Genomic DNA, 60,948 nt, shown 5'->3' on the forward strand with positions numbered 1-60,948 from the left:
TGTACTTATGTATATGTGTGTGAGAGAGGTGTGTGTGATGTCTGCGTCTGTTTGATGTGTGAGTATAGGTACATGCTATACCTCACGTGTAAAGTTCAATGGACAACTTTCAGGACGTGAATCTCTCTTCCATGGGTTCCCAGGAACAAGCATATTGTGCTTATACAGCAATGTGCTTTGCCCTGATGAGTCATCTTAAGATCTCATAAATACATGTAAATAAACTTAATAAAACAATTGCTGTCACCTAAAGTCTGTATAAATATACAGCCTCATGTGACTGCTTTTCAAGCATACAATTGTAGATGTAACCAACCATCTTATTAAATAAGAAACACAGAACCAATGCAAAGAAGCCAAGAGATCAGAGCTAAGAGCCTTACCCAGCAGCTAGCCTCTTCAGCCAAGAGACCTCTCCGAAAGAGAGCTACTTCCTGTCTGTTCGTCTTTATATAGACTTTCTGTTCTGCCTTCTCATTGGTTGTAAACCCAAACACATGACTGCCTTTTCACTGCCTGTATGTACAGCCCTCCAGGTCTTCTATGGTATTGAGATTAAAGGCATGTGTCTCCAATGTTAGTTGTATCCTTGAACACACAGAGATCTACCCAGCTCTGCCTACTAAGTGCTGGGATTAAAAGTGTGCACCACCACCACCACCACCATGCTCTTGCTATGGCTCTAATAGCTCTGAATCCTGGGCAACTTTAACATACCATTAAAATCACATTTCAGGACAAATAAAATACCACCATGTACAAGAACTAACTCAAGTTTACTACAGAACCATCTTAGGTCAACTTCATGAGTGGGATGATTTTAGCGCTTAAAATAATTTTATCGAAAGCAACAGTGGCTAAAATTACTCAAAGTTACTATATCTGTTGGTCTCTGCAGTTGGTAACACCAGTGTGAAACTTCTCTAGTGCCTTTGCCACAGGACAAAGTTGGCAATTTAAGATGTAGACAAATATAAAACCATCCATTAGTATAGGCAGGCGACAAGGAAGTTTTTAAACTTTAAAAAATATAGAATATGTGCACTAGCAAATAATCCCTCTAGTGTGACAATTCCACATGATGCCAAGTTGAGAGTTCCTCCTTCTATGAAACTCTCTAGAGCTACAGATTACAAATACCTACATTAAATCAGTTTTCTTTAAAATTCCATTTTCCAAGCTCTATCTCTTAGCTGCTATGATTCAGAGTAACTCAGATTTTGTCAAGAAAGCTATAGTAAGATCTTCTTGCAATCCTGACAAGCAGTCAAATTTGTTTACCATTCTTCCACACTTGTTGAGTTTTTGTTTTTAAATCCCCCATATGAATCTTCCCAAATGTGTGAATGGCAAAATGGATGTGAAAAAATTCCCTCAGTCTCTGCAGCCTGTGTTATGTCAGTCTCATTGGCTGACCACTTTCCTCTATAGCTCTTAAAGGAGCAGTAAGCTAACTACTGGTATTATGATAAGGCAAGCAGGAGGCCTTGGGAGGTTGGGCCAATGTGCCCCAGTAGGTGAGAGAGACATGCAGTACAGAATCCATGGAGGTCAATGTGGCATGGTGGAAAGTTACTCACCCCAGGCAAGGCATCCATGTAGAAGATTATTCTAATAGAGAGAGGGGGAAGAAAGGAAAAGAGGGAGAGAGGAAGAAAGAGAAAAGTAGGGTTAAAGGGATAGTGGACGTCTGTACACCTCATGGTGGGAAAGGGAAAAGGGGGAAGAGGAAGAAGAAAGGAGGGTCTGTCCCCAAAGGAGGCTTTATGTCAGGACAGAGGGTGGGTGCCCAAGGGGCAGGCCAGAATGCCAACACTTGGGATCTGACACTAACTTTACTATTCAGAAGAGTACATGGATATAACCACAGCACTCACAAGCTGGGAGGAAAACTACCATGAATCAGTGGCCACCCTGGACTAGGACATAAAACAACAACAAAATTCCACTCAAGATAGAGCAGGCCTAAATATTTGAAGTCACTGAGAAACTCTTAAACCTCAGAGTGGTATGAGCTGAGCAACACTTCAACTAGATCACTCTGGGAAATAACTTGCAGCACAAAGGAAAATCCACCACTCAGGGACTCCTAAAGAATCACTATAGGAGGTGGCAGTGAGCAGGAAAACCATCCTATTCTAAGTACTAGGAACAGTTCCACCTGAAGTGCACTCTAAGGGCAGAAATAAAGTCTTATGTATAGGGAAGACTCCAGCTTGATACTTTCAACAATAGGAAGTATCAAGCTGGAATCTTCCCTATACATAAAACCAGTAGACCAGAAGAAGCCATAGAGTGATTTCAAGGGTGGCTATGTGATCAGATGAGAGTGCAAAGGGGCTTTGCAAATATCAGGTGCCACAGAAGCCCTTAAAACTGGATAGAAACCTTCAGACTGGATAGAAAGCTGAAATACCAGGCACCAGAATGATTGAGAATTAGTGTCACACAACTTAATACAGTCTCTCAAAGGTACCAGCTAAGTGTCATGCTCACTCTAGCATCAGTCAACTGAATCTACCCTGAGATAACACTGCTTACACACACAGCAAGAGTTGATTTCAGCAAATACAACCATCCTGTAACTACAGGGCAGAAGCCCTAAGGATGGTATACCATTGTTTAGAAATCTAGCTAAGGAGAAATTAGTTTAAGACTGTCATAAACACTCAAAGTTGACCATCCAAATGTTTGTATAAGAAAATAGAAATTCAATAAAATAATAGCAATTCTCTCAAAAAATGTAAAAATAATGGCCTGACCAAAAGCTGTAAGACACAGACTTGTTCAAAAATCAAAATTTACAAGCACATGTGTTTAGACCTTGTGTGTGCCTTGGTGTTCTGTCAAATTAAGGAAAAGTACTAGAATTGAAACATTAAGAATGCAGATTGCAGATGTGCTCCAGCACTTCAAAGGTGTAGGCTGGAGGACCAGGAATTCATGGGCAGCATGGGCCATTGTTTCAAAAAGATCAAAACATAAAAGCATTACTGAGCAGCTGGCGAGAAAGCTGAGAGGGTAGAGGGGCTTGAGCCAAGCCTGACCTGAGTTCCATCCCCAGGCACCACATGATAGGCAAGAGAGAGAACTTCTGACCTCCACACATGCCCCGCCCCTCAAACAATATTACCATAATTACTAAAGAAGAAATCCTAAGATTCCATAAAACATAAAACTTTGGGATATATAGGCATACATGCTTTATTCTAATAATGGTTTGATAAATGGAACCTGGCAGGATTGTAAGCAGGCCATAGAGATTGCCACCTTAAAACTAGATCCAGACTTCAAGTACCAGTTATAACGTGGTGTCCTAAAAAATTTAATTAGACACTACAAATAAATTTCATTGGACCCTTGAATACTTACAGGGGCCTATATGCCTACACCCAAGTAGATGTAAGCACAGGGCTTGAATTAACTAGAGAAAGTCAGAGATAAGACCAGTTGGCAACAAAATAAACACTCTTGTGTTGATAAGCCACATATGGCTGCCCAAAAACTATTGATTTACATCAAGGGACCCACTTTACAGGTTCTAAAGTCCAGAGGTGTCTGCAGGCTATGGACATACAGTAGGTCTTCAATCTAGCATAGAATCCAACTCTACCTGGCAATATAGAAAGATTGAATGGACTGCTTAAAACCAAATTATTACAACTCAAAGATACCCCTGACAAAGGCTATTGAAATTGCATGCTATGAGTAAAATACTAGACAAAGATTGAACAGAACTTCTCCTTTAGAAGAAGCTATTAAGTCAGATTTAGAAAGAGAGCAACACCCAGATATTTCCTGTCCATGAAGAATAATTCCTCATAAATGTGTTTACAGGGACAGAAATACTCAAGACTTAGAGACACAAGTTGTGGCACCTGGAACAGGCAATACAACCTGGACCACAGACAAGAAGGCAAATCTGAACCTTAAAAAATTAGATGATCTATGCGCATAATATAGTTAATCCAATATAATGCATTTGCACTTTCATAAGGATAAATGTAATAGCCTTAGAATTACTTTACTCAGCACTGATGCTTACTGGGCATTATACCTTCTGCCCAGACAGAATGGAAAATAGAACAGGGCAAGGCAGAGCCATAACAAATTATACCCTATGCCTCATAGAAACTGCAACAAGAAAATAAAAGTGGTATCAATCTTCTGAGCAATGGCACCCAGGACACTGTTTCTGAAACACCTCCTGTTGAATTCCATAAGTTTAAGATTAACCAGAGAGTCAAGCTCAGGCTCCTCATCAATACCATTGTTTGCTTCACCATCACCAACACTACTGAGATGGTCAAATTTGGAGATATCACAGCCTTCAATGACCACATCGATAGCAACAGGAACAATGTATGAAACAACCACCATACCAACAGCTACCATAACAAACAAACCAAGAATAAAGTATGATATTGGTGACTTACCCTGCTATACCTTGGATAGATTCCTACCAGAATACTAGAACCATGAACACTTCATCCCAAACCTCACCTACACCAGGAATGCATTCTATGTTCAATACACTCATTGTGGAGCTTTGGGGAATACCATCTGGTATAGCTACTGTGATGAATGAGAAAGGCTAATGCCCAGATCGAGCCAAATTTGAGAGCCATAGTCACCAATGACCAAGAGGACATTATAAACACCAATTTTAACAAAAGAAACCCACTGAAATGCCACTTAACACAGATTTGGAGAAATATCACAGCAGCATCAGCCATCTACAACTTTAACTGGAGAGAAATATCTACTAAATCATTCTTCCACCTTAGAGTGAAGAACAAGGGGAGAATGAGATTTGAGATGTCAGACATGAAGACAGCAGCAAATGCAAAATTCCCCTCAGCATTTTTGGCCTCATACATATTGCAGTCCAACCCTAGGCTTGGCAACCAGTACAATTAAACTACAGGGATTGTATTTACAGGGATGTAAATAAAAATGTATACAATTATCCCGATTGGAACCAGAATGAGGAACCAGATAAATTGACTGAGGTGACAGCAATATCAGCCACAACAAAGCCATGTGAATCCAGGATTTGTCAGAATTGTTCTTTTAATCCAGACAGTGATAGGATAAAGTGATGGAAGCATTTTCTCTCTTGGAATACAACACCACTACCATATGAATCCAAATGTCCAAATTTACTTTTTGGACTATACCCAAAACTGAATAGGCCAAATGTGACTGTAGTGTTTGTGGCCAAATTCCCTAACCTACCCTACTATGGAAAGATGGAAAGATTGAAAAGGCAGAAAATGATTCATTTCCACAAATTAATGCCTGGCTAGAAACTGCAGCATTGGGGACACAATGTTACAGATTTCCATTGATTTTGACCTGCTGCCACAACCCTTCACACATCTTTGTGATACTGAAGCCCCATCACCTGAGCAGAATCCATGCAGAACCTCAGACACTTTGCTCCTGCATGATGTTCTACAGAACCCAGATTATACCTTAGCATAGCTAGCCCTATTTTATATTGACATGGCCTTTATATGGCCATCATTTTTAATGAAAAGGCCTCAATGCTCATAATAGAATCTCTGGGATGGGTAACAACTGATGCAAACAAGACTGGTGTACTGACTAATGTCACCTCTTGCATATGGGTAGACCACTCAATGTAATCATCCAGTTCACTCTGGACTTATGAGGACAAGTCTGTACAAATTTCCTTGTAGTCCATCAAGGGCTCCAACTTCAACTGGACCAGTACCTTACAAGGTTTAATACACCAGCAACAAAATAAACAATCTAAGTGGTGGAAGAGACAATGGAAAACCTAACAGACCCACCAGTTTTTTCTTTTCTTTTTTTTTTAAAAAAAATTTATTTATTTTATTTTACAATACCATTCAGTTTTACATAGCAGCCACGGGTTCCCCTATTCTCCCTCCTCCCACCCCCTCCCCTTACCCCCAGCCCACCACCCATTCCCACCTCATCCAGGGCAAATCCTCCCCCGAGGATTGTGATCAACCTGGTAAACTCAGTCCAGGCAGTTCCAGTCCCTTCCTCCTAGACTGAGCCAAGTGTCCCTGCATAAGCTCGAGGTTTCAAACAGCCAACTCATGCAATGAGCACAGGATTTGGTTCCACTGCCTAGTTGCCTCCCAAACTGATCAAGCCAATCAACTGTCACACCTATTCAGAGGGCCTGATCCAGCTGGGGGCCCCTCAGCCTTTGGTTCATAATTCATGTGTTTCCATTCACTTGGCTATTTTTGTTTTCAATAATTGAGTAAAACTGAAATTTATTATAAGCCACAGTTGTCCTAGGGACCTCCATGCTATATATATATAGCCTCCATGGTTATATGGGTTGTGGTCTGATTGTTCTGTATTTTATATCTAGAATCCACTTATGAGTGAGTACATACCATGACTGTCTTTCTGGGTTTGGGTTACCTCACTCAGGATGATTTTTTTCTAGTTCCATCCATTTGCCTGCAAATTTCATGCTTTCATTGTTTTTTTTCTGCTGAGTAGTATTCCATTGTGTATATGTACCACATTGTTTTCATACATTCTTCCATTGACAGGCATCTAGGTTGTTTCCAGGTTCTGGCTATTACAAATAGTGCTGCTATGAACATAGCTGAGCATGTATCTTTATGGTATGAATCAGCATTCCTTGGGTATATGCCCAAGAGTGGGATGGCTGGGTCTTGAGGTAGTTCAATTGCTAATTTTCAGGGTAATTGTAGCCTCATAAAAAGAGTTTGGTAGTGTTCCTTCTGTTTCTATTGTGTGGAACACTTTGAAGAGTATTGGTATTAGTTCTTCTTTGAAAGTCTGGTAGAATTCTGCACTGAAATCATCTAGTCCTGGACTTTTTTTGGTTGGGAGACTTTTGATGACTGTTTCTATTTCTTTAGGGGTTATTGGTCTATTTAAATGGTTTATCTGGTCTTGATTTAATTTTGGTATGTGGTATTTATCCAGAAAATTGTCCATTTCTTCCTGGTTTTCCATTTTTCCCACCAGCCTTTTTCATACACCACTCTCAGAAGATTTACAACTTGACAACTACATTCACTGACACATTTTAAAGGTAAATTATAAAACAAAAGGAACAATGTGTAGCTAGAGTTTTCCTGCCTTGCCCACAGTCAGGACAAATCTTTGTCACCTGCCAGTCCCACAGTTGCTCAGACCCAACCAAGTAAACACAGAGACTTATATTGCTTACAAACTGTATGGCCATGGCAGGCTTCTTGCTAACTGTTCTTATAGCTTAAAATTAATCCATTTCCATAAATCTATACCTTGCCATGTGGCTTAGCATTTTCACATGCTGCTTGTCCTGGCGGTGGCTGGCAGTGACTCCTTCTGCCTTCCTGTTCTTTCTTTTCTCCTCTCTGTTAGTCCTGCCTATACTTCCTGCCTAGCCACAGGCCAATCAGTGTTTTATTTACTAACCAATCAGAGCAACACATTTGCCATACAGAACATTCCATAGAAACAATGGACTCCACTAATTGTCAATGATACACCAAAACCCATAATTGTAACCTAAAAACAAAAATCTGCTTGCCAAATGAGAAAATTTTTGTAGCTGTGATTCCATGCATGACCTTCACGACAATGAAACAATAGACTTCCCAGTACCTCTGGATATCCACATCAGGAACATCACATACTTCTTTCCTCCCCAAATATGGAACATTAGTTCCCAGACTATTGGAATTCCTCCTGCACTTCTTTCAGCTCCAAAGGGATTATATTAACCCAAGAGTGGACATCATACAAGTTGCAAAGAGAGAATGCCCTAGGTCCTATGATTCCTTTGTGTCAAATATCACATAAAAAGTGTCAGACTATGGAGCTGGAGAGATGGCTCAGTGGTTAAGAGCACTGACTGTTCTTCCAGAGGTCCTGAGTTCAATCCCAGCAACCATGTGGTGACTCACAACCATCTGTAATGAGATCTGGAACCCTCTTCTGGCAGGTATACATGCAGACAGAATACTGTATACATAATAAATAAATGAATCTTAAGAAAAAAATGGCAGACCACAGAAACTTACTTTGGTGGTAAACTGCTGGTATAGATCTTTCCAGACTGGAAACCTGGAAACACCCCCCACCAAGACTTCCGTATTATTTCTACATAATTCTTCCACTACCACAACTCAAGGAATTAGTGGAATTGGAGGATTTGTGGCCCATAAGTCCATACTCAATATATCACATGGAGGAACTCTGCACAAAGGAATCCAATTTGATGACAGATACGTCTTCCTCATAGCATGGAAATCCTGTAAAATCAAAGAAGGCAGTCTAACACCATGTGTTATTGATGGAGGATGGGTTGAGAACAACAAACTCTTCACAGCCCACCAAAGGTGGCATTTGTCAACAGCCTTTCTTCCCCAGCAATGGTTACTGGGGGATCCATGGTGATGCCTGACCTTAGTCTACCTGTGAAACATAATTACACCTAGGATCCGGAGGATCTTCCTCACATTTGACCTCAAATCATGGCTCCCACCTTTAGAACCCTGCTCTGAGCCTGAACTGAGTCTTCTCCTACTCCTCAGGAAATAGGTTTGCCCCAAGAAAGCCCCTATAATTGATGATCACTGGAGCTATGTTGGTTGGCTCCTTACTCAGAGCTGGCAAAGCATCTTCTGTTCTTTCAGAAATCAACACAGACACAGCAGACATCTGAAATCTTTGGTGGACTAGTTACTACTCATGAACTGATTATAGGCCTTCATCTAGAAATATATGCATTAAAGCAATCATTGGCAGATCCTAATAAATATCTGAAATTTGAAGAGGCTATCTGTAGACAACCAGATCTCTCAAAATTATCTGTTAAAACTTATTCAGGGGAACAAAAAGAAGCATGTATCCAAGCAAGACTCACTTTACAACGAGTACACAGACCTATCTCAGCCCTTTCCCACAGGATTTGGAACAAAAACTGCCATCTGTAAGTCTCTACTGGACCCAAGGCAATCCTCTTGGTTTGAGCATGAATTCTGCAAAATACATTTACACTTAGTCTATAGGAACAATGCAGTACCAGCTTAGCACACACACCCATGGCCTTGGAAACTTATCAATGAGCTTGTTGTACCTTCTTATTCATTCCTATGGAATAGTTGGACTAATACAGAGGGTATCTACTTACTAGCCAGAGGTGTGGTGATGTTTTGTGTATACTCTGACAAATGAAGCTTTCATGAAGATCAGAGGGAAGAGCCAGACAAAGTTAGCCCTAGAGGTTACCTTTAATCCTAGTACTGCGGAGTCAGAGGCAGATGGATCTCTGAATTCAAGTCCACCCAGGACTACAGGAGAGTAATCCAGTCTGAAGAAATTGAAGCATCCAGGCAGTAGTCGCACACCCCATTAATCCCAGCACTAGGAAGCTTGAGACAGGAAGTGATATGGCTGGGTGAAGACAGCAATATATAAGGCTGGAGGAAGCAAGAGTTCAACCCCTTTTGGCTGAGGACTCAGGGTCTTCAGTCTGAGGATTTATGGAGACAGGATATTCCCCTTTCAGCTGATGAGTTGTCAAGGTGAGAAGTGGCTATGGCTTGTTTCTCTCTGATCTTTCTTCATTTACCCCAATATATGGCTCCAGGTTTTTATTATAAGACCAATTAGGATTTGTGCAACACAGAGGAACACACCATCTCACATGGGGCCAACATCTTTGTGGCCACCACTCGTGTCCAGTGAGCTCCAAATGTGAGAACTGGCCCCTTGTGTGTTTATAAACCAACTCACAGACTTTGGCAATGGAGTCTTTATTGCATGCTCCATGAAGGACTTGAACCTCACAGTTGACATCTATAACATCACCATGGATACTTTGGACTCCACTTTTTATTCTGCAGAACCTGGTTATCTGGCTATATTTAATGCTACTAGAGTTACAGTCCATTTCTCAGTACAGGCAAACATTTCCAAGATTTCCAGCCTAACACTCAAATGGAGGCAAGACAGAGGCGTAATTTTGACTCATGAACTCTAGAGAATAATGAAGCCAAAGATGACTTTCTAGGGAAGGCTAGAAAAGCCATAAATGAGAGTTCCACTGTTCTTTCCTTTAACATGCCACAATTACAGTCAAAGGATTCTGAAATTTCTAGGGATCTTGAGAACCTGGGAAGACTGATAGACAGAGTCCAATATTAATTAGCTGTATTCAAAGCAAACATTATTTCCTATACCCATAGTTAGCAAGCTTTAAAAATGTTCTCTATTCTGCTAGCAATAGTGGAAAGGATGCCTGAAGTGGATATCTCCTGCAATCAGATTGGTGACTGCCCTAATTGTCATCAGAGAGCCTTCATCCCTTAACTTAAGGAAACAGATGAAGAGATCCAGAGCCAAGCACTTGGCCGAGCTCTGGGAATCCTGCTGAAGAGAGGGGGGAAGGATTTTAAAAATGCTCTTTATTTGATGTCACTGGTAGGACATTCAGATTTGACTATACTTGCTTCCCCACATAGGTATTACTCACTGGAAAAAGGAGAGCTCTTGGCTTTTTGCATGTATCATGTTGGCCCTTTGTGCGTATAAATTCCTTATGGCTATTTTGGGCCTGTTTAAGAAACTTTGTCTTAGGAGGAACTATAACAAGGAGCTCCAGAGACTACTATCACATCAGAAGGAACAAAGTAGCTATGCATGATTTCTACAAACACATCTACGCAAACCATGACTAAAGAAACTTCATGGCTCATCTCCGTGATGACTCTGTAGGCCAGGAATATTGTATTCCAGTTTTTTGGTTCTGCCCCGCTGTGGGAGCCCGTTTTTCGGGTTCCTTATGGCTTTACCTAGCATGTCCGCATATAGGATAATTAATACCACAGGCCCGAGTGCAGGTGTCTGAAATGGTCTGCACTTGGCTGTGCTGTGGGGGAGGAGGTCTTTTGCTGCACCCTTTGGTGTCTCTATAAAAACCCTGAGTCAGAGACAGTAGGGGCCATTTGGAAAAGGTTCCAGGCCCTCTCAAGGCTATCCTTTACTTTCTATCTGTTTATCTCTGCAATATTCTCCACAATAAGTCCTTATATCTAATATTTTCTGCTGCTCACACTCAAGAAAACTCTGGGGAGCTGTGGGGTTGGTGGGTAAACGCCCCACAGAATGGCGCCATGAGCAGGAACTAAAGAAAAAAGGGGGCGACTAAAGAAAAAAAGGGGGATGAAAAGAAAAAAAGGGACTAAAAGCAAATGAACAGGGACTAAAGACAAAGTAACAGGGACTATAGAAAAAGGAAAATAATAGTTTTATTACAGAGTTTTTGGTGAAAGTGCTGAGTCAGCCCTGCCAGTGGAAAGGCATGCCGGTGTTATGGAAAATATATATATAATTGAGGGGCAGGGGTTTTATCCTCGAAAGAAAAGGAAAGCAGACTAGAAGGATGTCCGATGCTGCAGCACAAAATTCTCTTCTGTCAGAATTTTCTATCTTCTATCTCTTTCTCAATTTCTACCTGTGAAAAATAAGTATAAGGTATAAGGTAGTGATATAGTGTAGGAAAAACTTAGAAGTATAAGATCCTGTAGAAAAAAATAAGGCAATTAGACAGAAAAACTTCAATTTTCTAACTTTAGGGTCTATGAACGCAAACTGGGGAACAAAATCTTTCTTTGGGTTTTACAGGTAGTAAAAAAGCTCTTCTTTGAGCTTGTGGGGAAGAAAAAGTTTCCTATGGAAGCTTTTGACCTGGTGACAGCTGACATGTTAAGTCCAAGTGGCAGGAGAAAGTGTTTTCTCCCTGAGGCAAAAATGGAGGTGTAAAAAGCCAAAGTTTAAAGTTCAGAAGTTTTGGGTAAAGTTGGTCTTTCTCTCTTGAGGGGAAAATAGTCTTTCTCAAACTATAAATCTTTTCTTGGAAAATTTGGGAGAAAATCTCTCTAAAAAGCTTTAATCTTCCTCAAAAGCTCTCATAAAAAACTTAAAAACTAAAGCCTTTAACTTTCTCTCTCAGAAGGACAAAAATTAGAATCACCTGAAGATATTAGTATGGGAATCACCTGTGTTTAGTTCTAAGGGAAAACAATAAACTTAAGACAGCAAAACCTCTCTAAGTTCTTTCAAGCTTTAATATCCTCCCTACAATGCAGGAGGCAGGGATGGAGTTCCTAAAAACCTTTTCTAAGCTCTGTCTCATCAAGCTAGTAAAAGACAGTGGGTCAGAGTACCCTGAAGGAAAAGCTTGGGAGAGTGTGGGTAAAGAGCTACAGAGAGCCCAAAAGGGCAGGGAACTTTAACTGAGAAAGGCAAAAATGCCAAGCTTTTCAGTTACAGCCAGCTGAGGCATCAAGGGTTTTGTTTGTGTGAGTGTTTCAGAATGAAAAGGTGCTCCTAATGCAAAGATTCCCTGAAGCAATGCAAACTGTTAGCATTGTATCCTCTCTTCTGAGCAAAAACCCAGAGGCGACTGGCCAGCATCTCTGAGTTGATTTCGGGATACTAGGGTTCCTGCAGTTGTAAACTTCCTGGAGCACAGAGCTGAGGCAAGAAGGTGCAGGACCCAGGGGAAGATTGCTAATGAACCAACAAAGCTAAAGCTGGTGGAAACAGCACAGTTGTCTGCTTTCCAAAAGTCCCGGGATGATAGGTCCACAGCTGCAAAAAGAAATCTGAGAAAAAGCTTTCCTATCAGAGTAAGGACCTTTCTGGGAAAACAGTAAAGCTGAACTGGGTCTGAAGCAGTTGTGCTGCCGAGTCAGAACGCTGTCTGGGGAAAGAGCCCAGCCAGGGCTGAACAGAACTATTGAGGAGGAAAGCTTTCTTTTCTGTCAGAGAAAGCATCTCTTTGAGAAAAGCTTTGTTTCAACTGACTCCCTGAGATGAGGGAGTGTAGCCCTAAGGGGTGATTGCCTCTGGCATAAGCTCTGCCCTTGAGCACCCAGACAAGCAAACACAACCCACTGGGGGACTGGGCCAGGTGAAGACCAGATGAGGCAAAGCACCAGTCCTAATGGGAGTTTAGAAGTGGCAAAAACCTCCCTTGTTAGATTTTGAGTCTGTACACAAACCACAGACCCCCAAAACAAAAACGGACTAAAGCCCCTACCTTCAGAAGCAAAAAAGTTGTCACTGTGGTGTTGGGAAATGTTTCTGGGGTAGAGGGGATAAATTGAGACCCAACTGGGAACTGTCCAGGAGAAAGACTCTGAAGAAACAGAGAAGGGACATAATCCTCCCCAGAAAATATATGACCTGAAACAGCTGCTAAAATTTGAGGCAGATTTGGGGGGAGAAAAAAAAGCCCCTACCTCCAAAAGCAGCTAGCAGAGGTACAGAGCTGCAGACAGACATCTGAAGCTCTGCATCTGGGAGGGGGGGAGGAACAAGCAAAATGAGATAGATCTGTGGGAAAAAAATCTCTCTGAAAGAGCTATGAAAAAGCTGTTGTAAATGATCTTGTTTTTCACTGACTGGCTAAGACAAACACAAGCCCCAAGGAAAGTTGCTATCAGAAATGCCAGCCTCAAAGCTGGCTAACAAGGCAGGTGCAGTTTTGATTCAAATGAAGGAGAGACAACTGTTAAAGCCAGCTGAGGAGAGACCAGAAGTCTCCCAATGTCCCATAGTTGAAAATGTAAAATACTTGTTCAAATCTACCATCTACCATTGCAAAAGCAAAAAACTTTGTTCAAACCTTCCCAGGCAAGAATTTGTAAGCAAGTCTGGTTAAAAAAAAAAAAAAAAAAGTACTTAGAAGTTGAGTCTCAGGCCCAAAAGGAACTATGGGAAATGAAATCCAAAAGCTAGCTTGCAATAAGGGACTGATATAAGGGTAATGCATTCTGGGAAAGGTAGTTTTTCCACTAAAGATGGCTACATTGCCCTGAACTACTTTTGTCAGGTCGAAAATACGTTCATGGTAATGCTGTGGGATGTTCTGTATGTCCTGTGGGAGCCCTTCTTGGGTTCTTTGTGGCGTTACCCAGCAGGTCCGCATAGAGGATGATTAGGACCATGGGCCTGAGTGCAGGTGTCTGAGATGGTCTGCACTTGGCTGTGCTGGGCGATGGTCTGGATGTCAAGTTGTTCTGATTGATCAATAAATAAAACCTGATCGGCTGTGGCTAGGCAGGAAGGATAGGTGGGACTAACAGAGAGGAGAAATAAAAGGACAGGAAGGCAGAAGGACTGACTGCCAGATGCCGCCATGACCAGCAGCATGTGAAGATGCCGGTGGGCCACCAGCCACGTGGCAAGGTATAGATTTATGGAAATGGACTAATTTAAGCTATAAGCACAGTTAGCAAGAAGCCTGCCACGGCCATACAGTTTGTAAGCAATATAAGTCTCTGTGTTTACTTGGTTGGGTCTGAGCGGCTGTGGGACTGGCAGGTGACAAAGATTTGCCCTGACTGTGGGCAAGGCGGAAAACTCTAGCAACATGGTAAACTTAAAATAAAGATTTTAAAAGAATAAGGACGAAAATCGTCTAAGAGTTTAGGTGTCAGTTCCAATGAAAAATTGAAATGATACAGAACTAGGTGCTTCGTGGTTTGGGGCTCCAGTGGCAAAATGCCTTATTTACCCTAGTAGCTGTGCAAAGTTTTTATGGTAGTTGGATGACAAAAGGCTACCTTTAAGAGCAAACAAACCACTTTAAAATCCTTGAGAAAGCACTTTATACACTGAACTTTGTCTTAGATATGAAGAAACTTATGTTGAAATTAGAAGTTCTTTGCCTTTTGAACAAACTGCCTGCAGTGAGTAATTCCTTTGCAAATCTAATTAAGGGGGTAAGAAACAGGCATTCAAAAAAGAAATGACTGCTTTATAGAAGGGAAACAAACTTCAGAAAAATCTGTCTTGCTTCATCTGAAAGTTCCTTATAAGAAATCAATGCTAAATATCACAGCTGCTAATATCAGGAGTTAAAGCTAATGAAGTGAAAATACTAAATCCTGAAAATGCCTTTTCTCAAAGTAAGCTAATGAAGGATATGTTTCATGAAAGAACATCCATGTTCTTGACTCCTTTGAATAGTAACAGTTTTGGTGAAAATATTGGAACTGACAACAGTCAAGGCAAAATGTTTCAACAAATTCAAGATGCTATTCACAAAAGAAAGCTGCCATGTTTTGTGGGCCATATTAGAGCTCACTCCAGTCTTTCTGGTCCTTTAGCTGAGTGGTAATGTAATGGCTGAGCATTATCCCAAGTGGAAATGGCTCAACAGTCACATGTTATTCATCAAAATAGCGAAAGCTTAAGAGAAAGCAATTCAATCTTATGAAAGAAGCAGCTCATCAAATAGTTAAACGATGTATGGGTATGTCCAAAATATTTTCCTGTCCCTCACTTAGGGGTAAACCCTTGAGATCTTCTTCCCAATCATCTATGGCAAATGGATGTTATACATATTACCGAATTTGGCAAATTAAAATATGTATATATGACCATTGACACTTATTCAGGATTTTTAATGACTGGTGCACAACCTGGGGAAGCTACAAAACATGTAATTATGCACTACTTGAAGTGTTTTTCATATATGGGTATACCAAAAATTATTAAAACTGATAATGGTTCTGGATATAGTAGTAAGGCATTTCAACAATTTTGTACCCAATGGGAAATCGTACATAAAACAGGTATTCCTTATAATCCTCAGGAACAAGGTATTGTAGAAAAGGCTCATAGCAGTCTTAAAATAGAACTTCAAAAAATAAAAATAAAAAAGAAAGAAATTTACCCTCAATTGCCACATAATGCATTAAATCATGCTTTTTGTTCTGAACTTTTTGAATATGGATGTCTATGAACAATCTGCCACAGATAGATTTTGGCACAGTGGCACCCAAGCGACTTTTGCTCAAGTGAAATGGAAAGAACCCTGCTTGGGATTATGGAAGGATCCTGATCCTGTTTTAATATGGGGTCGAGCACATGTTTGTGTTTTTTCACAGCAGGAGAATGAAGCTGGGTGGTTACCAGAGCATTTGGTAAGGAGCATGGAACTAAGGAAGGTCAGCTGCAATGATGTTCCTATAAAGGAACCAGAATGAAAGTGGCCCAATTAGTGTTTCTGAGGTTTTGTCATTGGTTAATGAAATAAGTGAGGAAAGAGAGTTCTGAGCTGTGCCACTTTTGGCTTTACTAGCTCCTTTAGAAAAATACTTTATATCACCTAATAGCTGTGCAGTATTTGGCGAAGAGCTTTACAGCAGCTAAATTCGGTGATTTCACCCTCAGAGTGAAGTGAAGTTTTCAGGTAGAACAAACCAAAAGTACTGCTGTGATAGAAAGAACCACTTAGGGGAGCTATTATGAATTTGGGTGAAGGGACAGCCTCTAGTTAAAAACCGTCTACCTCTGACAGTGCATCTCTGCCAGTTCCGGAATGGCTGAGAGAACTGGCAACTTTGGGGTGTGGCTTCATCTGAGAATGTTACAGTCCCCTAGCAACAAGTATCACAACTCTAATGACAACACTCACTAAATCCCACTGTTGTATAGCAAAGCTGACTATAAACTCTAAACTTTAGAAATGATCTACGTACTTCCTGTCTAGTTAAGAGAATCTAATAGAGATAGTGATGATAATTAAGAGTAAGAAGTAGAAAAAGATAAAAATAAGATATGTGAGTTTGTAGAAATTATTCTGTCTTGTTAGATCTCTGTGTTAAGAAATCTTTGGGTGTTTGCTAAATTAGATATATGCTAATGGTAGGCCTATATAAGTTTGTAAAATAGATTCATAGAGTTCCTTTAAGAATATAAGCTTGCAAGAAGTATCTAAGGTAGTCTTAAGACATGTAGTAATAAGCTTGTAAGGAAGATACTAGTTGTAAATGTAAGTTTAAATAAGAAATAAGATAAGAAGTATATAAATAAGTAGATGTTAATATGTTATATGTGAGTTTGTAAAAATGTGTAAATGTTGAGTGAGTTTATGCTTAAGCACATGTTATATGTGAGTTTGTGAAAAAGTGTAAATGTTGATTGTGAATCTATGCTTAATGTATATGGTGAAAGAACCCAAGACACAGAAGGTTAGTGTCCTAGTAGACTGCAAAGTAGGCAGTCTGAATGGTTTCAAAAGCTACAGAAGCCACTAAGAAGCTAAGAATGGTGGACGCCAGAACCAGCACAAGGCATCCACAGCTGAGATCCGTGGAAAATTGACGCAACACAGAAAAACCTGAGCTAACATCAAAAACGGTGCGGTTTAGAATACTACTGAAACTAAAAAGGTCTCTGGCTTAAGAATAAAAGGTGCAGAGACACTTGTTTGAACTAAAATTGTTAACAGCAAAAAGTTTTGGTTGTAAAACGTCTCTTCATATTTGGAAGTGAAAGACTGCTACCAGAATTAACTTTTTTTTTTTTTTTTAACTTTTTGAACTTAATGAAATAAAACTACAAAAAATTTTGGTTATGGACTTCTTCGTATTTGGAAGGCTCGTACCAGAATTTATCATTTGAATTTTGGGACTTAATGAAATGAAAAATAGATTTCATTGCAATGGGATCTTGAGTTTACTTATGATAATGACCTAGAAACTGTTTTCTGGAATTGGGTTAAAATGGAACTGTTTAAATGAAGAAATTTATTGTTTCTAGACTAAAGATGCAATTTTGTGTATGCATATATGCTTTATTAACTGGTGATTCATGAATTGTTTTATGGAACTGTTTATGTAAAAATGGAATTACTTATGGAATGGTTTTGTGTTACAAATGGTAATGTTTAAAAGGAACAGATTGGGTTTTATAACGAGGCTTGAGATTTTGCTTAAAAAATTATAAAGAAAAGGGAGAGTTAATATTCCTTAGTATTTAGTTTAAAAAATATTTTCTTGTTGTTAGAGTGGATTATTGTCATATTTTGTTAGTATGAAATGCAAATGGGGTATACTAAGAGACTACTTTTAAAGTGTAAAGAGTTTGATTAAGAAACTGCTTTTGATTGAGAATATCGCTTTTCAATATGGGTTTGTAGGAATTGTATAAGTTTGGGTTTTTTCTAACTAGGTTTGAGATTTAAAAAAAAATATAAAGAAAAGGAAAAGTTATGAGTGAATTAAGATTGAATTATGTTTGCAGAAATTATGTTTAACCTATTGATATTAATGCACCCTGCTTTTGGGGAGTTAAGGAAATATTTAAGTTTGATGTGGACACATTGAAGTTTTTCCTATGTTCTGTTAGCAAAAAAATTCAAATGATTAAGAGTTAAAGTTGTAAGACAGAGAAAATTGTTAAGTGTATATAGCACCACATATGCTAATTCAAATGGTTCTGTTAAGAATTTGCTTTGTGTTGTAAGATTGAGAATTGTAACTATGTATAGCAATAGTTATGTTAACTGGTTAATGGTAATTCTTTAAGTTTGTAGTTGCCTTAAGAGTTTTTGGTTTAGAAAGGGCTTCAGGCAGCTAAGACTGCTGTAATCACCTTGGACCTAATTCAAAAGAGAAATGCAATCTTTATCATCCTCTACTCCCATACTGGGAGATGTAACAGCTATGAAGATTGCTGTAAGCCATTAATAATTAGTTATTTTTTATATATTAAGAAGGGAGGACCTGTGGGAGCCCCTTTTCAGGTTCCTAGTGGCTTTACCTAGCATGTCCGCATAGAGGATGATTAGGACCACAGGCCTGAGTGCAGGTGTCTGAGATGGTCTGCACTTGGCTGTGCTGTGGGGGTGGGGGGGGTGGGGAGGGTGTCTTTTGCTCCACACCTTGGCGTCTCTATAAATAACCTGGGCCAGAGACAGTCGGGGCCCGTTGGAATAGGTTCCAGGCCCTCTCAAGGCTCTCCTTTATTTTCTATCTGTTTATCTCCGCAATATAAATCCTTCTATCTAATATTTCCTGCTGTTCACACTGAAGAAAACTCTGGGGACCTGTGGGGTTGGTGGGTAAACGCCCCACACCCCGCAACATCACTGTCATTTTTGCCAAAAGAGAAGATATAGATACATTGGTCATAGACCAGAGATGAATGCCTCTGGAGACTCAACAGACATCCTGATGCTTCATCATTTGCTTTTTAATATTAACATACAAAAAACTGAGAAACAATATTAGAAGCTAATTATGAAGCTCACTGGACTCTTGGTTGCTCTTTTCATTAATAAAAGAAGAACTACTACCTCTCCCGTAGCTATAAACTACATGCTCCTGCTTGACACTGAGCAAGTAAGGATGATGCTCTAGATTGGTTAGCTCAGAGTCCAACAGCTCCAACCCTGCTATGCCTCCCTTTAAAACACTTTTGACTGAAAATGACTGCATTTCCTTTTCTTTCTGAATGTGTTCTAAACTTGATGCATACCAACCCTGGAGAAAATATGAATTTTGGGAAATCTGTATAAAACAGAAATCATAACAGCATCTTGTAATCTGTATTGGTTTGACCATTTTGCTTAATGATTGTGCGTTTTAGTGCCTGAGATTTATATTCCCTCATTTATTTGTCTATTAGTAATTGGAATATTTATTGTATGCCGCAAGGACCAAGGGATGGAAGGTAATGAGAATAGTAATAAAAGAACATACATGTCTTTTAGACATGTAAAAATTGCTTAGTCAGGAACCCCAATACACCTAAGGCTGTACCTGATAACCAGAACTCCATAATATCACTCATTTAAGATAACCAGACAATCCTAAGACCCAGGAAACCCACTGGACAGTATATAAGCACATACCAAGAACAATGCTCTGCTCTGCACATCTGAAGGGACATCACCTTGATCAGTCTTGCAGCTAGAGCATCTCCCCCAGAATTCTGACCATTGAATCAGAGACTTCTGTTAGAGACTGGAACTGAACTCCAACTAGGATATGTCACATAGGTGAGCACCCTTAAGGAAATAGACTAAGGACCATATTTAGGAATTTAGAGGGTGAACCTTGTGTGATGACCATAAACAAATATAACTTTTGTTATATTTACTATGCTTATCTACCTTCTTGCTCATCAAAGTTAGGATCACTTAGAAACCATTTTGTTTCCTATGATTGATGATTGGATGTAAGTCTGCATCAGTGTTAGGAAATGGAAACTTTCTCAAATAAAATGCATGATCACAGATTTTGAAAGAAACAGTATGATTTGTACTGTACAGCTAAAGGAATTTGTCTTGCTCTAATTGCTTTATAAGTCATAAGAACCTTAAAGAAAATGTATCCCCATTTTTATGTGTACAGTGTATGTTCAAGAGAATGACTTCCATGTGTGTACAGGTGACACACAAGAAGAGAGGGTGTCAGTTACCCTGAATCTGGAGTAGTAGGTGGTTATGAAACGCCCAACAAGGATGTTGGGACAGGAACTCAGAGATAATACTGTTTATCCAATAAAACAAAAATCTTTCACAGATTAACAAGAACAAGACTAACTAAATAAAGAAGTAAATAAATGATCCTTGGGAACATGATGCATCAATATTAAGATGCTGTGTATGGTAAACTTGCACCATATATTGAACACAATCCAAAGACAATACTCATCAATTTAAAATAGGAAAGGTGATTTCAAAGCTACATGCAAAGTCAAAACACTCAGAATGCTCAATGGGATTATGAAAAGATAGTACACACATTGACACAATGTGACTTCTATATTTACCTGAAAAGCTGCAACAATCAAGAATGTGTACAGTTGTGAAAGACTAAAGAGGATGGAGAGAAAAAGCAAAGAACAAAAGTAGGAAAATATAGTAAAATTTTAATCAAAAGACCAAAGGAAACTCAGTCAGGAAAAGTATGATCTTGACCAATGTTACCCACCTACCTATGATTCCATGTGTATAGAAATTAAATAAACCCAGGCTTCACAAGTTTTACAAAATTAGCTCATAGTAAACCTTAAACTGCTATGTTTTTGCCCTCTGGCTACTGATTCTTCTTCCAGAGAGGTACCATGATCTTTGCAAAGGGTGGTGAACTTCTCCAGTGTGAAACCTCAGTAAACCCCCTCCCCCACTCCATCCCCTACAGACAAAGAGAAGCTTAAACCAGGATTCCTAAGTGTGCATATGAACTTAGACCCCTTTTCCCCATGTGGCTTTATCAGCTACAGATACTTAAGAAAACACAGAGTCAGGATATTCGAACATCTGGCAGAGGCTAAGTGGTCATGAAACATCCCAAACTTCCTGAACCCCAGAGACAGCTTGTAAAACTCCTAAACACGGTAGCTGAACAAATGCGAAATAAAGATAACATGAAAGACTACTGATATGAACCAAAAAAAGAGGGAGGCGCGCTGTGGGAGATGAATTATGTGGTCTGTGCCTTAAGAACTAGCCTCACAAAGAAAGGGGCGTGCTCCTTCCAACCTCCCTGCTGTGTGTGAGAGATTTGGAATAAGCCCCCTGCTGAGGCATGTAAACTTCATTTGAATAAACCTTGATTTTGCATTCTGTACCTAAGGTCTCCCCTGCCTTCTTTGGGGAAGGCATCTGGGCATAACATCCAGATCCTGCTACAAATCTGTGGCCCTTCATGCTCCCTTGTGTTTTCAGGCAAACCCAGCTTCAATGATGCCTACACAAAAACACTGTAGAAGAATAATTTAATGTCTGATTCCAACCACATAGATTATTTCATCCCACAAATGTAGCATCTGCCCTATCCACCTGCCCCAAACCATGCAAACCAAGATACCTCTGTAGTTCAGAACTTCCTTTTGTCCCCTGAAACTGACCTTCACTGAATCATATCACAGTGGCTGGCAGTAACAGAAAGCTAAAAGCATTCTAATCATGTATTGCTGAAGGATGATCCCCATCACCCCCTTTCTACCATTTTCTAAACTGTCTGTAACATTTATAAGACAAACCTGAAAGGGAAAAGAACATCCAGAACTTGTAGAAACCAGACCTTCAGTTTTCCAATCTGTCTTCCCAGACTCCCACTGTCACAGAAGCAAAGCCTGTGTGTGCACACTGGACAGTGATATTACAAGCACCATAGCCTCCCATGCCAGGGTGGCAGAGCCTTCTCATCCCCAGGGAATTCACACTCAGTAAGGATCAGAGGCCAAGGGCCACTGCCCAGGTCACCACAGGGACAAACAGAAACAGTCTGGGCTTATGGTCCATTTCAGTCTCAGCAGTTCAGACTCTGACAGCTCAGCCAACCTGTTCTTCATAGTTTGAGGACAATGGACCCCACACTCACCATCCCATGGCTGTGGTCTTCCTTACAGCCTCCTACAGCAAAAGTAGAAGAAAATCCTGGAAATAACCTGTAAGCTCCCTCCCACTGATGCTCCTGATGGCTAAGCCTTCCCAAAGCTCCTCATTAGTTAGGACCACCCAGTTGGACCTCAGGACATTAGCAGTTACCCTATTGGGTGAGCTGAGATAAAATGTCTCTAACTGTACAGACCCTCCCAGCTCTGCCCTTCAACAATAGGGTCGGAAAGGAGACTAGTCTGGGAAATTTGTAGTTTAATAAATACAATCTTCCATTCTCCAGAGCACTTCCTGTTCCACTTCACAGAGTCCTTTGCATGCACATTCCATTACACACTCAATGCCCAGTGAAGCCAACCCTTTGCTTCAGAGCTGGGAGGTCCTGACGCCAAACACGGTTCACATTCAAACAGTAACTGTTGTGGAAGCTGAAACAGGTCATGGATTAGAACACAATGATGGGAGGGCTTGGAGCCAGAAAAGTGATAGTGGAAATGAGGTAATTATAATCCAAAAAACTATGTTGGAAAGTTGAAACAGGCATTATGGACATGTGCTCCAGAGACTAGGGATGTGTACTAGAGCACACTAAGTACTACTCATGCATTTCTCCCAGGCTGTACATCTTAAAACTGGAAAAGAGTCACATTAGGCAGGGCCACACCATTTTATCCAGTTTTTTTTTTTTTTTTTTATTTAGGTTGAACTGGTGTTAACTAATGTAATTTTGTTTCACAAAAATTCAGTTCTTTACCCAGATTCCTGATTGTCTGGTCTGTGAAACAGAGAAATGGTCAGTTAGGACATTTATGGAATGTCTAAAATTGATGACCTCGCTACTCATTGCTACTGTCAACTCCTCTCACAGCAGGAAAGCTTTCACCTCCTTGTCAACACCCCCTCTTGCTTTACCCAATAAAAACTGCTCCATTGCTACTCAGGGTCTCTCCTGCTCTGCTGCTGCATCAGGTGAATGGAGAGGCCCTAGTTAACCAGCAAGAATAACAAGACTCTGCTTTTGCATCGAATTTGGTCTCTTGATGGTCTTTAGGGAACTCTGGGTACATCAGCTAGAGTACTACTTATCTTAGGGATATCTGGGAGACAGCCCTCTCTTAGCTTAATTTTACTTTGTGACTGAATGTCTCCTAAAAGTGGGTAAATCCTTATATCGTCAATTGTATTACCATAAATTCTACTTTTCTATATCATAATTTAGCAGTGGAGTGCTACTCTACAGAGGAGATGCCCTTTACAAGCTCCACGAGATTAGCAACAGACAAATCGTAACCTAAATGTTAAAACTGCAGAACTTCTGAAAGATACTAGAGAGACCAAGGCTCTCCAAGTTTGGCAAATCTGCTTTCCAAGGTGACAATACAAGCATTACAGGAGCCAGCATTTCACAGCGACATCAACAACAAGAATATTTCTAAGTCTTGTTGCCAATGCTCCGCTCAGACACAGCCCAAGGAGTTGAGTTATTCAGAGACTGATGCCCCAGCCCAGGAAGTTTCAAGGATCATGTAGGATACACAGGACCAGGAAGGCACACGCGGTACTCGCAGGGCCACACAGCACTGGGCAGGACATGCCAAACTCTGCCTCTGGCTGCTGACTCCCACGCAGCCCCGAGAGGATCCAGCTCCCATGGCTCAGAAGGGCCTAATCACAGGGTAGGTACAATCACGTCCACATGCACAATTTTCCGGGAACCTCAGGGGGGTATCAGGGCGGGAGTAAAGGTTACACAAAGGTTACAGTGGTCTTTCCTGGAACACTTGTAATTATTCCAGTCACAGATGAACAACATATCTTAACAGAAATCTCCATACATTGTGGTAAGGGTGGTTGAGTAATGGCTGAGTCAGTTTGCCCTTGGAACTAGCTTTTTAGTTCCTCATTCTCCTGGAACTTGGGTGGTGTAAGCCCGAAGGGTTAGGGTCTTTCAGTGTGATGACCACCAGCACAATAAAGTCTAACATTTGTTATACTAACTATGCACATCCACCTTCTTGTTCATGATGTTTCTCTTTTCCCCACTTCCTCTCCAGCATTTGTTGTCCATTGATTAGTGGGTCTTTGCCTTTTTGATTGCAATTACCACAATTCTTACCAAGAGACCAAAACCTGTTCCTATTTCTATTAGGAACAGGAACAATTTATAATCTCAACAACCTCCATAATTCTGATAATGACCAATATAAATAGTTTTTAAAATACAAAACAGCAAAACAACAGCTATGAGTTCCTCTGCCTAAAGCCTTTTCAGTTTTACCTAGGTGCTCACCTATAAAGATTAGGGTGGCTACCTGGGAACATTCAAATCACTAGCAACTTCTGCCTGGGAGATCCCTGCTCCCTTTTTTAGCATTTGAATTGGGTATCTGCCTTTTGCAAATATCCCCTTTAGCTACATCCAAAGACAAGACCAGCTCCAAACAAAGCACCCACATGACAGCTCAAAATTGTCTCTAAGGACAATTCCACAGGAACCATACAACTAAATAATTGGGTATAAACTGGTACATTACATTGATTTGGTTTATAATCTCATTGAATTATACCAATGAAAGGGTTGTTTATGAGTCCTGACATTGATTCAAAAATTAGTGACACAAACATATACTTCTGTCCCATAAGGGAACATGGGAGAGTTGTCTGAGTTACTGTCTTCCTTGCAGCAACAAAGTAACTGACAATATGTAATGTAAGGAATGAAAGGTAGGTTATAGCTTAAGTTCCACAGGGAAATACTCCATTATGATGGGGAAGACTTGGAAACAGTGTTGGGAGTCTAGCTCCAGAATTGGGTCCAAGATTAGGAATCAGAGCAAATAGAAATTTCCAACAGGTGTAAACGTGAATGTCCACAGCAATCCATTTCTCAAAGGAGGCTTCATTTCCTAATAATTGAACAACTGCAAATACCACTGCCAACTTGGGATCCAGGGTTCAAATTCATTAACTGTGGAGGATATTTTACCTTTCAAATTTTAAAAGTTAATTCTGGAGTCAAATATCCCTGACCATGATCTAGTAACATACATTTAATTAATGCAAAATGCATGTTCCCTTACAATAAAAGTCTTATAAAGGTTATTTTTTGCTTAAAAGAGTACTAAGAGCATTATGAACAAGGAAATTAAAATATATTAACGAAGACAACTCTAATGATAGAGATAGGCATTACTTGGCAAAGAATTGAAAATCTACAGCACAGATGCACTTAGCACCCAGGGTTAGAAAGTGAGACTATGTCCCAAAACACACTCACTCCAAAAATCTCTACTTAAAGGTCAGGCCTGAGAAGATGGGTTAGCAGACAAAGTACTCACCTGGCAACTGAGAACCTGAGTTATTATACCTTAAATTCTGCATTATAAAGCCAGTTGCAACATTGCATTCTTATAATCCAATGCTTTTAAGGCAACATAGGAGGCAGAGAGGAGAAACCCTATAATCCTATGTGTGTTTGATAGTAAACTAGAGACCCTGTCTCACACATGGTGAAGAGACAGGACCAACACTGAAGGTTCTCCTCTGACTTTTCCACCCATCCCATGGCACACATGAACATCTTCCACACCCACACAGAAATGAGCACATACATAAAGCAACCATAAGTGAATAAATAATAAAATTACAAATTGGATGATGTGGCACACATCTTCTTTTCAGTACCTGGGAGTTAGAGGCAGGCAGAATTCTGGGAGTTTTAGGCCAGCCTGGGCTACATTGTGAGTTCCAGGAAAGCCAGAGCAACATTGTTGCAGGGGTGGTTGAATAACAGCTGAGTGAGGTTGCCCTTGGAACTAATTTCCTTTTTAGTTCCTCATTCTCCCGGGGCTTGGGGAGTGTAAGCCTGAAGGGTTAGTGTCTTTCAATAGAATGATTGGATGGAGGAAAACAGCCTAGGAATATAAACAGTGTAAAATTTCTCCCACTTCCAGTTCTCTTGAAATATAAGTAAATATACAGAAAAACCCTTGGAAGCTCCCTCTTGCATAGAAAATTGCTGTACTTCGAATACTGAGCCAATGGTATATAATGAAAGCTTGCTGGAATTTGATTTAAAATATTCAATATATATCATTTATTAAGCTGTTTATGGATAGTGAGTTCTAGGACAGCTGGAACTTTCTAATTAGATCCTGTAACAAACAAAAAGCAAAATTATATTCAACTACATTTGTGAGTGTGTGTGTTAAGACATGTCTTACTATCATATTCACTATGTAGACCTATCTGTCTCAAAGGCTCTGTTACCATGTTTGCTACTACATTTCTGAGAATAATTTGACAGGAACCAGTGGTGACACCTGAATTGACTTCAAGAGATATTGTCCTTAATCTGCTGTGCTCTTCGTTATTTAGTTTTGTTTTTCTTTTACGTTGCATGTGTGTGCATGTGTGTGTGTGTGTGTGTGTGTGTGTGTGTGTGTGTGTGTGTGTGTGTGTGTATAACACAAGCTTTCTTCAAACTGCCAGTGGTCTTCCTGCCTCTACACTCCCATTTATGGCTCAAGTAGGCTCTCCTAAAATTATTTAGTGAGAATGGTCAGAAAAACACTGGTTCTGTGAAAGATGAAAGACTCAGATGCACAGCCTCATACTGTGTTGTTATAAGCTGGGTGTTCATAGGGACCTCTGCTCAGGTTAAGCTGGGACACCTCAGTGCACTTTGGAAAAGGATTTCAGGATGAGTCAATGCAAACCAGAATGTGAATTTTATTTCAAGACCGGTTCTCTCTATGTATTAGTGGCTGTCATTGAACTCAAAATGTAGACTAGGTTATCCCCAAACTCCCAGAATTCTACCAATCTCTGCCTCCAAGTATTGGAATAAAAGTTGTGTCCCCATCATTCAACTTGCAATATTATTGTATATTTTCTTCTAACTGTTTGTATGGGTTGGTTCATTTGTATATGGAAATGTGTGCATGTGTGTCATGGGATGGGTGGAAAATTCAGAGAATAACTTTAGTTGTTGGTCTTTTCCCATCAACATGCTAGAGACAGGGTCTCTATTTTGCTATCTGTTTTGTTCATAGCTGGCGGGATTTCTCCTCTCTTCCTTTTATCTTGCCTTAAACCACTCGACTATAGGCATGTACTGTTGCAACTGACTTTATAAAGGGAGAGTTGCAAGGTGAGTACTTTATCTGTTAACCCATTTTTCTCAGCCGTAAAGTTTATTGAGTAGAGAGTTTTGGAGTGGGTCTGTTTTGAGGCACAGTCTCACTTTCTAACCCTGTCTGACCTGGGAACCATTATGTAGTCGATAGGCTAGGCCTGGAACTGAGAGACATCTACCTATCTCTGCCTCATGTGACCACACCTGGCTAAAAAGAGATGTTTACCATGGATTTAACACAGATATTAGCGGAAAGAAAGGACTTTTGGATAGTGTGGTCTGGTGAGCGAGCACCACACTTAAGAACTGACACAAAGCCATGTTTATAGTTCTGTTGACTTTGTAACTTCCATTTCAATGGGTCCTTAGGGAGTCTCTCTTGAGAAACTATGCCTCTCTCAGTTTTGCCACCTGTCTAAGCCTTGGGAGGTTTCTCTAAGGTCCTGATGTATAGGGGCGAGGCCGGGGGAGTTCCTTCTCTAAAACTAGGAATATGTTTGGGAGAGCTGGAAGTCTGGGACCAGGGCCTTTGGGAAGGGTTTCTTCAGATCCTGAGAGCCATCTCTTTCCACACCTGGGGCTGTGGTAATCCGTCCCAGCCACTGTGGACTTTTTTTTTTTTTTTTATAATGTTCTAGAGATACCTTGTGTTCCTCTTGTGCAATATTGTCAGATTAGCCTCCTTCTGAAAATGTATACTTTCTTTTAAAACTGAACCCATTGGTTTATATTAACTAGAGACTTGCTGTGGAATTTGGCGCAAATCTCCAGTCAATCTGGGATAGGTTTGTGCTTCAGGTGGAAGAAGCCAGGGCTGGGAACCACTGGACTGTTTCCCTTCAGCTAACCCGGTCCTGTCACTCTGGCCTCACTAGCCAATCAGGGAGTCGAGCGGACTCACCAGTCAGATGGGAGTGTTCTTCCTCCTGGCGCTAGGGTTCTGGTTCAGCTCTTATGATGAGGAAGTAGGAAGTTGGCTTCTTGTGCTGTACCTCATACGCTCTGCTGTGGGTTGAGTACTTGGCAGCTGCGCCATGGTGAGCAAGGGGCTTCTGTTCCCAGACCGGGAGGAGTGGCCGGCCATGGTGAGCGAGGGGCTGCTTTCCCCAGACTGGGTGGAGCGGCCGGCTGAGCCGGAACCGGGTGGTGGGTCCTCCCGAGGAGGGTGGGAGCCAGTGGCCAGAGGCAGAATTCAGTGTGGTCCTGCCTGGTCCTGTGCGAGCCTGCGAGTCCCACATGTTCCTTCCTGGTCCTGTGTGTCACGCGTGTATTCCTTTTTGATCCTGCGTGTCCTACGTGGCCCTTGCAACTCCCTGGGCTGGGGCTGAAGCCTCTGAATAACTTCTCTCCGTGGGCAGAGCATCTGTGTCTGTGCAGAGCATTGGGAACAAGACTTACAAATACCCTTGTTGTTGATGTCACTGTGAAGTGCTGGGGCCTGTAATGCTTGTATTGTCACTATGGAAGGCAGATTTGCCAAACTCAGAAAACCCTGGTCTCTGTAGAATCTTTAAGCAGTTCTGCATTTCAACATTTAGGTTTAGGATCCATCTGTAGTTAATTTTGTGGAGCTGGTAAAGGACATCTCCTGTGTAGAGTAGCACTCCACTGCTAAACTGTGATGTAGAAGAGTAGAATTGGTGGTAATAGAATTGATGGTATAGTGATTTACCCATTCTTAGGAGACATTAAGTCACAAAGTAGAATTAAGCTAAAGAAGGGCTGTCTCTCAGATATCCCTAAGATATGTATTATGCTAACTGTGCCTTTTAGAGATTAATATGATAAGATGTAAATACTTGTTCCCCAGGACTAACCAGCCTTCTAGGAACATTCCCATAACAAAGGAGAAAATGTAATTTACAGCCAGCCAAAAGGGTCCCCCCATTCCCTGCCCCCCTGTCAAAGAACCGGCCTCTAACATGCTGGTCACAGGGTCACAACCAGCATTAAGTCCTGGTGTGCTGCCATCATAGTCTAGAACAGCTGCATTTCCAGTCTTTTTGAACAGTGTTTTTGAGTCAAATTCTCTGATGTATATTGAGGACTTGAATCCTGTCTGTATCCCCACAGGGCATTCCCCTTACTACTGTCCTGACCAAGCACCATGAATTTTTTTTTTTTTTTTTTGGTTTCCCGAGACAGAGTTTCTCTGTGTAGCTTTGTACCTTTCCTAGAACTCCCTCTGTAGGCCAAGGAGGCTTCGAACTCACAGAGATCTGCCTGCAAAAGTCTGTCTCCCGAGTGCTGGGATTAAAGGCGTGGGCCACCACTGCCCAGCCAGCACCATGAATTCTTGTATTGCAGGTCTGTAGCACCACAGAGTTCTAAAGTAACCACTTTGAGTCACATAGTGGACTGTCCATTGCAGTAACAGGAAAGGACTTGTGTGTGGAGCATGGCATCTCCCTTCAGACCTGAAGAGGAGGAGGAACAGTGTCCTGTGTACACTGCAGGGCGAAACAGACTAGGCAATAGCTAGATCATGGGCTGGAGTTTAAGGCAGTGAGCTGCAGAGGTCTCCATCATAAAAAAGGACCCGCTGGGCAGGGGGAGTGACTTTCTGTGTAATTTAACTCCTGGTATTATTCCTTCCATGTGAATGAAGATAGGCAGAATTGGTGGGTGTACAATTTAGGGAGGGTAACTTGAAGTACTGAGTCTTCAGTTTCCAGTTAGGGAACTCCCCTGTGCAGATATGTGCAATCCTGGTTGACACAGTTAAGTCAGCTCAGAGTTTTGAGACACAGGCCATTGGCTTTAACTCCATGTGTCAGCTTATAGCACCCAGCAGCTGCCACTTTACATGGGAAAGTCATGCAGTGTCTTATGAATGGTATTCTCTCTAGCAGGGAAGTGCCTACTCTGTTGCAAAGTCAGTACTGCTAAGTGTTCTTCCAGTTATTTCTATCATTTTAAAAAGTCAATTAGTGTTATCATTTTTTCAGTTTCACTTTCTTTAAATGTATTATAGCTCTAATCTGTTTTCCAATGTTTCCTAGCCATTAAGAATTTCTTTCCAACTTTTCTTAGGTGCTATTTATTTATATACCTTTATAGAGCAATGGTTCTCAACATGATGGGTAGAGGCTCCCTTTAACAGCAGTAGCCTTAGACCATTGGAATACACAGATATTTTTTATTATAATTTATAACAGTAGCAAAATTTTAGTTATGAAGTAGCAGTGAAAATAATTTTATAGTTGGGTTCACCACCTGATAAAAGACTGTATTAAAGTATGACAGAATTAGGAATGTTGGGAACCACTGGTTTAGACCAATGTCTCCTGTAGCTCAAGTTTGTCTCATACTACATAATTGAGAATTGCTTTGAACACCAAATCCTGCCTCTGCTGCCCAGTGCTGGGAAGACAGTCCTGCAAATCCTTCCAGGCTGGGCCTTGACTGGTCAGTGAGATGGAAAATAGATCAGTGAATGAGTGCCCTCAACCTCTCTAGATTTCCTTGTGAAATTACAGATGAAGTGGGACCTGTGTAAGAGTTGAGTTCACTGACCCACAGTAAAGCAGGTGTAGTCACAGCACAGAAAGGGTTGGCAAGAAGGAGGTGAAAGCTTTTCTGCTGTGTCAGGAGTTTACATTAGCAATGAGTAGTGAGGTCATCGATTTTAGACATTCCATAAATGTCCTGACTGATCATTTCTCTGTTTCACAGACCAGACAATCAGGAATCTGGGTGAAGAACTGAATTTTTGTGAAACAAAATTACATTAGTTACACCAGTTCAACCTAAATAGAAGAACTGGATAAAATGGTGTGGCCCTGCCTAATGTGACTCTTTTCCAGGTTTAAGATGTACAGCCTGGGAGAAATGCATGAATAGTACTTAGTGTGCTCTATTACACATCCCTAGTCTCTGGAGCACATGCCCATAAAGCCTGTTTCAACTTTCCAACATAATTTTATGGGATTATTATTTCCTCATTTCCACTATCTCTTTCCTGGCTTCAAGCCCTCCCATAGACCCTTCATTGTGTTCTAATTCATGACCTGTTTCAGCTTTAACAACAGTTACTATTTGAATGTCACTTGTGTTTGGCGTCAGGACCTCTCAGCTCTGAAGCAAAGGGTTGGCTTCACTGGGCATTGAGTGTGTAATGGAATGTGCATGCAAAGGACCCAGTATCTTGAAAGAGGAATAGGAAGTGCTCTAGAGAATGGAATATTCTCTAAACTACAAGTTTCTCAGACTAGATACCTATCCAACCCTAGTGTGGAAGGGCAGAGCTGGGAAGGCTTGTGCTGTTTGAGTCATTGGATCTCTGCTCACCCAGTAGGGTAACTGCTAATGTCCTGAGATACAACTGGGTGGTCCTAACTAATGAGGACCTTTGGGAAGACTTAGCCATCAGTAGCACCAGTGGAAGGTGACTTCCAAGTTCTCTTTGGGATTCTTGTCTGCTTCTGATATAGGGAGCTCTAAGGAATACCATAGCTATGCCATGGTTAGTGTGGGGTCCGCTGTCCAGGAAGAGCAGGTTGGCTGAGCTGTCAGAGTCTGAACTTCTGGGACTGGGATAGACCATGAGCCAGACTGTGTTTCTGTTGGTCCCTGTAGTAACCTGGGCAGTGGCCCTTGGCCTCTGATCCTTACTGATCCAGGGAGTGTGGACTCCCTGGGCATGAGAAGGCTCTGCCACCCTGGCATGGGAGGCTATGATGCTTGTAATGTCACTGTCCAGTGTGCACACACAGGCTTTGCTTCTCTGACAGTGGGAGTCTAGGAAGACAGATTGGAAAACTGAAGGTCTGGTTTCTACAAGTTCTGGATGTTTACTTTTCCCTTTCAAGTTTGTCTTATAAATGTTACAGACAGTTTAGAAAATGGTAGAAAGAGGGTGATGGGGATCGTCCTTCAGCAATACATGATTAGAATGCTTTTAGCTTTCTGCTACTGCCAGCCACTGTGATGTGATTCAGTGAAGGTCAGTTTCAGGGGACAGAAGGAAGCTCTGAGCTACAGAGGTATCTTGGTTTGCATGGTTTTGGGGCAGGTGGATAGGGCAGAATTCACATCTAGTGACATTATGTGATTGGAATCAGACATTAAATTATTCTTCTACAGTGTTTTCTGTGTGGGCATCACTGGGGCTGGGTTTGCCTGAAAACACAAGGGAGCATGAAGGCTGCAGAGCTATAGCAGGGTCTGCAGGAGATCACCTCCCTTTGCAGAGAGAGCTCTAGAACATGGGGCCTCTCTTAGAGAAATATCAGTAGCTAGAGGGTCAGAAACAACAGTTTAAGGGTCACTTTGAGTTGAAAGTCGTGAGATCTGTGTTTATTTACTTTCTATACACATAGAGTCGTAGGCAGCTGCTTGCCTTTTATCTTGCCTTAAAAGCACTGGACTATAGGCATGCACTGTTGCAACTGGCTTTATAATGCAGAAGTAAAGGGGTAGTTGCAATATGAGTACTGTATCTGTTAACCCACTTTCTTAGTCCTGATGTTTACTAAGAAAAGTTTTTGGAGTGATCTTTTGGATAGTGTAGTCTTGTGAGGGAGAGCCACACTTAAGAATTGACAGAAAGCCATGTTTACAGTTCTGTTGATTTTGTAAATTCCATTTCAATGGGTCCTTAGGGAGTCTCTCTCTCTCTCTCTCTCTCTCTCTCTCTCTCTCTCTCTCTCTCTCTCTCTCTCCTCTCTCTCTCTCAGTCTCTCTGTTTCTGTCTCTCCTCTTCATTAACAAGATCATTTGGAGAGACACAGCCTCATGTTCTAACCCTGTCTGACCTGGAACTCACTATGTAGTAGATAGGCTAGACCTGGAACTCACAGACATCCACCTGCCTCTGCCTCCTATGTCCACACCTGGCTAAAAATAGATGTTTATCATGAATTTAGCACAGATATTATTAGAAAGAAAGGACTTTTGGATAGTGTAGTCTTGTGAGGGAGAGCCACACTTAAGAATTGACCGAAAGCCATGTTTACAGTTCTGTGAGTTTGTAAGTTCCATATTAATGGGTCCTTAGGGAGCCCCCCCCTCTCCTTCTCTCTGTCTTTCTGTCTCTCTGTCTCCCCCTTTCCTTCTCTTTGGTAAAAAAGATCATCAGTCAGTTCCTGAGGTGGCTTGGGTAGGATTCTGATTTAATGAAGTAAAAACATGGTCAGAAGGGTTCTGCACTCTGCCTTGCTCAACATGGAGTTCATAATCCTGTCCTGGGGATTCTCAGCAAATTGCTGCTTACATCTGGGAAAGGAGTAAGTCCATATTCCTATGTTTTATGTACTTTGTCTTCAAACATGGCTCATTGGTATTTGAGATATCATTAAAAAAAGGAATAGTGTCACTGTCTACACAGGCAGTCTACACAGCAAATTTTATTAATTTTGTGTAATGGCTAATATTGATTTTTACCTTGATAAGAGTCAGTCAAGGGACACTCTTCCAGTCACTCCTCTGAGGGCTTATCTAGATCATGTTATTCTCTGAGGTGTGCTTATGAGAGATTATCTTGTATATTAAGTTCATTGAGATTAGAAGACTCTTCTACCTTCTAGAATTGATAGCACCATTCCATTCCATGGATTTGGTACTGAATTATGTAATAATGACCAACATTCATCACCATCTGCTTCCTGACTATGGATACAGTGTGATCAACCACCATGGTTATTTCTTTTTATTGACTTTTAAAATTTTACATTTTGAGTGTCCATATGTTCACACCATGACACTCAGTAAAGTTGAGTAAGAAGTCACCACGGCCAGATATGGTGTCCCAACACTGTGATCACAAAACTTAGGAGGCAGAGGCTAGAGTTTGAGGGTTTGAACATCATCCAAGGGCTAAGTGTACAATGGTGTATGGAGGCAGGCCCCCAGGAACAGACAAGTCTATGGTGGGCTCAGGAAACTGTCCCATGCTATCTTCTACAGACCAGAGCAAGACGGTGGGCCTCTGGATAATCTCACCTCCAATGCTTATGGTGTCTTTTTCCATGAGGCTTGTGAACCTCAAGGTTGAAGTCATGGGAGATGTAAGTTCCAATTGCCTTAAAATTCAGTCTCACAACATTTCAGGGTGGCAGGATCTCAGGATGTGAGTGTAGAAGATGTAGGGAAGACTTTGTAGGCTGCTGATTGGATAGGGTTAATATCTTTCTGATCTTTCCCTGCTTACATTTCTGTGTCCTTGTCACTTGACTGAGGGCAAGGCAAGTTGGTTTGAGGTACAAACAGTAACTGCAAGGGTGGGAACAGGAGCACTTCCAGGCTCCATCAGTGCACCATCTCCAGGTCAGGACTAGATGGACCAGGCAGGAGAGACTCCAGGGAGCTGATACTGGATCTCAGAGAAATGAAGCACCTCCAGTGCCCTGGGGACGCTCAGGTTCTCTCCTGTCTCCTCTTGTCCTTTCCCATCTCCTTCATGTCTCCTCCTGTCTGCTGTGTTTATTCTTTACCCCTTTGTATCCCCTCAAATTCAGTAAGCTGTCAGGTAAAAGTAGAATCCACATACAGTAGACTGAAGGAATAGAAACTACCTTTGCTTGCTATGTGGGCAGAGCCCAGACAGTTTGGTCATTTGCTGGGATTTTTCTGCCTCGGTATCTTGCCTGCCAATCCAAGACTGCAGGGCTCATGAAGAGCTGATGACACTGTAACAGATTTGAAACACCTGCAGAGAGGCCCTGAGAGGTCAGTGAGTACAGTGGACACCTGAAGGGGTGGTAGGTTCTTGGACTGTAGGATGACCAAGGAGAGCCACAGTTGTGGAGTAGAACTGGGATGGTAGGCAAGCTGTGTGTGCTAGGGATGGCAGAGCCTGAAACATGGAGCTTCCACAGTCTCTGAGAGCCCAGAATACCATTAGAGTCTCAGAACTTGTACAGTATGATACAGGAAGCTCTTAGGTTTTGGTTTCCTTAAATGTGATTGATTATTTGCTATTCTCCTGTTCTCCCCTTTTTGAAAACAGTGGGCTCTTACTCATTTTTTTTTTCACAGAATATACATTTATGTGTCTGTAGACTTAATAAATGTTGAAATTTTTCAACACTTTGGGATTTAAGAAGGTGAGAGTGTTTTACATTATTAATATCATGATACTTTGTTGACCATGGCAGGAAAGGTCCTGTTTGATAGGTATGTACCATAAATTATGAATCAAGTGAACGTTTTCCCCCAAAGTTACTTTGAGTCAGGTTATTTTATCAGTTTAATAGAAATGAGACTACTTCACCACCCTGTTTGGTGCTCAAAACGGAAAGATCCTGGATATGAATTCATGGGCATCTGCGAGGCCTCCTTCTGAAACACATTTTTAATAGTGATCTTCACCATACAGGTTTGATTCCTCTTCTGTGTCACTAATGTACATTTCCTTACTGCTGTCTATTACACTGTCGTCAGCCCTGAAACCATACACAACCAACAAAAACAGACTCAGCAGGTTACCTTCATGTATTTCAGCATACTTACTCATACATACTTGACAAGGAAGAAGTTGGAAGGGAAACATTGGTAAAGGTATGGAGTGAAGAGAGAACAAGGGGAAAGTGATGCTGTATCTTTTAATTAAAATGTATAAGAATAAAACTTAAATAATAGAAGGGGCTAGAGAGATTACTCAGTAGACAGGATCACTGGATGTTGTTTCAGAGGATCCAAATTCCATTCCCAGAACCTACATGGTAGCTATTTGCTGTAACTCCAGTCCCAGGGATATCTTGCTCCCTTCTGGCCTCTGGGTACTTTGCAAAGACACATGCATGCAAAATACCCATATAACTAACATTTTTAAAAAAGTTAGAAGAAGGAAATAATGGAATTCTCTACAGCAATGTCACAGTCCTGAGACAGACAGCAGCCAGGGCTTGTTAAAATGAACTCTTGGTCAAAATGACCCTGTGTGGAAGCAGCTGTGGCCTTCTTCTGAGTCAGCCTGCTCTGAGACAAAAGAAGCCTTGTTCTTAGGTTATAGTAGCTCAGCAGAGCCATCCAACTAAGAGCAGTGACCACAGTGCTGATAGGTGACTTTTCCTTTGTGTTTTCTGTATTTGTATTCTCTCTCCATTGTCAGTGTGAGAATAGCAGAACTCTATATGAATGTTTACAGACTCCCCACGTAAAATACCCATGATTCTGTTGCTTAGGCAAAGCATTGCTTTGGAAATGACTCCCACATTCTCCTTGCCTCCTTCAGGTAAGAAATATTTCTCAGATCTTCTGTTTTACCTCTTGTGATGACTGTTTTTGGTACCTAAAACTGACTAGCTCTGGAATTAACTAATGCACAAATAATTGGGTAAGGATAAGAAAAGCTTTTAGGGGTGTGCCTTAAAGACTTTCTCTCTGAGTCGAAAGGAGACTCTACAACCAGTGGAGGAAAACTAGAAGTGAGGGGAGAGGAATGAATCTACTCACACCGTGCTCTTTCAGTCCATCTTTTTATTGTTCCAAGTAAGCATCATCTCTACAGCGAGGGTCCCGGCCTATATACATTTAAAAACAATAATTCTTTGGCAATGCAAGGAGAGGCTTCAAATTCATACACAGATCAATAACTATCAAGTTTCACTTATGACACAAGGTGGGAGTGGCTAGTGAAAGTTTTCTGGTGAGGTCAACTACGAATTAAATCCACAAAAGAAATCTGAGGTAGGAATTTCTGTGTTCAAACTACATTCCCTAAATGTGGCTACATGTAAGTTAAAAAAAAAAATCTATTAATCAGTGAAAATCATGAATAGGGTAAAACTGTCTTTTCCACCTGTTCTGCTTCCAAAGGGCTCTCATGAGTCATTTTTCCACAGGTGGGTTAAGCATCCTTGGTTACTAGGCAACCTGCCTAAGCAGTAGAGGAAGATATGCAACTTTTGGCCTGCTGTAGCACTTTTGCTATAATCAGTTGCTTAAAAGGAACTTCTTAGATCTAAAAATTACACCTATTGCTTAGTGATGCAGAATCAAGATAGAATTAAGCTTAATTTGTACAAGAAATAGAACCTGGCACCTTCCAGCCCCTCTGGCCATGGAGAAACAGGTTCTCAGAGGGTTCTTGGGAAAGTTTACTCATCTCCAGGTACTAGGAAATGGTTGATTACCTTTTCCACTATATCTCAGTGTTTACAAGCAATAAATCTCTAAGCTAAAGTCTTGTGTTAATAAACTGAGGTGAAAGTAAGTATAAGGAGTTAAGAGTTTAGGGTTAGTGAGGTTAATTCAGGATAGTTTTTCTTATCTTCAGGTGAGGTAAAGCCAGAGTACATTTCTATCTATCTAAGGGTTGCAAATCAACAATATATGCTCATACTTTGTCCTTGAATGTCTGAGAATGTCTGAAAATTTTGCCTGTGTAACTGTTTTCACACATAACTGTGGAAAGTTATCAATATACCCCAACTGCATAGGAGAAACTGTGCCCAATAATGATCAATTACACTGCTAGAAGCTCTTGTGAAATGAATTCCATGGTAGTAACATATGAGAAACCTACAATTTCACACAAGAAATTCACTGCAGGAAGCAGCCAATACATTGAAAAGGCAATAACTCCAAAACACCTTGCTTTTGGGCTTGTAACTCCTCTACCAGAGCCCCCATTTCTAACGGGTTGGACTTGTCAATGATGGCTGAATCCCCACTTCATATTTTTGTGGCTGACAGCACTTGGGTATACTTGTGAGAGATTATTCTTAATTAAAATTTTGAAATGGGAAGACCCTTCTTTAATCTGGATCTTCAAGGTAATTTGATCCACCTTCAATCTTGGCCAGACCTTCTGGTGGCAGCCTATATATATAAGAATTTTGAAGTAGGAAGCTCATTGTCTTTGCCTAGGAAGGTCATTCATTTATTCTCTTTAGAGCCCAATTCTCAGGAATTCTGGTGTATACTGAAGACCTTTCCAGACATCCAGCCTCAAGGATTGAAGATGTACTGAATTCTTGACCTTTCCATTGGTAGACAGCCAATGATGGAATAGCTGGACCACAGACTATGAGACATTCTAATAAATTCACTTTCTACCTACATAGGGAGACTGATTCTATCAGTTCTGTTCAAGCAGAGAACGTTACTAATACTTTTTTTGTTTTGTTTTGTTTTCACTTGCCCAGAGGAAGATGTTGTACCTAACAGTAGTGCTCATAAAGGAGCTTGTTTCATTTCTCTGTAAGAATTCAACTGATTGTGAAGACTACACTTCATATTGTTGTTAAATTGTCAAGAGATTGAAATGAATTTCAGGAATAAAACTCCTAAAGCAATGAAACCATCATCCAGCCTTCTGATGGAAGAAAGATCTATCTTGTCTGTGATCTGATTCCTGCTTTTCTCTCTTGGTTGTCTAAAGTCCCTTTGACAACCAGGTAAAAAGTACCTGAGTTCATCAGACCTCAGTGTGAAGCCATAAAACAGACATTTCATTTTGTGTCCTAAAATCTCTCTGTAACTGTTAATATTCTGGGCATCCTTCAACCTGGTAGAGAGGGGAATCACTCCACTCCACATTGTGTAATGGGCTGTGCAAGCTAGTCACGTGGTGTCCAGGAGGAAGAAGGGGAAGTGCCTGTGGAGTGCAGAAATATATATTATATATTATAACCAGCATCTATAGGTGCAGAGACTATTTCAGTATTTAGTATATGAGATATTTTGAATACACCTTCTGTCAGTGAGAAAACGTAGTGGCAGTTTCTTCATCATATTAGAGCACAGCTGTTCAGATGACCGAGTTGGAACTTTTCATGCATGCGTATATATGTCAGGTTGTCAGCATGACAGAAGTGACAGATGTTATTTTGTATTTTTAAAAACCAATTTGTTGTATATAATTTTTTTTAAATTTCTTTTGTGCAGATCAATTTTTAAACTCATGTAGGTAGATGTCTTTACACTTGTAACTAAAGAATGTCAGTGTTCAGCCAGGCAGCATAACAGAGCAGTTAGTTCAGTGCTGCAGCACTGAAGGACTGTCCAGTTCTGCTTTGCCCTGAAAGTGTCATCAATTTTGTGGTATGTTAAAAGTGTCATAGAAATTTTATATTGAGGATAAACCAAAATCAACACATCAGAGTTTCAAAAACTGGGGAAGGGTGAGCCCACTTGGCTTATATATAAGTGAACTTTGACCATATAAATATTAGATACCTGACTTCATAATTATGTTTGAAAGTATCATCAGATGTAATGCCAGAAGATAGTATAAAAGTATCAATCAGATGGTAATGCCGGCAATGTAGGTATCTCTGAAAGTATTTCTCAAAAACCATACATTAAATTTCTTTGAAGAAAGTATTATGGAATCAAGGCTGATTGATTTTAAATTTTGGTCAATCAAGATTTTTAGGTGATAAACATGGACTGTCCCTGAATTTAAATTTTGTCTTTTGACTGTCCTGATAACTTATTTCTGAATTATAAAAATAAGCTGCTTGACAATTGATGTACCAACTGAGTGTTTAATTTTCACATCGTAATTCAAATATATTAAAAATAATGTTGAACATTGACAGGTATTTTCACATATTCAACTTTAGTATGCTTAGAGTGAAATGGAGGAAGTAACTAAATGGGGACTAAAAATTGGCCTTTACTTTTAAATAATTTGTTATAAATCTTGGCAATAAAGATAAATTGATGTTTAAAAAAAAAAAAGGGTCAGCTATTTGAGCCAGGGGCAAGTGCTGTTGTAATGGAAATCTGTAGATCTAGAAAACGTCTGTGTCTTGGGTGGAAGGCAGGGCCAGGAACCACTCACTGTACAGAGTCTTTAAGCACACTGTTATCCTAAGGAAGGTGCTCTTGTCACTCAGGCCTCAGTAGCCAATCAGGCCCTCCAGTCTGACCTGCCAGTCAGAGGAGAGTAGTGGGGGTGGGCTTTCCAGGGCCAGGCTGCAGGCTTGTCTTTGTAACAGAGTGTATACCAGTGGTTTTGTGTGCTGCCTGTGCTGTTGGAAGGAGCAGAGGAGAGAGCATGGATGAGCTGGGAAGCAAGAGGCTGCTGTCCCTAGGTCAGGGGGAGCAAATGGTGAGCCTCAGAAGCCAGTGTGACAGACCTACCTGGGGTTGGGTGGGAACCTGTAGCCAGATTAACCTTCCTGTGAGGTACCATGTGGTCCTTGCAACTCCCTGCACCCAGGTGTAGGACTCTGAATAACATTGCTCTGTGGGCTGCCTCTGCTCAGAGCATTGGGAACAGGGAGCTATGTGTAGAAACATCTTTGTAGTCAAGGTCAACATGCTTTTCATGCAGTCATGGAAGGCAGCTCTTAAATTTGTAGAGGCCTAGTTTCTCTAATGAATTTGCAAATAATTTTATAGGGATTATAAATGGCATCTCTTGTGTTGAGTAGCACTCCCCTACTAAGCTGTGATGTAGAGGAGTAGAATTGGTGATATAAAGGATTTACCAATGCTTAGGAGGTAGTAAGTCATAGAGAGTAGAATTTAGCTAAGGGAGGCTTCCTCTAAAATTCCACAAAGATAAGTATATGCTAACCAGGCCTGTTAGAGTTTAAGATGATAGCATCCACATTTGTTCACCAGGATTGTCCAGACATTTGGCTCCAAACTATGACAAATGAGACACCCCTGATTTTCAAGCAGCCACTAGGTCCATCCTTGTATCAAAGAAGAGGCCTCTAACAAGCTGATCTAGAGGGCACTACAGGGTCACAACTAACCTTAAGGCCTGGTGTGTAATTAAGGTCTTAATTTTTTTCTTGAGAAAAGCATGGTTCTGACAGATGGACAAGGTGACACCTATTTGAATAGGAAAACACTATTGTGTTGAATGATGGCCTAATCAACAAGCCTTTTCCTCTAGGCCCTCACACAGAGAGAAGGAAGGTGCTTCAGAGAGCCAGAAAAGGCCTGGAGTCTAGGACTTGGGAGCTTTCACTAAGGACCTCATATATTGAGAATAAAATAGAGCTCCTTCTTTAAAACCAGGAGTATGCTAGGGAGAGCTGGTAATGATCTGGAGCCAGGATCTTTGTGAAGGGGTTGCTTCAGATCCTGAGAATACAACTCTTATTACCACATGGCACTATGGTTATCAATCCCAAAGCCACTGTGTGCTTAGCCAGTAATGTTTTTGAGGTTCTCTGTGTTCTCCTTATGCAGCAGTGTGTGAAATGCCTCCTCCTGAGTTTGCCTCATTGTATGGTAGTTTCTGCTGACTTCATAGAAGTCTCTCATTTTCTTCTATTTCCCACTGGAAGATGCTATTCTCCTTTGAAGTTTACTTGGCATGAGGCATAACTTGTACAAGACCTCCCCATACCAGCCTTTATTTTTTTCTGACTTCTACTTTTCCTACCCTTCTCCTCCCCTGGATGAGGAGGTGCCTTCTCATCTCCTGCACCTCTACCTCAGGACCCTGTCACTGAAGAATGACCTGCTGTTTCATGTTAGTGGTGTACTTAAGGAATAAATCTGGGATTATCTTTGCTGTGTGAGTTTCCCATCTGCCTAAGTGGCTAGACTTGCAATCTCCTAATTCTATTTAAATTGTTTAAAGTGTAACTGGAGCCTGTACCTAAAAGAAACTTAAGGATGACAAAATATGTGGAATGCAAAATCTGTTCCAGGCTGGCTCCTCATTGAGCATTAGTCAGAAATGGATGCACAGTATCATTAATAAATTTTTTCTTTTTTAATCTCAAGTGTATCGAGTGATTTCTCCTTTGGAAGGCATATTAATTCTTGAACAGCTGCACCTCCAGCTATTTAGAATTTTTTTTTTCTGAGAGAAACTCTTCTATATTGATTCAAGTGGCCTTGATTCCAGTATGTTGGTCCCCACAGTGATGACCTTGGTTTCCATGATCAAACATTATAAATTCTTAAATTAAATGACTCTACCACCTCAGTTTTAAAATTACCCATTTGTGTCATGTAGTTGACTATCCATTGCAGACACAGGAAAAGGATTTGCATGTGGAGTATGGCTTCTGCCTTCAGACAAGAATAGGAGGAATAGTTTATTGTGTGTACTTCAGGGGGAAACAGGGTTGGCAATCAGCTGCTGGAGTCACCATTATGAAAGAAGACCTTATTGTTTCAGGGTGAGTGATTTTGTATTTTTCCAGCATATTTTAATTCATATCATGAACACAGACCAAATTGGTGGGTGTACAATTTGAGAAAGTTAGTTTGAGCCAATGAATATTGAATTTCCAATTAGACAACTCTCCATTGCAGATATGTTCAGTCCTGCTTGACAGAATTATGTCAGCTTAGAAGATTGAGAAATAGACCATTGCCTGTAACTTGGTGTGTCAAGTTACAGATCTCAGTAGCCAACATATGCACATGGGCAAGATCACTCAGTCTCTTATTAAATGCATTTCCTCAACTAGGGAAGATTCTACTGTTTTTAAAAGTCAATATAGCTAATATAGCTAAGTTTTTTAATCTTAAAAATAAAGTACTTTTGTCATGCTAAAAGACAATTGTTATTATTTTTTTAATTTCATTTTCTTTAAGTGTATTTCTTCTGTCAGATATGACATCTTCATATGTCAGATATGAAGATCTTTTCCCATTCTGTAGGCTGTTGTTTTGTCTTATTGACTGTGTCCTTTGCCCTACAAAAGCTTTCAGGAAGTCCTGTTTATTAATTGTAGAGGGCTGATCTCCAAAATATATAAAGAATTCAAAAAACTAGACCTCAAAATATTGAACAATACAATTAAAAAGGGGCTACAGAGCTAAACAGGGAATTCTCAATAGAAGAATCACAAATGGTTGAAAGACTTTTAAGGAATTACTCAACATCCTTAGTCATCAGGGAAATGCAAATCAAAATGACTCTGAGATACCTTATTACACCTACAGAATGGCCATGATCAAAAATATTGAAGACAGCTTATGTTGGAGAGGATGTGGAACAAGGAGAACACTCCTCCACTGTTGATGGCAATGCAAACTTGTTCAGCCACTTTGGGAATCAGGATGGTCTTTTCTCAGAAAATTGGGAATCAGTCTACCTCAAGACCCAGCTACGCACTCTTAGGCATATACCCATGGATTATTCAATCATACCACAAGGAAACATGCTTAGCTATGTTCATAGCAACATTATTCATAATAACCAGAACCTGGAAACAACTTAGATACCACTCAACCAAACAATGGATAAAGAAAATATGGCATATATACACAATGGAGTACTACTCAGCAGTTAAAAAAAGATATCATAAAGTGTGCAGGCAAGTGAATGGAACCAGAAAAATAATCATCCTGAGTAAGGTAGCCCAGATCCAGAAGAATAAAGATAGTGTGTACTCACTCATAAGTGGATACTAGATGCATAAAAGCAAGGGATAACCAGACTACAACCCACATCTCCAGAGAAGCTAGCTAACAAAGAGAACCCTAAGAGGGACACATAGGTAGCCCAGAGATGGAGAAATAGATGAATTCTACATGAGCAAACTGAGGGTGTGTGTGTGTGTGTGTGGGTAATGGAGGGCAAGGAATGGGGTATGAGAACATAAGGAAATTGGAGGTTTGAGCTGAGTCATCATAGAGACTTTATCCAGTTACTGATGGAATCAGTTGCACAGATCCATGGCCAGGTCCCAGGCTGAGCTCTGGGAGTCCAATTGATGAGAGAGAGGAGGGATTCTATAAGCAAGGCACATTGAGATCATGATGGAAAAAATGTAGACATGCCCGCCAAACTAGTAGACACACATGAACTGTGAACCAATAGCTGAGGAGCCCCCATGTGACTAGACTGGGCCCTCTGGATATGGAAGACAGTTATTTAGCTTGAACTGTTTGGTGGGCCCCCAGGCAGGGTGATTGGTATCCATCCCTGGTGCATGAGCAGGCTTTTTGGATCCCAATGCCTAAGGTGTGATGCTGTGGGATGTTAATGTATGTCCTGTGGGAGCCCTTCTTGGGTTCCTTGTGGTGTTACCCAGCAGGTCTGCATAGAGGATGATTAGGACCATGGGCCTGAGTGCAGGTGTCTGAGATGGTCTGCACTTGGCTGTACTGGGGGATCGTCTGTATGTCAAGTTGCTCTGATTGGTCAATAAATAAAACCTGATTGGTTGTGGCTAGGCAGGAAGTATAGGCGGGACTAACAGAGAGGAGAAATAAAATAACAGGAAGGCAGAGAGAGACACTGCCAGCTGCCGCCATGACCAGCAGCATGTGAAGACACCGGTAAGCCACCAGCCACGTGGCAAAGTATAGATGTATGGAAATGGATTAATTTAAGCTATAAGAACAGTTAGCAAGAAGCCTGCCACGGCCATACAGTTTGTAAGCAATATAAGTCTCTGTGTTTACTGGGTTGGGTCTGAGTGGCTGTGGGACTGGCGGGTGACAAAGATTTGTCCTGACTGTGGGCAAGGCAGGAAAACTCTAGCTACAGTGTGACACCTTGGGCAGGCTTTTGCAGATGGGAGGGCTTTGGACCTGCCTCAACTGAATGTACCAGTCTCTGCTGATTGGAAACCTTGACTTGGAGGAGGTGGGAATGAGGGGCTAGTGGGGGGAAGGCTGAGGGATGGCAGGAGGGAGGAGGGGATATCTGTGATTGGTATGTAAAATGAATAGAAAATTTCTTAATAAAAATTTGAGAAATAGCACTATGTAGTTTCAGATGACAGTCCACTTGTGAAGCCAGCAGGAACTTTCAAGAAGACTGTTACTATTAAAGAGAACTCCCTTGCTTTACAGTAGATGCCTATCAGCCCTATGTGTAAGACCCCATCAGGTAAACCTTTAATTTATAGATGGATTGATCAAAGTGATTTCTAGTGCCATGTTGCAACTTCATACAGAGTCTGCAGCAAATCAGTTTGAAGAATGGCAGGGTCCAACCCAACTTAGAAGTCAAATATGGAAGGAATCACCCATGTTGTACTGGTTCTGGAAACAGGAAAGATGCACAATTAAATGGTCATGATTTCTTCCATGGCATCAGTTTAGCACTGTTGTACACTTTTTTTTTTGGCAGAGTCAGAAACTCTATGTGGAGGCTATGAGTGTTCATTGCATAAAGTTGTGAAGATGAAGCTGGGTTGCATTTTGAGACCATCAGATGTTGAAATACCCAAGCTATGGGACTTTTGCCATGGAAAGCTGCATACATGGAGTGGAAGTAGCAAAGGAGAGACATGTATAAAAAGTTGCAGTGTTAAAGATATCTAAGTCCTTTGAGAATGAAACCCCATGTATCTGAGACACAGCAATAGTATTTGGTGTTTGCCCTGCTGAGTTTTAGTCTTACCTTGGTCCAATCTTGCCTCACTGTGTCCCTATTCCTCTACTTCCTTTCTTTATTAAAATTTATTTTCTCTCACACAATACACCCCAAAATACATTTTCCCCTCCTTCCACTCCTTCTCTGTACCTCTCTCCCCTAAATCCCCTCCTCCTTCATTTCTCTTCACTAAAGGGCAGATCTCCCAGGCATATCAACAAAACATGACACAGCAAGTTATAGTATGATTAGCACAAACTCTCATATCAAGGCTGGCTTAGGCAACCCAGGAGGAAGGAAAGGATCTAAGAGTAGGGAAAATAGTCAGAGATACCTCCATTCCCACAAACACATCAAGGTAAAAAACCACAGCATGTATGCAGAGGACCTGGCACAGACCCATGCAGGACCCATGGTTGCTGCATGTGTCTCTTTGAGCCCCTTTGGTCCCTGCCTAGTTATTCTGTGGACATGTTCTCCTGGTGTCCTTGACCCTCTGGGTTCTACAGTCTACCCTTATGCAGGGTTCCCAGAGCTCCAGCTAATATTTGGATGAGGATCTCTGCATCTGCTCCCATCAGCTGCAGGAGGAGGCCTCTCTGATGACAATTGGACTGGGTACTAATCTATGATAATATAATATTGTTAGATATCAATTCATTCACTTTTTTTCTTTTTGGTCAGTTGTATTTGGTTCTACCCTAGTTCTCTGAGCCATCCAACTTCTGATTCCTGTTCATCCAAGCAGTGATGGGCATGGGCTCCCTCTTTGATCTTGGGCCTCAAGTTAATTCAGTAATTGGTTGATTACTTCACAAATTCCAAGACACCATTACCCCAGAATATCTTGCAGACAAGGTGAATGTGGGTTGAACATTTTTGTGGCTAGGCTGGTGTCCCATTCCTACCACTGGGAGCCTTATATGGCTAGTTCAGGCTCCATATTCTCAAATATTTGGAGTCCTTATTAGAGTCACCCTGAAAGCTTTCACAAAGTTTCTACCATACTAGGTTTCCACATCACCCCCTAAGAGCTCCTATATTGAACTCACTTTTTCCTATATTCTATCCCTCTGTCCTCTTCTTACTTGATATTTTCTGTTTCTGCTCCCAGTCCACCCATAAAAATCTATTCTATCTCCTCTTCCCAGGGAGATCCATGCATTCCCATGCCTCCACAACCATCCTGGTTACTTATCCTCTCTGGGTCTGTGGATTATATTGTTGGCATTGTTTACTTGACAGCTAATGTCTAATTATAAGTGAATAACATATCATGTTTGTCTATGTGGTTCTGGGTTGCCTCACTCAGAATAATAAACAACTTAAGAAACTAGACATCAACAAAAAAATGGTTCAATTAAAAATATGGTACATAGCTAAACATAATTCTTTGTTTTTATTTTATTTTATTTTACAATACCATTCAGTTCTACTTATCAGCCAAGGGTTCCTCTGTTCTCCCCCCTCCCACACCATCCCCTTCCCCCCAGCCCACCACCCATTCCTACCTCCTCCAGGGCAAAGCCTCCCCGAGGACTGAGATTAACCTGGTAGACTCAGTCCAGGCAATTCCAGTCCCCTCCTCCCAGACTGAGCCAAGCGTCCCTGCATAAGCCCCAGGTTTCAAACAGCCAACTCATGCAATGAGCACAGGACCTGGTCCCAGTGCCTAAATGCCTCCTAAACAGATCAAGCCAATCAACTGTCTCACCTCTTCAGAGGGCCTGATCCAGCTGGGGACCCTTAGCCCTTGGTTCATAGTTCATGTGTTTCCATTCATTTGGCTGTTTTTTTTTTTTTTCAGTAATTGAGTAAAACTGAAATTTATTATAAGTCACAGTCATTCTAGGGACCTCCATGCTATACATATAGCCTCCATGGTTCTATGGGTTGTGGTCTAATTGTTCTTTATTTTATATCTAGAATCCACTTATGAGTGAGTACATACCATGACTGTCTTTCTGGGTTTGGGTTACCTCACTGAGGATGATTTTTTTCTAGTTCCATCCATTTGCCTACAAATTTAATGCTTTCATTGTTTTTCTCTGTTGAGTAGTACTCCATTGTGGATAAATACCACATTTTTTTTTTCATACATTTTTCCATTGACAGGCATCTAGGTTGTTTCCAGATTCTGGCTATTACAAATAGTGCTGTTATGAACATAGCTGATCATGTATCTTTATGGTATGAATCAGCATTCCTTGGGTATATGCCCAAGAGTGGAATGGCTGGGTCTTGAGGTAGTTCGATTCCTAATTTTCTGAGAAACCGCCATATTGATTTCCACAGTGGTTGTACAAGCTTACATTCCCACCAACAGTGGAGGAGTGTTCCCTTTGCTCCATATCCTCTCCAACATTGACTGTCATTGGTGTTTTTGATCGTAGCCATTCTGACAGGTGTAAGGTGGTATCTCAGAGTCATTTTGATTTGCATTTCTCTGATGATTAAGGATGTTGATCATTTCTTTAAATGTCTTTCAGCCATTTGTGATTCTTGCTTTGTGAATTCTCTGTTTAGCTCTTTAGCCCATTTTTTAATTGGACTGTTCAGTATTTTGATGTCTAGTTTCTTGAGTTCTTTATATACTGTGGAGATCAATCCTCTGTCAGATGTGGAGTTGGTGTAGATCTTTTCCCATTCTGTTGGCTGTCTTTTTGTCTTATTGACTGTGTCTTTGCCCTGCAAAAGCTTCTCAATTTCGAGAGGTCCCATTTATTAATTGTTGTGCTCATGGTCTGTGTTGTTGGTGTTTTATTTAGGAAATGGTCTCCCTTGCCAAAGCGTTCAAGAGTGCTTTCTACTTTCTTTTCTATTAAGTTTAGTGTAACTGGATTTATGTTCAGGTCTTTGATCCACTTGGACTTGAGTTTTGTGCATGGTGACAGATATGGATCTATTTGTAATCTTTTACATATTGACATCCAGTTAAGCCAGCACCATTTGTTGAAGATACTTTCTTTTTTCCATTGTATAGTTTTGGCTTCTTTGTCAAAAATCAGGTGTTCATATGTGCATGGATTAATGTCAGGGTCTTCAATTTGATTCCATTGGTCCTTATGTTGGTTTTTATACCAGTACCAAGCTGTTTTTATTACTATAGCTCTATAGTAGAGTTTGAGGTCAGGGATGGTGATGCCTCCAAAGGTTGCTTTATCGTATAGGATTCTTTTAGCTATCCTGGGTCTTTTGTTTTTCCATATAAAGTTGAGTATTTTTCTTTCCAAGTCTGTGAAGAATTGTGTTGGGATTTTGATGGGGATTGCATTGAATCTGTAGATTGCTTTTGGTAAGATTGCCATTTTTACTATGTTAATCCTACCTATCCATGAGCATGGGAGATCCTTCCATTTTCTGACATCTTCTTCAATTTCTTTCTTTAGAGATTTAAAGTTCTTATCAAAAAGGTCCTTCACTTGTTTATTACTGTTATCCCAAGGTATTTTATATTATTTGTGGCTATTGTAAAGGGTGATGTTTCTCTGACTTCTTTCTCAGCTTTTTTATCATTTGTGTATATAAGAGCTAATGATTTTTTTGAGTTGATCTTGTATCCTGCCACATTACTGAAGGAGTTTATCAGCTGTAGGAGTTCCCTGGTAGAGTTTTTGGGGTCACTTATGTATACTATCATATCATCTGCAAATAGTGAAAGTTTGACTTCTTCCTTGCCAATTTGTATCCCTTTGATCTCCTTTTGTTGTCTTATTGCTCTAGCTAGAACTTCTAGTACTATATTGAATAAATATGGGGAGAGTGGACAGCCTTGTCTTGTTCCTGAATTTAGTGGTATCACTTTGAGTTTCTCTCCGTTTAATTTGATGTTTGCTGTTGGCTTGCTATAAATTGCCTTTATTATGTTTAGAAATGTTATTTGTATTCCTGATCTTTCTAAGACATTATCATGAAGGGGTGTTGGATTTTGTCAAAGGCTTTTTCAGCATCTAATGACATGATCATGTGGTTTTTTCTTTCAGTTTGTTTATATGGTGTATTACATTGACTGATTTTCATTTGGGTATGTTTTACTTTCATTTTCATTGAATTCTAAGAAATCTTTAATTTTTTCCTTTATTTCTTCCTTGACCCATTGATGTTTCAGGTGGGCATTATTCAGTTTCCATGAGTTTGTGGGTTTTCTATAATGTTTGTTGTTGTTGAGGTCTAACTTTAAGGCATGGTGGTCTGATAAGATACAGGAAGTTATTCCAATTTTTTTGTATCTGTTGAGATTTGTTTTGTGTCCAAGCATGTGGTCAATTTTTGAGAAGGTTCCATGGGGTGCTGAGAAGAAGGTATATTCGTTTGTGTTAGGATGCAATGTTCTGTAGATATCTATTAAGTACATTTCAGTTATAACATCTGTTAGGTCTTTTATTTCTTTGTTAAGTTTCAGTCTGGTAGATCTGTCTTTTGGTGAGAGTGGTGTGTTAAAATCTCCCACTACTAATGTGTGGGGTTTGATGTGTGTTTTAAACTTTAGTAGTGTTTCTTTTATGAATGTGAGTGCTTTTGTATTTGAAGCATAAATGTTTAGAATCCAGACTTCATCTTCGTGGATTTTTCCTGTGATAAATATGTAATGTCCATCCTGATCTCTTTTGATTGATTTTAGTTTGAAGTCTATTTTATTAGATATTAGGATAGCTACACCAGCTTGTTTCTTAGGTCTATTTGCTTTGGAAAGCCTTCTCCCAGCCCTTTACTCAGAGGTAGTGTCTGTCTTTGAAGTTAAGGTGTGTTTCTTATATGCAGCAGATGGATGGGTCCTGTTTTCTTATCCATTCTGTTAGCCTGTGTCTTTTTATAGGTGAGTTGAGACCATTGATATTGATGGATATTAATGACCAGTGATTGTTAATTCCTGTTACTTTTTGTGGTTCTGTTGTATTGTCCTTCTGTGGTGTATGTTGGTGTGGGATTATCTATTGCTTGATTTTTCATGGATGTGTTTAGCTTCTTTGGGTTGGATTTTCCCTTCTAGTGCTTTCTGTAGGGCTGGGTTTGTGGACAGGTATTGATTAAATCTGGTTTTATCCTGGAATATTTTGTTTACTCTGCCTATGGTGATTGACAGTTTTGCTGGGTATAATAGTGTGGGTTGGCATCCATGGTCTCTTAGTGTCTGCCTAAGATTTGTCCATGACCTTCTAGCTTTCATAGTCTTGATTGAGAAGTCTGGTGTTATTCTGAAGGGTTTGCCTTTATATGTTACTTGGTCTTTTTCCTTTGCGGCTCTTAATATTTTTTTCTTTGTTCTGTGTATTTAGTGTTTTGATTATTATGTGGCAAGGGGACTTTTTTTGGATCCATCCTATTTGGTGTTCTGTATGCTTCTTCCATCTTCATAGGTATTTTTTTCTTTAGGTTAGGAAAGTTTTCTTCTATGATTTTGTTGAATATATTTTCTGTGCCTTTGAGTTGGTATTCTTCTCTTTCTTCTATCCCTGTTATTCTTAGGATTGGTCTTTTCATAGTGTCCAAAATTTCTTGGACATTTTGTGTTATGACTTTTTTTTTGTCTCTAGTGTTTTCTTTGACTGATGAATCTATTTTCTCTATTGTGTCTTCAGTATCAGAGATTCTCTGTTCCATCTCTTGCAATCAGTTGGCAATGCTTGTTTCTGTAGTTCCTGTTCGTTTAGTCAGGATTTCTATTTCCAGCATTTCCCTCAGCTTGTGTTTTCTTTATTGTCTCAAATTCATTTTTCAGATCTTGGAATGTTTCTTTCATCTGGTTAATTGCTTTTTCTTGGCTTTCTTTTCTTTCTTTGTTTTTTTTTTTTTACCATTTTCTGTTCATTTTTTTCTTCCATTTCTTTAAGGGAGTTTTTTATTTCCTCTTTAATGGAGTTTTTATTTCCTCTTTAAGGGAATTTTTTATTTCTTCTTTAAGGGCCTCTATCACCTTCTTAAAGTCATTTTTAGGATTGATTTCTTCTGTCTTGGTATGTTCAGGTCTTGCAGGTATAGAATCACTAGGTTCTGATGTTGCCTTCTAGGTCTTTATATTGTTGCCTGTATTTTTGCACTGGCATCTACTCATCTCTTCCTCTGCTCGATGCAGGCGGTGTCTGTGTCTGAGAGTGCCTCTCTTGTTCTAATTTTTAGTCTTGGTTCACTAGGAGTTCTTGGTTAAATTAGTGCTCTTGGGCTGATTCTTCAGGAACAGCTGATCTCAGTCAGTGAAGTGTATACTTAAGATTCTGGTGATCTGGCTTGGTGGCTAGTCAGTGCCTTCTTCTGTGTTCCCAGGTCACGCTTTGTTCATTCGTCGACTCCTCAGCTGATCCTGTTTCTTCAGACTTCGAACTGTAGGGATTGGAATCCTCTCCCAGATGGATTTCAGCTGAGCAGGGTAGTCTTACCAACACCTCCAAGTTGTTGTGTTTCACAGGATCAGCAGCTGGGCCCTGGGTTGGCCTCAGACAGAGTGTTCAGATTAGTTCTGGTTCTGTCCCACAGAGATAGCATCTTCTCCGGATGTTGGGATTACAAGAGTCCCTGTTCCAAGCTCTTGATTAAAAGCTTGTTTTCACCAGCTCTTCAGTGAGTAACGCAGTCCAGCAGTGTTCTCCGGAGCTCTGCACAATCCACCTTTCACTGGTCTGCGTCCCAGCACCGAGAGAGCGCACAGAGAGAGCGCTGGCCCATCCAGCTCTCGGGTCCCCAGGCGCCTTCCCTTGCCCCGCCTCGTAGGCGTGACAGTTGCCAGAGTCTCAATGGGGGTTGGAACTTCCAGATCCAAGCTGGAATGGCTACCCACTACATCTCCCCCTTTTTGTCTAAATAAGAAGGTTCTAAACTAATACAAGACTATATACAAAGGAATGGTTATCAAATATTGTCCAGAAATAATGAGGGATAATGACCTAGATAAGATGTAACTAAAACCAATGCAAACAATATCAAGCAAGAAACACATACTAAAATCCAGAGAAGTATAGAGCATAGGTAAATGGCATGTTATAAAGATCATTCAAAGGTGTCCTATCCTAAAGAACCTGAATCTAATACTTAATATGTTCTATCTAAGATATTATATGTACTAAGTTGTAACTATAACTGCTATTCTTCAATCCCATCAAAGACCTGAGAAGGAACATAATGGTACCTGAGAAATGGTAGATGGATGCAAGCAACTTTCGGGAGTCTTGCAAGAGTAGACCAAGACAGCTGGCAGCCTGGACAGCCACCTAATGTTTCTCAGCATTGTCTACAGTGAAAAAAGCAATAATTTTTTCAGAAACCAGTGACAATGAAAAGGTAGTTTCAGATGGCAGTCATGTGCTGAAACAGATAGGAATTTTCAAGGAGATCACCATTAAAGAGAAGAAAGCCTATCTATGTACCCTAAGGGTGTCATGTTAAACTTCAATTAATGAGAGGATTAGGCAAAGTGATTCCTATTCCCAGGAAGCAGCTTTATACAAAACCTGCTGCAAGCATTGTCCAAACTCTGCAAGGTCCATCTCAATTAAGAAGCCAAACTTGTACTGGTTCTGGAAATAAGAAAGAATCAAAATTTCTGGTCATGGATTCCTGATCTGTGGTTTCAGTTTAGCACTTTTGCAGTCATCTATGTTTGGCAGAGTCAGAGCCCCAGGGAGGATTCTGTGAAAGTTCATTGATGAAGCTTTGAGCATGAAGCCTAGGTTGCATTTTGAGACCACAAAATGTTGAGATAACAAAGCTGTGAGACATCTGCCATGGAAAGCTGCATATAGGAAATGGAAGTAGCCAAAGAGATATATGAGAAATTTCAGGAAAATGAGACACCTAAGCTTTGAAATGGAAGCCCCATATGTCTGAGACAGAGCTGCTAAATTTGGTGTTTACCCTGCTGGGTTCCAGTCTTGCCTTGGTTCAGTCTTCACTCACTGAATTCCACTTCTTCTTTGGGAATGGTAATGGGTATTCTGTGCCAGTGTATGTTGGAAAGATGTAACTTCTTTTCTGATTTTACAAGATGTCAGAGTCAAGGAATCACCAGAGTCTCCAAAGAGACCTTGAACATTTGAAATTGTAGGTGCTGTTGAAGACTATGAGGATCATTGAAGATAGACTAAATGCATTTTGATCATGGGGTGATCAGCCCTGGCTGTCCTGAAAGTACCTCTGTATACCAGGCTGACCTGAACTCAAAGATCCAAATATTCTGGCTCTTATGTTCTGTGATTAAATGTTGGCCATCATGCCTGGGCTTTTTTGTTTTTATATTATTGGGTGATGGGCTTGTTGTATAGGTATTTCTACATGTCAAACATATGCTGTTTTGCTGAGCTTCACCCTCATCATGAATTTTGAATTATGGCAAAATGTATCATTCTCTTCCCAGGATGGCATACTCATGACATTAAAACTGCATGAGTCTTCTGAGTCATTCAATTGCAGCTGTGTGACATTCTTCCTACCTATTATGTTGGTTTTTAATTCTTTTGAGGAATGCGCATCTTTTGCTTATATGCATGGATATGTACCACATGTGTGCCTGGTCCTCACAGCAATCAGAAGATAGTTTCATAATCCCTGAACTTGTAGTAATGGATAGTTGTAAGCCCCCATTTATGATGAGCCCAACTCTCTGTAAGACCAGTAAGAGCTCTTAAATATTGAGCCATTTCTACTGTCCTATGTTATTTTTTATGATGAACATTTATATTGCTAATGTTTTCATCTGTTCACTTGTAACTTTAAACATGCATTCCCTTTTAGTAAGATCTTATTATTTTTATAATTTAAACTGGTTTCTGGAAGATCAAAACAGAACTGGAGTGTATGTATATTTCATTGTAGAAACTTCCATAGAAACCTGTGAGTTCTTTTTACCTTTCTTGTACAATTTATTTTTATGGGGGAGAAAGAGTCTTACCAATATGTAACTGGCTAACCTGAAATTCATTGCATAGGCAGGCTGTCAGCAAACTCAATTAAATTCTCCTGCCTTTGCCTTTTGAGTGCTGGGAATAAAGATTTGAGCCAGTACACCCAACTTGCCCATCTTTTTTGTAGTTAGTAATTGTTCACTCAATTTCCCTAATGTGTACTTTGATCTGTTTGCTTGGCTCTCTTATCTCTCTCTCTCTCTCTCTCTCTCTCTCTCTCTCTCTCTCTCTCTCTCGGTTTTTCGAGACACGGTTTCTCTGTGTAGCTTTGTGCCTTTTCTGGAACTCACTTGGTAGTCCAGGCTTGCCTCAAACTCACAGAGATCCGCCTGGCTCTACCTCCCGAGTGCTGGGATTAAAGGCATGTGCCACCACCGCCCGGCATATCTCTTTTTTTAAAAAAAGATTTTTGGTTATGAGCCTAGCCGGGTATTGGTGGCACATGCATTTAATCTCAGCACTCGGGAGCCAGAGCCAGGCAAATCTTTGTTAGTTTGGGGCCAGCCTGGTCTACAGAGCAAGATTCAGGAAAGGTACAAAGCTACACAGAGAAACCCTGTCTCATAAAAAAAAAAGATTATTTATTTATTATGTATACAGTGTGCTGTCTGCATGTCTGCCTGCAGGCCAGAAGAGGGCACCAGATCTCATTGCAGATGGTTGTGAGCCATGTAGTTGCTGGGAATTGAACTCAGGACTTCTGGAAGAACAGCCAGTGCTCTTAACCACTGAGCCATCTGTCCAGCTCCTCTTTATATCTCTTAATAGGCATTTCTCCTGCAAGGCTATATCCTAGACAAAATGTTTAGAAATGACAGATGTGAACCTCATTGTTCAGCTTTTGTTTTCTAAAATGAGTTGATGATTAGAACTTTTGTGTCATGGAATAAGTGTGGGGAGCCCCAGAATTATATGAACATACTGCCAAAGAAGTGTACATCACCATGCTGTCAGTATCACACTTTCTGTTGTACACATGTATGGGATATTTTAGACTGCAGTGACCTATGATGACGTGCATATCGACTTCACGTGGGAGGAGTGGACTTTGATGGATCCTTCCCAGAAGAATCTCTACAAAGATGTAATGTGGGAGACCTACAGAAACCTTACTGCTGTAGGTAAGACAGAATTTCTTTTGTATTACATTTTAAAATAAAAGGACAACTCTTCTGTAGTTATTGATACACTTTTGTAATTTCAATTGAGAAAGAAGAAGAATGAGGTGAATAAATCTGGCATTGTTCTAAGGTTCACTGAAGATAGTAACTTAACTTTTGCACAGTTTCCCATAATATATGATATATTTTCTGGTACTGTATTTTAGGCTACAGTTGGGAAGACCATGATATTGAAGAACATTGTCAAAGTTCTGGAAAACTTAGAAGGTACTTTTCATGTGCTGGCTGATACAAATGTGCCTATGGAGAAATTTTAATGTGTCCCAGAAGTTTTAAATAAAAGTGACAATGTAAATAAGCACAGTTTAAAGTGTACTGATGATTGTTAAATTCTCACGAAACCAAATGCCTCAATTTCAGGTAGCTGATACGTGTTTGCAAGGCATTCCTCTAAGAAAGAACACAGTGAAACAATGCCTTCACTGATATTCTCATTTTAATTACAGCTCCATGATAGTTCTTCTGTTGAACAGCCAATCTGTTTAATTTCATGCCATTCAGATATTGTAAAAGGAATATGTGTTGAATAGGTGAGAAGTATATATCCAAGTATATATCTATGAGGAACAAAAAGTCAAGTTGTGTGAATGCAGTGGGCAAACATTTTATTTGCTTCATTTCCTTTATCAGTATATCATATACTACTGAGGATACAAGCCATGTAAGCATAGGAAGGATGCAACATAACTCTCTCTCACAAACACAGAATGATTAGAGGCTAAGTAGTAGTCCCCACTTGGAGTACAATTTTTGAATGTGATACAGTTTAAATTTAATTGATTTTCCAACTTCATTGGGAATACATCAAGACACGCAGACTGGAGAAAAGCTCTACGAGTATTGGAATGTATAAATATGTCTATTGCCCTATAAAAGGCTCTTACCATTACAGATACCTTCAAAGACACAAAACAGCCCTAAATTAAGGGAAACACTATGAGTGTAAACTTTAAGATCTCATTTGTCTTAAAAATTAGACAAAATTTTAAAATTAATTCATACAAATATAAATATTCATCAGTGTACTGAATGTGATAAAGCTTTTACATGTGCCAATTATCTTTACAGATACAAAGAACATCATATTGGGGAGAAACCCTCTGAATATACTCAATGTGCAAAAGCATTTTTATATTATGGTCACCTTCAGAATAATGAAAGTATTCATACTGGAGAGAAACTCTATAGTTGTATTCAATATGATGAAGCCTTTTCACACAACAGTAGTCTCCAAATACGTGAAGAAACACATACTGGAAAGAAAATCAGTAAGAGTAATCAGTGTGGTAAAGCCTTCACAAGTCATGATCATTTTCAAATACATAAAGGAACACATACTGGAGAGAAACCCTATGAATGTAATCAATGTGGTAAAGCCTTTGCATGTAGCAGTAGACTCCAAAGACATGAAAGAAGACATACTGGAGAGAAACCTTATGAATGTAATCAATGTGGTAAAGCCTTTGCATGTACCAGTAATCTCCAAAGACATGAAAGAACACATACTGGAGAGAGACCCTACAAATGTAATCAATGTGATAAAGCCTTTTCACAACACAGTTATCTCCAAATGCATGAAAGAACACATACTGGAGAGAAACCTTACAAATGTAATCAATGTAATAAAGCCTTTTTACGACCCAGTCGTCTCCAAATACATGAAAGAATGCATTCTGGAGAGAAACCCTACAAATGTAATCAATGTGATAAAGCTTTTGCATGTGCCAGTACTCTCCAAATTCATGAAAGAACACATACTGGAGAGAAACCCTACAAATGTAATCAATGTGACAAAGCCTTTTTACGACATACTCAGCTCCAAATACATGAAAGAATACATTCTGGAGAGAAACCCTACAAATGTAATCAATGTGATCAAGCCTTTGCATGTTCCAGTAGTCTCCGAAAACATGAAAGAACACATTCTGGAGAGAAACCCTACAAATGTAATCATTGTGATCAAGCCTTTGCATATTCCAGTAGTCTCCGAAAACATGAAATAACACATTCTGGAGTGAAACCCTACAAATGTAATCAATGTGATAAAGCCTTTTCAGGACACAGTCTTCTCCAAAGACATGAAACAACACATTCCGGAGAGAAACCCTACAAATGTAGTCAATGTAATAAAGCCTTTTCACAATACAGTCGTCTCCGAATTCATGAAAGAACACATTCCGGAGTGAAACCCTATAAATGTAGTCAATGTCATAAAAACTTTTCACGACACCATCTTCTTCAAATGCATGAAAGAACTCATTCTGGAGAGAAACCCTACAAATGTAATCAATGTGATAAAGGCTTTGCATGTGTTGATAGTTTCCAAATACATGAAAGAAAACATACTGGAGAGAAACCCTACAAATGTAATCAATGTAATAAAGCCTTTTTACAACACTTTCATCTCCAAATACATGAAATAACACATTCTGTAGAGAAACCCCATGAATGTAATCAATGTGGTAAAGGCTTTGCATGTTCCAGTAGTCTCCGAAGACATGAAAGAACACATATTGGAGAGAAACCCTACAAATGTAATCAATGTGATAAAGCCTTTTCACGACACAGTTATCTCCAAAGACATGAAAGAACACATTATTGGAGAGACATCCTACAGATGTAATCAATGTGATAAATGCTTTTTCACAACACAGTAACATTTAAATTCATGAAAGAACACATACTGGATAGAAACCCTCTGAATGTAATCAATATGGTAAAGCCTTTGCATGTACCAATGGTTTCTGAAGACATGAAAGAACACATACTGGAGAGAAACCCTACAGATGTAATCAATGTAATAAAGGCTTTTCACAACACTGTCATCTCCAAATACATGAAAGAACATGTATCTAGAGAAGAAACCCCATAAATGTAGTCAATGTGATAAAGCCTTTATATGTGCTGGTAATCTCTCCATACATTAAGGAACTCATACTGAAGAGGAACCTTACAAATGCAATCAATGTAATAAAGCCTTTATATGACACAGTCATGTCCAAATACAAAACGAATGTATTCTGGACAGAAACTATAAATTTAATGAATGTGGGAAAACCTTTGTATGTCTCAACAATCTCGGAATACATAAAGGAATACATACTGGAGAAAAACCCTAAGACTGAAATCAGTGTGGTAAAGCCTTTGTAATTCAAGGTCATCTTTAAATACATAAAATAACATATACTGGAGAAAAACCCTGCTGTGGGATGGTCTGTGTGTCAAATGTGTTGCTCTGATTGGTTAAAAAATAAAACACTAATTGGCCAGTAGCCAGGCAGGAGGAAGTATAGGTGGGACAAGGAGGAGAAGAATTCTGGGAAGTGGAAGGCTGAGTCAGAGAGACACTGCTAGCCGCCGCCATGACAAGCAGCATGTGAAGATGCCGGTAAGCCACTAGACATGTGGCAAGGTATAGATTTATAGAAATGGAATAATTTAAGATATAAGAACAATTAGCAAGAAGCCTGCCATGGCCATACAGTTTGTAAGCAATATAAGTCTCTGTGTTTACTTGGTTGGGTCTGAGCAGCTGTGGGCCAGGCAAGAAAACTCTAGCTACAAAGCCCTATGAATCAAATCAATTAGATAAAGCCTTTTCAAAACACAATCACCTCCAAATCCATAAAAGAGCACATAAAAGAGAGAAACCCTATGAATGTTATCAATGAGGTAAAACCTGGATGTGCCAGTAGTCTCTGAATACGTAAAGGAACTCATACTAGTGAGAAGCCCTTCAAATATAATTAATGTGATATTGCCTTTTCATACCACAATCCTCTCTAAATACATGAAAGAATACATTCTAAAGAGAAACCTAATGAATAAAATTAATGTGGTTAAGGCTTTACATGTGCTAATAGTCTCAAAATATATAAAAAAAACACACATTGGAGTGAAATCCTGTGAATGTAATCCATGTGCTGAAGCCTTTTCACAACAGACCAGTCTTCAAGTGCATGAAAAAACACATACTGGAGAGAAAACCTATGAAAGTAATCAATGTGATAAAGCCTTTGCATATGCAGGTAGTCTCTGAAGGCATAAAGAAACACATACTGGAGAGAGATCCTATGATTGTAATCAATATGGTAAAGCTTTTGCATGAATCAGCAGTCTTTGAAATCATGAGAAAAAAAATCACACTCAGAGAAACCCTATAAATGTAGTGAATGTGGTAAAGTTTTGCAGTTTATATTAGCCTTTATACAAGAGTAAAACTTAATGTGTAATTTGTCTGTTAAGGCCTTTTCATTTCACAGTAGTCTTTGAGGACCTAAAAAAAAAAAAAAAAAAAAAAAAAAACAAACAAAAAAAAAAACTAATACTGAGGGAAATCTGGCCATAAAGAGTTTGGTAAGATCTTTACTCAACAGACTTACATTCAGTTACACAGGATTACTCTGGAGAAAATATTTGACAACTGTCACCAATCTGTTCAAGCATTATGATGTCCCTCTTTTTTATTTGCACCTTCAAACTCATATGGACGAAAACTTATGAATTTAAATGATGAGCTAGACTGTTTCTATTCCACAGTTCTCTTCAATTACATGAAATTAAGGCATCCAGATATAAAACTTGATGTGTATTAGTGCCTTTTCTGTTGCTGTGGTAAAACATTATGTCTGTGTCAACTTGTGGAATAGTTGGCCCTTGGGTCCAGAAAGATACAGGATCACCATGAAAGTGGCATGGCAACAAGTGTCAAACATGGCAGCTAAAGCAGGAAGCTAAGAATTCACACCTTCCACCTGTGGCATGAAAGTGAAAGTGGGAACTGGAAATGGTGTGTGGATGTGAACTCTTATGTTCACCCCCAGGGACATACTTCTTCCAGCAGGGCAAGCATTACCTAAACCTTCCCAAATTGTGGGAGGGCTACCCACCACCCCTGCATTTCCCCAGAGTGCTCTTGAGTAGGAGCAGCAGAAAATATTAGATAGAAGGATTCAGAGTGGGGAGAAACAGATAGAAAATACAGGATAACCATGAGAGGGCCTGGAACCTATTCCAACAGGCCCTGACTGTCTCTGCCCTAGGGTATTTACAGAAATGCCAAGGGTTGGAGCAAAAGACGTCCCTCCAGCACAGCCCAGTGCAGACCATCTCAGACACCTGCACTCACACTCATTGTCCAATCATCCTCTCTATGCAGACCTTTTGGGAAAAGCCACAAGGAAACCTGAAAATGCGCTCCCACAGGTGACCCTTTCTTAATATATAAAAAACAACTCCTCATTAATAGTTCATAGCAATCTCCATAGCTGTCATTTTTTCCAGTATCATAATTGAGAATAATAAAGATGACATTTCTTTTTTGGATTGGGTCCATGGTGACTAAAGCTGTC

At 40.2% G+C, this 60,948-nt stretch overlaps 1 protein-coding gene across 2 annotated transcripts; it reads left to right on the top strand.

The window, feature by feature from the left end:
* Window positions 1-28,272: 28,272 nt before the first annotated feature.
* On the top strand, window positions 28,273-58,794 carry LOC102910557 (uncharacterized). Of its 2 annotated transcripts, XM_006998388.4 has the most exons (4): window positions 28,274-28,408; window positions 55,411-55,537; window positions 55,744-55,804; window positions 56,666-58,794. In XM_006998388.4, the coding sequence occupies exons 1-4, from the start codon at window positions 28,358-28,360 to the stop codon at window positions 58,218-58,220; spliced, it is 1,794 nt and encodes a 597-aa protein (XP_006998450.4). In that variant the 5' UTR covers window positions 28,274-28,357; the 3' UTR covers window positions 58,221-58,794. The 2 variants fall into 2 exon arrangements, with proteins under 2 accessions (XP_076429949.1, XP_006998450.4); XM_076573834.1 differs by lacking the exon at window positions 55,744-55,804 and having other exon boundaries at window positions 28,273-28,408.
* Window positions 58,795-60,948: the final 2,154 nt, after the last annotated feature.

The sequence above is a fragment of the Peromyscus maniculatus genome, chromosome 6 (genome assembly GCF_049852395.1).
Source record: "Peromyscus maniculatus bairdii isolate BWxNUB_F1_BW_parent chromosome 6, HU_Pman_BW_mat_3.1, whole genome shotgun sequence".
In the NCBI taxonomy this organism is placed as follows: Eukaryota; Metazoa; Chordata; class Mammalia; order Rodentia; family Cricetidae; genus Peromyscus; species Peromyscus maniculatus.

Bases quoted from the DNA above. Each gene is read 5' to 3' on its own strand.
- LOC102910557 (XM_006998388.4), top strand. From the start codon at position 28,358: ATGGTGAGCAAGGGGCTTCTGTTCCCAGACCGGGAGGAGTGGCCGGCC. The intron at 28,409-55,410 runs GTGAGCGAGGGG...GGGATATTTTAG, and splicing joins GGGAGGAGTGGCCGGCCATG to ACTGCAGTGACCTATGATGA. The intron at 55,805-56,665 runs GTACTTTTCATG...TTATCTTTACAG, and splicing joins AGTTCTGGAAAACTTAGAAG to ATACAAAGAACATCATATTG.